At 41.0% G+C, this 71,083-nt stretch overlaps 4 protein-coding genes across 6 annotated transcripts in view; all 4 read left to right on the forward strand.

The window, feature by feature from the left end:
• Positions 1-7,612: 7,612 nt before the first annotated feature.
• Positions 7,613-40,065, forward strand: larp1b (La ribonucleoprotein 1B). Of its 3 annotated transcripts, none has more exons than XM_071519733.1 (19): positions 7,613-8,404; positions 9,822-9,883; positions 11,752-11,808; positions 12,955-13,186; positions 14,679-14,852; positions 15,652-15,777; positions 16,760-16,931; positions 19,150-19,294; positions 19,976-20,153; positions 20,900-21,090; positions 23,502-23,861; positions 29,291-29,405; positions 29,866-30,047; positions 31,633-31,739; positions 32,390-32,550; positions 33,145-33,289; positions 35,056-35,165; positions 37,154-37,281; positions 38,499-40,065. In XM_071519733.1, exons 1-19 carry the CDS (start codon positions 8,020-8,022, stop codon positions 38,760-38,762), a joined length of 3,294 nt encoding a protein of 1,097 aa, XP_071375834.1. In that variant the 5' UTR covers positions 7,613-8,019; the 3' UTR covers positions 38,763-40,065. The 3 variants fall into 3 exon arrangements, with proteins under 3 accessions (XP_071375834.1, XP_071375835.1, XP_071375836.1); XM_071519734.1 differs by having other exon boundaries at positions 29,294-29,405; XM_071519735.1 differs by having other exon boundaries at positions 12,955-13,180.
• A 1,271-nt stretch (positions 40,066-41,336) lies between these two features.
• Positions 41,337-46,019, forward strand: pgrmc2 (progesterone receptor membrane component 2). Its single transcript, XM_071519736.1, has 3 exons — positions 41,337-41,684; positions 43,132-43,287; positions 45,148-46,019. Exons 1-3 carry the CDS (start codon positions 41,342-41,344, stop codon positions 45,243-45,245), a joined length of 597 nt encoding a protein of 198 aa, XP_071375837.1. The 5' UTR covers positions 41,337-41,341; the 3' UTR covers positions 45,246-46,019.
• Positions 46,020-48,493: 2,474 nt separating this feature from the next.
• On the forward strand, positions 48,494-55,128 carry asmt2 (acetylserotonin O-methyltransferase 2). Its single transcript, XM_071519737.1, has 9 exons — positions 48,494-48,602; positions 48,717-48,827; positions 49,307-49,481; positions 51,384-51,513; positions 52,361-52,429; positions 52,539-52,657; positions 53,757-53,894; positions 54,551-54,673; positions 54,917-55,128. The coding sequence occupies exons 2-9, from the start codon at positions 48,747-48,749 to the stop codon at positions 55,126-55,128; spliced, it is 1,047 nt and encodes a 348-aa protein (XP_071375838.1). The 5' UTR covers positions 48,494-48,602; positions 48,717-48,746.
• A 4,286-nt stretch (positions 55,129-59,414) lies between these two features.
• The window catches only part of jade1 (jade family PHD finger 1), a 17,063-nt gene continuing 5,394 nt past the window's right edge, over positions 59,415-71,083 (forward strand). The window contains exons 1-9 of the mRNA XM_071519732.1: positions 59,415-59,623; positions 61,370-61,452; positions 62,581-62,651; positions 63,580-63,737; positions 64,360-64,544; positions 65,909-66,120; positions 67,398-67,565; positions 69,078-69,194; positions 70,891-71,083. The exon at positions 70,891-71,083 is cut by the window's right edge and continues 416 nt beyond it. Coding sequence (XP_071375833.1) covers positions 61,404-61,452; positions 62,581-62,651; positions 63,580-63,737; positions 64,360-64,544; positions 65,909-66,120; positions 67,398-67,565; positions 69,078-69,194; positions 70,891-71,083 — 1,153 coding nt within the window. The 5' untranslated portion in view covers positions 59,415-59,623; positions 61,370-61,403. The remainder of the gene's footprint in view (positions 59,624-61,369; positions 61,453-62,580; positions 62,652-63,579; positions 63,738-64,359; positions 64,545-65,908; positions 66,121-67,397; positions 67,566-69,077; positions 69,195-70,890) is intronic.

Consider the following 71,083-nt stretch of genomic DNA (forward strand, 5'->3'; position numbering starts at 1 on the left):
CCTGGCTTTTATATTGAGTGTTTTTTTTTTTTTTTATATATACGGTAACACTTTACAATAAGGGTACATTAATTAAGATTAATTAACAGTTAACTAATGTGTCTGGTAATCATTTACTAATGGTGTTCATGTTAACTAAGGTATTAATTTATACATTATTTAATAGTCATCTTTAAAAACTATTAAATAATGTATAAATTAATACCTTGGTTAACATGAACACCATTAGTAAATTACACATTAGTTAACTGTTAATTAAGGTTAGTTAATGCTTATCAAGCATTAAACTAGCCCTTAACTTAGTGTACCCTTATTGTAAAGTGTTACCAAATATACAAATGGTTTTCAAGGGATTTCACAAACTCAGGGATCATGAAACTTACTCAGCACGTAAAGATCGGTGTACATTCTCAATCACAAGTAAAAAAAACATGAAAATACCTCAAATTGGAGGAATGAGTTTTTCATCCAACCATAATTTTCATAACACAGCTGTTGAAAACCAGAGAGAGTAAAACTGTGACGAGGTGCCTTAACAAATGCTTTACCCAAGGCTCAAAGATCAAAATAATTACAGCTGCATATTATTTGATAATGGCATGATAAGACTTTATTGCTGTGTGTGTTGTCTGCACAGGAACGTCTCTGACCAGATAAGACACATGATAGACACGTTCAAATCATATCCAGTAAGTCACAGGGTTTATTATTCTGCTTCACATTTCACATTTTGTCTGATCAGTAAAGTCTTTTTTTTTTTCATCAAACTGAGCAGAGTTTCTTCTTCTCAGGGTCTGAACTTCCAGCAGGACTGGAAGCTCGTGACGGTGCTGATCGGCATGAACGACATCTGTGATTACTGCAAAGACAAGGTGAGGAGAGTTCAGTGTCTCTTTGATGTCCAGTATGTTGTTCTGAAAACTCTGAATTTGTTGTATCCACTTCTACAGTATGGCTGGGCGATAATTCAATATCATCGTTTATCGTCTTTCAGTGGAATCATTTGGTGATGACATGGTGATTTTGGGAAATCAGGACACAAAATTCTGCTGTCTGAACTCATTATAACAAGCAAATTTTATTTAAAAACTCTAAAATGAGGTATGAAACATTTTAAGGAATATTATTTGGAAATGTCAGTTTTGTTTGACACCTAACATCAATGGGATGAACATTAACTTGATTATTTAACATGGGATTTTGTATACGTGAGCCATATCATGATATATATCGATATCGGAAAAAAATCCTTACAATTATCGTGATATTGATTTTAATCATATCACCCAGACCTATCCTGTTCTATCCAATGGAAGTGTTTCAGTCCAAAATAAGAGTGACCATTTGAAAAAAATTATTGCTGGTGTGAATGTAAAATACATCATGGGTTAGGGTTTGACTGATAAGGGATTTTGAAGGACTGATATCAATAATTTTAGACTGAAGTTACCGATAGCCGATATTTTATGGCTATATCTTAAAATTTGGCCATTTTCATGCAAAAAAATTTACAAGTATTCAGTGTTTACCCCCAGAGTCAGGGTGCAATTGAATGAATAGCCTTGAAAGTACTTAGACTTTTTCACTAAAATGCAGCATTTAAATTCATCAATATGCCCCACTCCTCTCATCATGAGTAAAACATTAAGCCTCTGATGCTTAATTCTGACCGTTGTCATGTCTTACCCCAAAACATTGCAATTTTGAGTCCTTGAATTTCACCAAACAAGACCATGAAAGTCAATGAGTGAGTAAAAAAATTTTGTGTGAGTGTGTGAAACCTGTTCATCGTGTTTTGGAATGAAACCCTTCAGTTTAATTGCAGTTTCCACTCCTCCTTTTCACCTCATTAAAACTCTCTCTCTTCCTAAACCGTCCAGACTCTCTTCTCCCCCGACAACTTCATCCACCACATGACTGAGGCGCTCGACCTGATGATGAACGAGGTGAGATTTGGGAAACTTTCATAACTCAGCTGAAGATAAGGTCATATTTAAAAAAAAATATGGAAAAACTACAAAAGTACTACAAATTGTAGTACGTTTTAAAGTTTCAAAGTTGCAAAATGACATCACAGATTTGATCCTATAAATTTTAGAGAAATTTAAGGATAAACTTCTGGTAATGATGTTTATTCCCAGACAACTGATATGTAGTATTTTGGAAAGGAACTCTTTGATTCTATTGTATTTACCACAACAATAAAAGCAGCTTGGTGGCTTGCTAACTGCTCTGTCTGTTGGTTTCCAGATCCCCAGGATGATTGTGAATGTGGTTCAGATTCTTCCCATGAAGCCGCTGAGAGAAGTTCAGAAACCCGGCCTGGGCTGTCAGCTTCAGAGGTTTGTCACCTGTCCACTTTCCTCTGCATGTTTTCTACCTGTTGGATCGAACCTTAGGCCCAAAGTGAAGCAGCAGTATCTGCTTTTTGTGTGTTTTAAAAGTAAAATGTGAGGACTAGGGTTTAGCTTATGCTGTTAAATGATATGCAGTACCAACAATAAGTGGATCGTTCAGACAGATAAACTTTCTTAGATACATTTTCTTAGTTTCGTTACTCATGCAGTTACTGCCCTTAAGACACTGAAGCCTGAAGTGATTTGACCTGTGGTGAAATGTGACCATGTACAGTGTGTGTGGCAGAGGGATTTACAAAGTAACAAATTCTTAATTATACAGTATGAAATATGGTAATTGATGTAGTTTACCTTAACTGGTAACACTTTACAATAAGGGTACATTAATTAAGGGTTAGTTAACCCAAGTAGTAGTCATCTTTATAAACTATTAAATAATGTATAAATTATTACTTTAGTTAACATGAACACCATTAGTAAATTATTACCAGACACATTAGTTAACTGTTAATTAAGGGTTTGTTAATGCTTATTAAGCATTAACTAACCCTTATTAAGCATTAACTAATCCTTAATTAATGTACCCTTATTGTAAAGTGTTACCAATTAACTAAAATACCGTGGGTGTCGTATATATCCACTGTGTTTTGACAGGATCTGAAACTGATCTTAGTTCAGCACTCACTAAGAAACTCAATATGTATGGATCAATATATCTTTTATCAGCATCTATTGAGATTACAAACCAAAACTGAGTTGATAATCTGCCAATTTGACGATGTAATAATCTGATGATTTGTTAATCTTCTCCCAGGAGATTCTGCTCTTGTCTGGTTCTACCTGAAGAAAACTCCACCGAACTGGAGGAGCTGGTGGAGATGAACGTTGAATTCCAGGTGTGTGTGTGTGTGTGTGTGTGTGTGTGTGTTTGTTTGACTGAGTGAAACACTGTTTGTTTGTGAATGCATTTGTGTGTACGTGTTTGTTGATGTCAGGAAAAACTGACAACAACATGATGTATTACGTTAGTCTGCAGCAGTTTGTCTCTGAGCTGTTTTTAATGTATTTTTGAAAACAATGGGAGCCGAACCTGCAGTAAACATCTAGTGAAGAGCTAATCTACCATCATGCAGAATACTGGAACAATAATACCGCTCTGTCATTGGCTTTTTTGGTGATATTATGGTCACTTGATGCTGTGGGGCAGAGAAAATCTTACTTTATTGCCCCTTTAACTCTTTCCTTCATTTCCCTTCATGTTGATAGAGGAGACTAGTGAAGCTTCTGCACAGCGATCGTTTCTTCAAAGAGGACTTTGCTGTGGTTCTGCAGCCCTACTTAACATACGCAGGACCACCGAGGCTCTCTGTAAGTCACACACACACACACACACACACACACTCACACACACACACACGCACACACACACACACACTGACACACTCGAGCTCTGGCCCCATGTTGTTCTTCTCTCTGTAAAACACTGTGCTTTGCTGATAAATTTTCATTCAGAGTCTATATTTAGTAGAGCAAACCTGCATTAATTATTTTTCTGTGCAAGGACTTAATTGTTTTAACATTTAACTACTAACTGAAATATCTGCAGCTTTCAAAATAACACACTTTCTGCACAAACCGGTGTAGTTAGATTTTCAACATCACAAACGGAAATTATTTTAAATTATATTTAAGCCCTTTGATTGACAACTTGTTGGCCCTCTCTTAGTCCACAAAATCCATCTGTCTTTCTAATGTTCATGCACATAGTTGACTATTGAATGTTGAATGTATAGAGTGATATATAGTGTCAGTATGTATGTGAATCTCTGTAATTGGTCAATATGTTTCTGCACCAATGTGACAATGCATGGGACAAAATCAAATACGTTCATTATACTTGTTGTCGATTAATGCGATTCTGATTCAAAAGAAGATATCAAAAGTCTGGTCTACAAAAACAACCAGGAGCCTTGGTGTGGCTTGATTTCCCTCCTTTAGTTATTTATTCCAGAGTTAAATATCTTTTGTGGTTTGATTCTGACGTTTGTCTAATTTCCTCTGAACTTCAGAACGGGTCGCTCGACTTGAGTTTCTTCGCGGCCGACTGCTTCCACTTCACCATTAAGGGACATGAGGAGCTGGCAAAGGGACTGTGGAACAACATGGTGAATTCCTAATCATAGTTTCACACTGTACTCTCAAATAGAGTGTGGATTTATCGACAGTTCAGTCTTATCAGGCCTTGTGTTTGAATTTCTAAGGTCTGATAGACCCGAATGTCAATAAATTCATAATCCTTGCGTAAGCAGAGTGGGTGAGTCTGTTTCTAAGTGAAAAACACCCTTCTACCTCTCTCCTTAGCTGTTATTTTTAATCTCTTCTTCTAGCACTTCTCTCTTACATGTTTATTCTCTGGTCAAAGGGAACTGTAGCTCTGACCCTTGACCTCCTTGCTACTGGTTGCTTGTAATGTTTGTGATCCAGGAGCTGAAGCTTATCCTACTGTTTTACTCACAAGATAAAGACATCAGTTAAAATGTAAATGCAAGACTCTGTTTCTTGTATTTTCTCCAAGGCACCAACATATCAAGACTGCTGGATATGCATAAAGGCTTTGCAGTCATGTCACAAATTTCTCAGCAGCCACATCTGGCTCCATCATGAGGTCCAGTGGAGAACTGGCTGTGTGCAAAAAATATCTAAATATATAACAACCAGGCTAGAAACAGAGAGCCAGCTGAGTCAGCTTGTTGTGGTGTGGCTGTAGATCCATTCAGTAACGTTCTCAGTAAAAGCGAATAGTGTGAGAAGGTGGATTTGTTTCCAAATGTAGGTTACTGTGACACAGTAAACTGTCTTGTCTTTAGCCCTAGTCTCTGCTCCAAAACATGAAGAGTTGTAGCTTGAGAAGAGTCAGCTCAGTTAACCTGAACAAACTGGGAAAAATATGGAATTTTAAAATGGAAACCGTGTAGGAACCCTGCCAATCATCTCACATATTCTGATATTTGTCGCTGTGAAGTCTTCATCTATACAGTGATATGACCTAGTTAGCAGGGGCAAGATGTCTATCTGCGTAAATCATATTGAACACCAGACAAAATCTTCGAAACAAATCAAGGTCTGGAAAAAGTATGGAATTTTTTAATTGAAAATGTGTAGGAACCCTGTAGCTAACTAGCCAGCAAACACACTGATGTTAATGTGAACATGCTAACGCTAGCTGCTACTAGATACGTTAGCTAGTGTGCTAATCAGATGTGTTAACAACAAGACAGTGATGGTTAGCTGACCAGATACTATGGTTAGCTAGCTAACAAGCTGACATTATCTAAACACTAAATCAATCAGATGGATCAGTGATGAAATGATCAGTTCAGTCAGAAACAGCACAGATATGTTCAGACGGACAAGTTGTAGTTTAGAAACAAAATCAGCTGTAACAGCCACAGTTGTGTAAGAGCTTTGCACCTCCAATATGGCCGCCAGAGAGTGAGTTATGTCACCTGATGCTCTCTGTTCTACATCAACACAACACTGTACACATCAGACTATGCATCTGTGTAGAGTGTTGAGTTTCTGACTCAAGATGTTTCCTCAGTTCCAGCCGGAGGGAGAGAAAGAGATGATAGAGACTTTCTCAGAGCCGGTAAAACTCATCTGCCCACCCAAGGTACGAGCTGACTGACATGTTGAGGATTTTGATGTGAAATGGATTGAGTTTAATTGAACTGAATTGAGTTGGAATGTATTTTCCTTCATTATTCTAGGAGCATCCGTTCATCTACACCAGGCCCAGACCTGTGTCTTCTGCACCGGCACTGAAACATCTCTCCATGACTCTAATGCTACCTCTGTCTGTGTTGGTCCTGTTTAATCCTCTATAGGACAACAGACATAGGCTATACACTGGGTGCTTTGGATAAAAGTGTTCAGCCATATGTATTATGTTATATTGATTGATAATATGAGCGGGCTGTAAATTACTTTATAAATTTTGGAATTGAAACGTTACAAAACAATCATAAGTAGTTGTGTATAACTCTCATCACAAATCCTCAGAGACTAATGATTGCATCTTCAATTACCAAAACAAAATTATTATTATTTTTTTTTATCAATATGGTGATCAATATATACTGTGTCCGTTATAGTGATGTGTATATTCTGTGATTAAAATATTTTTTAAAAATTCTACATGTATTTACTGACCCATTTGTTTTCTTTTGTTTTTCATGAGGAAATTAAAGGATGATATTTCAACTTCTTGAACTACTGGCCGCTGTTCTTATATGTTAGTCCATTGGTTACTTAAAGCTTCATGTAGCCTATCATGCATTCTCAAAATATTTTTTTTCTCATGACTCAAGATATCTGGAAGGTCAATCAAGCAAAATGTACACAGCTTCCATGCTATTAAACTAGAAACGTGGATCATTATTTTCACCCTACTTTACTTTTTGGCAAGATACTGACACCCAACAAAGCCAGTCGCTTCTAGGTACCAGTTTCTTCAGAATAACTGAATCTTCCTGCGGTCTGTCTGTTGCTCTTGACTCTCAAACATCTTTTAATAGTCTTTCTTGTACAATTCTGTGATTGGCATAAATTCTAGATAACTAACTGAACAAACTGAAATGTGGGGAGCGTTAAATCCCCCCTAGAGGACCCCTACTTTGAGAACCACTGCTCTGAACAATAATGTACTAGTATGTATTATTGTAGTCTATATGTGTGGATGGGGGTCTGTAGTTATCATGAATGATAACTCATCAGTAAAACATAATTTGTCATTGGTTGATAACTACTCATTAAAACAGAATTCATCATTGGAGGATAATTCATCATTAAAATACATTGTCACTTGTTGATAATTCATAATACATAATCTATCACTGACTGTTGATCCATCAACATGGTTGTTAAATCATCATTGGTTAATAATTCATCATTAAACAATTTGATTATTAGCTGATAATTCACAGTTGCAACATAAATCATCTTTGGTTGATCATTCATCATTAAAACATAATTAAAGTAGAGCATCATCCAACAGTTTTCTCCTGATTTGAATGGAAGTCTATGCAGCAGTAAAGGGCCACGTCAGTTTCCAATAACGAGCACTTACCAATAATGATCAATACTATCGGTTGTGCAGTGGCGCGTGGCGGCCACCAGAGGCAGCAGAGTCACTGTTTACAGCTCGAGACCAGCAGGCTCCACGAGCTGTTACTTTCTCTGTCAAGTAGCTAGCGTGGAGTTGAAATCAGGGTTGAGAGGAGGTCGCTGTAGTTAGTTATTAAAAAGTTACCGAAAGTCGCTGCTGAACCAGATTTGTGTCTGCCGTGTACATGGTGACTAACTCCATGCTTTGAGGTAACTACTTGTTGATATGATACAGCCGAGCAGGGAGGCGAAAAATAACATTTAGCTCGGCTCGCTGGTTGGCTCTAGCTTGCTGACTTCTGCATGGTAGCTAGCTAGCTAACGTTAGCTGCAGGAGCTACTTGGCTAGCTGGCTAGCGAGGTCCAGTCCAAAAGTTGTTTACCTCAAGTTGTGGTTGTTGTCACCGCTGTACTTTTCAGTATTTTTTCTGGGATTAGAGTAAATACCAAAATTCACACTGGATTTAACATTGCGTGTGGTTAGGAAACTAGCAGGATGTCCACCGAGGTTGAGTGTAAGGTTGACTCAGGTTTGACAGCGACCAGCTCCACTGGGGGAGAGGAGAACCAAAACAAGTCCGAAGAGGCTCCGCTGCAGAAACCAGACAGAGAACAAGGAGAACAGGGCCAGAAAAAGACGGAAAAACAACATCTAGATGGGCAAAACACCGAGGTAGCGAAGAGCCCGATGGACCTGCACAAGAAATGCAAAGAAAACGACAAAGAAAACGACCAAAATGCTCAAAGCAGCAACGTTGACTCGGCTGAAACGGTGAAGCGAAAAGTTGTTGAAGCGCCGCCGCCGAAAGTAAACCCGTGGACGAAGAGAACCACGGGCAGGGTGTCCAACAACACTATCAACTCCAGCTCCCAAGAGAAAGGTATGGGAGTTTGAGTTAGATATTGTTGCGACTAAACCACACAATATGGTTACAGCATGTTACAGCAGCAGTCTGCCCACTGACACTGCACCACTTTCCCGTATGTTACAGCATTTGAGCGTGGTGTTGCACGACTTTTGACAGCTTTACTATCCAGAAAGTCGCATTAATCTGGGTGCACAGTTTGTGAAGTTTGTCTTTGGGCTTAATTGCGTTGAATGAAGTGCATAAACGCAAATGTCAGCAGAGTCAAAGGTGTTGATGGTGGCATATTGCCCCCATCCCCCTCTGCTCGGATTGCTCTGGAGCACCACGTGTTGATTGCTGACAACTGCTACTTCTTTAGCCTGTAGCTACCAGCAGCTAGCTTTCTCACTGCTTTCCCACATTGGAAACACCAGAATCCGAGTACCAAGCTCGTGTCTGGGTAAACACAGCACAAGGGAAGCAAAATCTGCAAAAATCAGCTTTGAGTTTACTGCTGGGCTCACTCACTGTGAGCTAGACAGCCAGCTAACTCCTGCTGCTCTAGAGACACGTTTTGTGTGTCCAATGGCCTCGCTGCCTGCAATTCCTCCCACCAGCCACTTCTTCACTGTCAGTAGTAAAGCACAAGTCTATGAACGAGGTGGCTGGACAGGTGTCAAAGTTAATGGTTTAAATTTATGAAACCAACAACAGCCAACATTGCCTTGTAGCATTTAATGATAGACTACATATCCAATATTTTAGGTTATTATCCTATTTTAGCTAGGGCCACGTTTTATCTGGTTATTGATCTGGCAGATGGCACTGAAACAAGAAAATGGCTTTATTTAAATCCACATTTCAAATTCGGCCTATTCGACCTGTCTTGTGTTTGTGTGTCGCAGAGTGGAGACAGAGTGAGAAGGCTATATTTGAAGTGTGTGGCTCTAGCGAGTGCACAGGCATCGTTTTACAGCGTTACTGTACAGCCACTGATGTGGGTGTATGTCTGTAGACGAGTGCGGCCTACACCCATTCATGCAGAAGCCTGGGCCCTGTGTCTCTTATCAAGCCGACCATCCTCTGTGGAGCGATAGGGACTGTCAAACCCCAGTGTGCCACTCCCAGGCTATGGGAGCAGCTGGCTGTAGTAACGCCGCCACATACCGCCGCTGGCTGTACAAAAAACACCCTGAACTAGTTCAGTAGCTAAGCCTGGGGTGCTGGTGGGGGAGGGAGAATATTTATGCATACTGTATTGACATAAATTCCTAATGCTGCACAAAGACAACATAGCATGCAAGTGTGGAAGACTTGACTTTTTAATCCAGTAGTGAGCGAGCTTCTGGGCCAAGAACTTGCTTATTGGTGTTCTGACTAGTAGGATTAATACCTCGGATTTAGGTTTGTTTCATGATGCTACGTTCATATATTGACTCTATATCCACAGATCAACAAAACCCTCTGAAAGTCGTCCGCGCCAGCAAGCCCAGGATGAGAAAATCCAGCAAGGTAATGGGCTTTTTTTTTTTTTAAATGCTTCCAAAGCTACTGGGGTCAAGCTTTTAGAAATTGCAGAAGCACGAGAATAACACCAGGCCCAGCTGTCAAAATATTCTTGATGGTGGGTTTAGTGTTATTAGTTTGTTTCTGTAATTAAGTTAGACATGGATTAGCCCTGTTTCAACTTTGACATTAAATAAAATACATGTACGTGTTGCCGGTTTGGTGTATTATTTAATATCTCTGCTAATTTGTGAAGTTGTTCTGTTTAATAGAGCTTTTAGTCAAAACAAGTCACATGTGATAAGGGATGGTTGTGTTGGAGCATTGCCTCTCTCTCATTTGCAAATTAACCAAAATATTTGGCTCCCAAGATCACATGTTCATATTTTGCCGGTGTAACTTTGGTTGGCTGCTGGCACTTGACGCAGGATGGGAAAGTAACACCTGCCGCCAGCCAAATGTTGGTTTGGTTGAAGCTGTGGCTGGTAATTTTGTTTACTTTCCCAACCACTTTTCCCACAGTGATTCCTTTAAGTTTCATCTTTATTACAAAAATGTCTGAATGTAGATATTGGCAGCTCTTAAATGGTTTGCTCACACTATCTGTGAATGAACACAACCAACTGAATTCAAATAATTCTGATGATTTTGAAGTGGGGAAGTGATGTTGTCATCTTAAGTGAGGACAGCAGGAAACAAATTTGCCAGTCACTGTATCTGTTCTGTGGGTTTTTCATGCTAATGTATTGTATATAAGTATGTCTAAGGTTACACTTGCCATTTCAATACAGTTTTTCTCATCCGATCACATCAGGAAAAACTAACTTGACCCTCCCAAATTGAATTTTGCCTGCATTTAAATCTGACGACCCAGAATGCATCCTGGTGACACTTCATGATCAATTCAAGTCAAAATAAAATGTCAGAAGTGACAAGTTACACTAAGGCTGCACGATACTGACAGTCGTACTGTGATTTTAATTGCTGCGTTTTGCAATTGCTGCAGCTTTTGTCTACATAATTTATTTTCAGTCCCTGACAAAATATCGAAAATAGATCAGGTGGGGCCAGGTAAGATGGTCATGCTTAAGATTTACTTAGTTGGAGAATAATGAAATATTTTTTCTGACTTGCAGTTTGCATACAATTGTTAGTTTCAACCAAGCAGTCTGATTAGCCAGGGATGTTTTACAATCATGTTGTTGATTCTTGTAATTAATTTGCTCTTGTGGTAAACAGAGAGCTAGTTGGTAATCTTTCTTGTTTTCTCCTGTTTTACTACTGAGAAGAAACCGTTTCAGTCAGTATGCTGCATTGGATAAAGGCCAATAATTCCTTTAAGGATTTACCGCTATTCCATCACTGTTATAACCCAAATTACAGTAAAGAAGTTGCCCCTCAGGTATTATTGCTTTAGTAGAACACCTAGTTTAGGAGGCCGTGTGATTAAAACGTAATGTGCTTTGGAAATGGCAGCAGTTTATATTGTAATTTTGACTTTTCTTCCCTTTCTACTGAGCAGCCCTAAGTGTAACCACAGTCCGAGTCTCCAACCTTGATCTCCTATCAGGCAGTCCAAATTTACAACATTTACACTGGCGGAAAGTGACTCGGCTGTAGCCTGGGGCTGTTTATCATTGTTGTTTACACTGTCTCTGCAGACAGAACGCTGACCTCCTTTTTTTTTTTTTACCTGCTGTTTTCTACCAGAAGGGCACTTAACCTGTCCAGGCAATGTGAAAATGCAAGCGGTGAATGAATGAATGAGTCGAGGGGAAAAGGCATCGACTCCGCCTGGAAACCGCTGAGCCTGTTGAAATGTTGAGGGAAATGTTTTGGTTTCTAATGCCGCTGTTTCTTTCTGTCTCTTACAGTCAAGTGATTTCAGTGACATCACAAACTGGCCCACACCTGGTGAACTGGCCAAAGAGGTATGGTTGGATGTGTGTGTGTGTGGGTGTGTGCGGGTGGCTGTGTGTGTGTATGTGTGTGTAGGTGTCGGGGCAGGTGTGTAGGTTGGGCTCACCCCTTTTAAAAGCAACAATCAACCAGCAAACGCATTGTACTTGTTGTGTGAGTGCCCCATTTACTGACCTGACTGGTTAGATTACAGAAGAGCTTTTATGATTTTGCTCACTAGATGGAGCACTTAACTTCCTGCCACTACTTTAGGTCTGACACACCATAGAGAGAGTGGAAGGCCTCATCATGAAAAGTGATTTAGTACAAATCATTGAAAGGGCCTTTGTTAAATCTTATGTGGTATTATTATCACGTAATATTAACTATGTAACTTGTTTTGTCAAAGCGTTTTACTGAACAAATGAACTTAAAGACTATTAACTGTGTCCTTGTGTAAGTTTGTAACACCAAGGACCACAGTGGAAATAAGTCTTTGGCGTTTTGTTTTGTGTTTGATAATTTTGAGATGCATGTGTGCGTGTAACATGTTTTTAAAAATTGGCAAATGAACCAAAAGCTGGTCATTGACGAATTCACATGAATTGGACAGTTAAGAACCGATGGAAGTTCAGTTTTTCCGGAAGCTTATTGGTGTTTCGGTCCCAGTCGCCTTGAAAATCCATGAAAGCTTGAATTTGAGAAAAAAATAAGGCCTCAGAAGTTTTGGAAATGAGTGGATGGCCTTGAAACTACTTGATTTTCTTATTAAATTACAGCACTAAAAAAAAAAGTGTTGATTGAGTAGCAGTTTCAAAATGAATAATTTCTTCACTTGATAAGATCATGAATAATAAATGTCTAATTCTGGCCAATGTCATATCTTATACCAAAACATGCCAATTTGAGTCCTTCAATTTCACCAAACAAAACCTTGAAAAACATTGAAACATCCTTAAATTTTATGTCCAAGTGAGTGTGGGAACTCTGAAGCGGGGACGGTACCTAATTCGGCACTGGTTCTCAATACCCAAGTGGTTTTACAGAGCAACAAAGGGCACAACAAATACAAGTACAAACAAGTAACACAAAAAGTAATCCTTACAAAGCCAAATTATCCTTATTCATCCTGTTAAAGAATAAAGAAAAGGAGGTCAAAACTGTTCCCTCTGTGCCAGCAACAGCAGAACGTCCTCAACACCGACGGGAAGAAGCCTCCCTCCTCGCGCAGAGAGAAGGAGAGGAAGATGGAGCGGGTGGAGAAGAAAGCGGAGAGCAACCACGATGGCGGCGAGAGCAAAGAGAACCAGGAAGCTCAGCAGGACCCGCTGGCCGAGCTGCCCAAGGACGGGGAGGCCGAGGCGGGACCGGACTCCAAGAGCCCCGGCCTGAAGAAGAGGGGAGGTGAGAGTGAGTGACGTTCTCTACTGAGTGAAGCATGCTCAACTGCATCCTTTACATAATGAAGATTGATTGATTGATTGATCGGTAAATAATGGCTGCAGCCCTCATTGTGTTTGATTAATGCAGATTCATATCTTTGATTGTTGCACAGAGGGAGCATGCGGATATCCGTATTGATCATGGGTTGAAATTAGGGCTGGGCCATATGGTTGAAATCAATATCACAATAATCATTTTTTTCAATATCAATATACAGTACATCACAATATGGCTCACATATGAAAATCATGTTAAATAATCAAATTAATGTTCATCCCATTGAACCAAATGGTAATGTTAAGTGTGATGCCAAACAAAACATTTTTACATAATTTTTTACCTTTTTTAAAATATAATTAGCTTGTTATCATAAGTTTAGACTGCAGAATTGTGCATCACGATATCCCATAATTACCATATCTTCACCACATGATTCCACTGAAAGACGATAAATAATAAATATATTGAATTATCGCCCAGCCCTAGTTGAATTTGCTGATTGGTGCATGTTCTGTGGCCCCTGCTGTGATAACCTCACATGTTGCAGCACTCCCCCAATTCACTCTCACCTATTTAGACGTGGAAACAAGGTGACAGAGACATGAAAAGCACCACAGTGACTGTAAGCTGCTATAAGTGACATGCCACCATCTAAACCAGAGAAGAAGTGAAGAGTTTTGTTCCAAAATGGGTCGGCCACAGACACTTAGTCCACTACAGCAGGGTTCCCACAGGCCTTGAATGTGAATTGGTGAAAAGTAAAATTAGGCATAAAAAGTTTATGAACATGAATGGATGTGTGTTGATATACCAGCAGTTTTAAAATCAATAATTTCACCAGGATTTCTTCATTTTACAAGATCATGGTTAATAAATGAGGCCTCTATGATGTCAAAATATGCCAGTTTTGAATCCTTAAATTTTGCCAAACAATACGGATGGGACGATATGCTTATCTCACGATACGTTTCGATACGGGGTTCACGATTCGATACAACCACGATACGATGTGATAAATAAAAGTTCAATGACATCAAAGTCTGATTGTAAACAACAAGTGAAAATAATATAATTTGGATGGAGAGCTTGTGGAACTGTGATGGTCAAGCGTCTCATTTGTGATTACTACAGCAGAATAAAGTGGAGCTAATATCGCGATTTGTTTTTCTGCCCCACGATACGCATTGTCACATTTTCGCATTTGCATATTCAATTTTTATCGTCCCATCCCTAACAACCAAAACCTTTTAAAGTCATACAAAAGACATAGCATTTGATGTCAGAGTGTGGGAACCCTGCTATAGTGAGAGAGTTATATTTACTTTTTATTTAGGTGCCAACGGATCCTCTTTTATTTTAGAGACTAAATTATGAACTTTAGGTAATGACTTCATTTGTTCCAAAATGGATTCAAAGCGTTTCGGAGTAGAACTCTTCAAGTGCTGTTTTCGGTCGCTAGGTAACAAACGTAAGTGGGTTTCTCTGCCGCTGGAGGAAGCGTCCCGGGACGGCGGCGCCGAGACGCCAGGCGGGGGGCGAACGCGCTCGGACGCAGAGCCCAACCAAGAGTCACCTGACCCCACGTCGCCCAATCACACGCTCCATAATAGCAGGGCGCATGATAGCAGCAGGAGTAAGTTGCCAGTAGCTTCCTGTTTATGTGTTCCCGCCTTCCATCTGTCCTGCCGCTCTGCTTCTTCACGCAGGCTTGTTCTTGGTGTTTGCTCTCCAACTCTGTGGTGTCTCCTAACGTTTGCTTTCCACATTTCCCTACTACCATCTATCTTTTCATCATGTGAAAGCTTTTTTTATGCTGTGGTTGATTTCTTTTTTCCATACTAAAATATTGCAATATAAAATAATGGGATTTGTATTAACTTGTCAAGATCAAACTTACAATTTTGATTAATCGATTAATCATTTAGTCTATAAAATGTAAAAAAATAAGAACAAATGCCCATCAGAACCCAAAGCAATTCTTAAAATTGCTTACTTAGTCTGACCAGCAGCCAAAACCCCCCAAATTATTCATTTTATAATGATACGAACCAGAGAAAAGCAATCTTGGCATTTGAGAAGCTGTAACCAGCAAATGTTTTGTATTTTTACTGATAAAAGACTAAAACGATTAATCGATTATCAAAATTATAATCAATTAATTTTCTGCCAATCGACTAATCAATTAATCGACTAATCGTTTCAGCACTATTCAGTGCTATTCACCAAATTATTTTCCCCCGGGATAACTTCTAAAAATAGTTTGCTTGCTTCAAGTTTCCTCAGGTCTCATGCCTCTTTACATCTTTGGAACCAGAGCCAAGCCAAAGGTCTGTGTGCCCTCCGAAGGGCCACAGACCTTTGGTTGGGAACCACTGCGGTACTCGGATAACTGTAAGATTTTACCCAAAGCTTACGTGTGCTCTTGTCAACAGGCTGGAGAAGAGAGCCGCGGGATTATGGGGACGATTCTGCCAGCGTCCGGAGTGACGGGGGAAGTGTTCGTGGAGGACTGCGGGGCCGAGGGAAAGGGCGCGGCCGCGGGAGAGGTCGCGGGCGAGGTAACGACAAAACTAAATATCTGTAGCTGGTGGATTCCAAAACAGCCATTTTACTGATTTTACCAACCATACTGCCTCTGGGAATAGAAAAGAGACTGGTTGGTTCGCTGCCACAGTGGCTGGCAGAATAGGCTTAACTTTCCAGTCGCAGACAAAATTAACAAACAATTGTACAATTGTTAATTTCTCTCCCTGTTTGAAATATTCACCACAGATTGTTTGAACTACAAATTGCTTTCTTTGAATGTATAATTTCTTAGATCTGGTATTAATTCCTTGCAGGAAAGTTTTGAACAATGTGTTTACTTTAGCAGACCTCAAGGTTTTGTGAAGGCTGATTTGTGGTTGTGCGTTGAGGTGTTGCTGTAGGTGTTTGCGATGCCGCCATAGTTTACGTGCACCTCCCCAAAATGTAACTGTGTAGGGTGACGCAAGACCCCAAAGAACTGTGATTGGCCCATTTGAGTTGCTTTGTATTTCCTCCTACCTGTAGGCTATCTGGTTGATTTTTTAATTTGTATGACACCTCATCCCCGAATTATAAATATTACCAGATTTCACTGAATTCTTGCCGAGAAATATGAGTTTCAGAGAATGTAAACGCAACTACTTCTATTGTTATTACTTCCGTGCTAACAAAGCACAACACTACCACCTAGCACTGCGGTGGTCTACGCACACAATCACCACCGCAGAACCATAAATGCTCATGACACCGTAGCTACCCATGGTGTAGCAACAGCAACACTTTGACGCAGAACCATAAATCAGGCTTGAGAAGGTAAGAAAGAAGCTGGGTTCGAGCTTAAGTTTGTTTGTTTTCCCTTCGCTTGCTTCACTAGAAAAGAAAATTTCGATCATGGTTCCTGCTCTGCTGTAATGCAGACAAACTAGGGCAGGCGAATGAATGTTGGAGCGTGTAGCTGGTGTTAATTTCCCTCTCTTTCTCATTTGTTTGCTCCCGTTTCTCCTCCTTGCTCAGGTCGCTACGATTACTCTCAGAGCTTCCGGGACTCCCAGTCCTCAGACGGCTCCGGTGTTCAGGCCCCCGCAGAGTTCGGCACCAACATGGTTTACTACTACGACGACGGCAGCAAGGTCCAGATGTACACAGTGGACGAAAAGCTTCTCAAGGAATACATCAAACGCCAAATGTGAGGGTTTTGCCATTATTTATTCTTTATTAACCCAGTAGGCTGCAGTGCATTTCCGTTGATACACCAGGTCCTCCACTACAGTCCTTTAAGGCCAGTGAACAAAAAAACAATCAACCCCAAAAGCAACCAAAACATCTCTTTTACAGCATATTCACACTCACTCTGTACTTAGAAGTCTATATTTAATTTTCAGTTTATCCATGACCTGACAACTTTCTCTATTTATTTTGCACTACTCTACACAGCAGGAAGTGCTAAAGCAACAGCCAAGTCGGCATCAAATCCTGCCAAATTACAAGAAATGCATGACAAACTAAATGATAAAACACTTTGTACTCAACACCACAGGTTGCCCCATAGAAGAGACGATCAGATTAGATTAGAGCGGTTTACTGCATGAATTTGCAAACTGACTTTCTTGAAACTACTATAACTCCTCAACGCTTTAAGATAACGAAGTTCATATTAATACCACCCATGTATTATGTGCTTCTTGTTTTTTTTTTCCTTCTTGTTTTCTGTTTTTGTTTTTTTGAGAGTGTCCATTGGCACTATAGTGAAGCAATTGGCAAGGTTTTGGTCAGAATTGATCGGTATGCTGGAAAAAGAAGGGAGAAAGGTTCCGGGTTAAAAATGGGCGGAGTCTTTCTTTAACCACCAACAGCACAAGACAGTGTGGTTGAACTGGGCAGCTGCAGGTGTAAAGGTGTCTAACTGAATGAATGTAAAGCAGAGTGTTGCAGAAAAAGAGCATGCATGCTCAGCAAATCTCCCCTGGTTAAGTAAAGGTATATTGAATAAAGCATTGCCAATGTATTGATCCATGTAGCTCTGGTTTTGCTGGTTCCAGAGGTGGAGATTTTTTTTGGTGTGCTGTGTTCTGTAGTAGAAGATCAGAGTTGTTTTTCTGGCAGACTGTCCTGCAGGGGGCAGCCTTTCTACTGTGTGTGTGTGAATGACAGCCTTGGCCTCATTGCAGAAGCAGACTCCGAATAGTGGTTGGTGAGGTGTATTACTAAAAATAGTCTCAGTGCCTTGGAGGGGGGAGAGAATGAATTATCTGCAGGCCTGAGCAAGGAAATGAAAAGGACTGAGAGTGTTTGGGGGGGGGGGATAATGGGGAGGTGGGAGAGAGAGAGAGAGAGAGAGAGGTAAGAAGGAAGGAGAGGGGGTATGGAAGGGTTAGTAGGAGAGAGGAGGGGAAAGAGAGGCGATATGAGGAGGTGGGGGGGGGAGAGAGAGAGAGAGAGAGAGAGGGGATATATGGGGAGTTAGAAGGAGGGTGGGGGTATGAGGAGGGAGCAAAGGGAGACATTCTTGTCTTCTCCTCTCTCGTCTCCTTCAGCGTTATTCAGGCTGCTCACCCAGCCGTCTTAACTCCACATGAACCAACCGCTCCCCACTGCCTCTGGGCTGAGGCAGGGTTGGTCTTACGTGTGTGTGTGTGTGTGTGTGTGTGTGTGTGTGTGTGTGTGTGTACGCTCCCACGTACGCCATGGTGACTTTTAAGCGGTGTGACAAGCAATGGAGAGAGTGCTTTGTTTTTTTTTGTTTAGAGATTTGGGACATTTTTTGATCTCTTTGTAATAGTTAGAGATTCTTCACTTAATAAGAGTTATTACAGAAGCACCTGAAGTTATAATCTGAGACATGTTCATATAAATAAAATGTCTGTTCTGCTACTCTCTATCACCGATTACTATAACACAACCTAAACAACCTATAACCTACATCCAGTTGATGAAAGCTTTTCCATTGTCTGTTCTAAACAGCCGGTGTCAGCCGGGAAAAATCCTCTGGTCGGTCGGTAGTGATGGAAAATTTATGGAATTTACGAAACTGTGTAGTAACAATCACACAACTGCGAAGGAACTAGAGGTCCAATTATCAAAATTATAATCGATTAATTTTCTGTCAATTAATCAACTAATTTTATTTAATTATACAGATTTGGCTCCTCAGCCTCTTGGTCTGCTATTGGACTTTGCGCTTACTGTATATACCAAAATTTGGCTTTCCTCTCACCTTTTATGTAACATTGTATGCTGTTTGCCTGCAACTTTTATGCTTTCTTGATGCTGCCATCTTGGCCATGTCTACCTTGGAAAATAGATTAATGTTCTCAATGGGCCTACCCGTTAAATAAATTGAAAACCTAGGTTTTGATTGACGTTAAATGACACCACCCCTATAATCTTTCCTCCTTTATCTCCAGTGAGTACTACTTCAGCCTCCACAACCTGGAGCGAGACTTCTTCCTGAGGAGGAAGATGGACGCCCAGGGCTTCCTGCCCATCTCCCTCATCGCCAGCTTCCACAGAGTGCAGGCCCTCACCACCGACATCAGCCTCATCATGGAGGTAAGCAGCTCATCAACAAAGTGACATTTTTCAGTCTAAAACGCTGTCTATGTATCCATTTTGGGGCAGTCTTGCAACCAGAAATTCATCAGTCAATGTTTAAAAACCATAGATGATAATATCCTCAAAAGTATTACTTTTTTGTACGGAAAGGACTCTCAATGTTGTGTGTTGATTTGATAAAGCAGCATTGAAAACCCATGAGAAAGCTGGATCTTTGCAGCTTTAATGATAGTGAATGTGACCGAAAGATATTCTAATATCAGGGTTCCTAAACAGTTACAGAAAAGTGTGGAAAATACATTTGGTAATATTCAATTCTTTGAGTTTAGGAGTTGCACAAAAATGTTCACTCAATACCAATTAATTCATGTACTCAATCAGTAGGATTTGACAATGTAAATGAATAATAAAATCAATTTGAAGTTTGTTTAAATTATTATAGCTCTCTGTTGTGGTCAAGAAAATGAGATGATAAAATAACATGTTTTCATCACACTAATCTGTTACCAAATATGAAATTGATCAACGATCTGTTTTTTTTAATACTGTCGTTTTAGGAATTTGAAAGCAGATATACTTGCAGAGATAGAGTCACAAAATTCAGTGTTTTTTGGAATGTGTCAATGGGGAAATGCATTGGAGCTTTGTGTCAGCCTTTGTGTTGTAAATCCTCCTCAGGCTCTGAAGAAGAGCACAGAGGTGGAGCTGGTGGAGGAGAAGGTTCGCTGTAAAGTCGACCCGGAGCGCTGGCCCATCCCCGCCCCCCCCACCGTGGGTTCCCCCCGGACCGACTTCTCCCAGCTCATCCACTGTCCGGAGTTCATCCCGGGACAAGCCTTCACCTCCATGAACGCCGGTTAGTCATCAAGAGAATACCCTGTTTTTTTTAAAGTGAAGATATTGTTTCATTTTGACCACTTTTTTGACTCTTTTTAATCCTCCAATCAGCCATGAGGAAATAATAATATGCCAACGTTTCTTAACAACAGGTTATGAACTAAATGAGAAAAATCGTGTGACTGAGGTTAAGATATGATGAACTTTATTGATCCCTGAGGGGAATTGGCTCATTACAGCGGCAAAGAACAGGTGTAGGTTGAAGAGTAAGAAAAGTAATGAAGGATATAAATCAAAATAAAATAAAAGGTGCAGCACAGTGTTTTGTGCTCTGTAATTTTATGCAGCTGTGGTGCTTGGGGGGGGGGGATAATTATAGTTTTGTCCCATATCTGTTCCTGTTTTGGTCTAAGTTGTGTTTCAAGTTGAGGTTGTAGTGCTAAAAGTGTTTTGTAATCACAGTAAAATCAGTACTTCTAAAACATTTGGACTACACTTTAGTTTTAGATGATGGTTAGCCTGAATTACAATGCTAATTTTAATTTCACATTTTCTCTAAATGAATACAGAGGAAACACTGGTGGAGCATGTTTCAGATGCTCATACAATGTTAATACTAATTGCTATTGTCATTTATTATTGTCATTTGTGGGCTGAACAGAAGTACCAGTGCCCCATTTTGGGACCTGCGCCGTAGTTTATATACCGTTCTGTGTAGTCGTCTGTATAGATCAGTTTCTAACCGTTCCCTGTCTGATGTGGCAGGACTTCCGGTTTCATCGCCTGTAAAGGAAACACCGCCTGAGTCTGCTGAGGACTCAGCCGAGTCCCGCTCCTCCACCCAGGAGTCCGACCCATCGACAGACGCCTCCAAAGACCCCCCCGCCCCCCAGCCCGACCCCGACGCCTGGATCCAGGTGGAGAAACGCCATCGCCAGCCCTCCGGCAAGGCCAAGGTACTGGATAGTGGGCAGGGACACGAATTTGGCTACGGTGGCTAGTGGTGTCCAAAATTCACCAGGTGCTTCGACTGTTTAGCAGCTACAAACCTAAATGGTCGATGGTTGTTCTCAAATGGTATTTGCAAATAATTCTTTGTGTTTGTTTTCATGTTCTGTGAACCATTTGGGTACAGCGAGTGCCAAAATGTTTAGAGAGTAGGGTTGCAAAATTCCAGGAATTTTCAAAGTTGGAAACTTTTCATGGGAATTAACGGGAATTTATGGGAATAAACGGGAATAAACCAGGAATTTACTAAATTGAAGGTATGCTCTTAATAGGGAACTTAAATATAGTTGGGGAAAATATATTTTAGCATAATCCTGACTAAAACAACCAGATATCATGCAAGTACAGTTGAATATCTATGCTATTCCTCAATCACATGCACACATAGCACACTGCTTACTGCAGGGCTATTGAGGCCACGCCCCCTACATGCAACTCAACATTCATGTTTTTGTTCTTCAATGAAAGAATTGATTGTTCAATAAAATATTTAACACTTGATAAAGTTCTACTTACAAATAAATCAGTTTTAATTGTATTATTTTGGATGGATGTCTGCTTATAACAAAACAAATATTTATGCTTGGATATGATACCTTTCCATTAAATTACCCTCAATTCCCAGTTAATTCCCATAAATTCCCATTAATTCCCATAAATTCCCATAAATTCCCATAATTCCCATGGAAAGTTTCCAATTTGGAATATTTCCAAAATTCCCCAGCTTAACTTCCCATGGAAATTACCAGAAACTTTCCGGAAATTTACCGGAAATTTTCCACCCCTTTGCAACCCTATTAGAGAGTAGAGCTGCACATGGCTAAAATGATAATGCTGATTATTTTCGTAGTGATTACAACTAGGGCTGGGCGATATGGTTGAAATAAATATGATAAACATTTTTCTCGATATCAATATATATCACGATATGGTTCATGTATGCAAAATCACGTTAAATAATCAAATTAATGTTCATCTCATTGAACCGAATGGTAATGTTAGGTGTGATGTCAAACAAAACAGAAATATTCAAATAATATTCCTACCATAGCTCATTTTATCAGAGTTTTTAAGTAAAATTTGCTCATCATCATCAATTTAGACAGCAGAAATGTGTGTCACGATATTAAAATATCTTCATATCATCACGATATGATTCCACTGAAAGACGATAAACGATAATATTGAATCATCGCCCAGCTCTAATTACAACTAGTTATGATGATTATTGGATTTTTGATTTGAGGAACAAAATAATTTATTGCACTTTTTGCATCTCAGCATCAACATTTAACCTGTTTTCACCTACAGCTGGCGTCCTAAGTGAAGTTAAACATTCACTATTTTTGACACAACTGGTTATAAGAAAATCATCTTTCATATCTCATATTTTCACACTTTCATATTTTCATGTCTCCATTCTTTTGCTGTTTTTCCATCCTCATTTCATCTCTGTCTGTCCGTCTTCCTCTGTGTTTTCGTTGTTCCCTCCCATTTTTTTCTTTTTCTCCTGTTGTTCCCTCCGCCTCTCGGCCGGCAGCACGTCAGTGATGATGTGTGTGTTGTCGGCTCCTCTCCTCCCCCAGCGCCCCAATCTGACTGCCCCCCCCCTGCAGTTGAGTACTTTCTTCTCTCACTCGCCCACCACAGCCTCTTCCTCCCCTTCCTCTTCCCCATGCTTCTCGCTTATTTCATGCTTGTATTTCATGCGTATTTCCATTCTTCATACTTTCTTACCTCCGTATTTACCTTCATTTACGATTACACACACACAAAAAAGAATATACAAAAGAATACACACATAAGTTTTTGGGAGATTTGAACACTGACACCAAAATCACTACTGTTGCAGCTTTTCAAGATGTTCAACCACTTGCTAAAAAATCTCTCCTCCTTATAATTAAAAACGTATTATTTCATCAACCAATCTCATATTCTTCTTGCTTATTCCTGTGTAGAGCTGCAACGATTAATTGATTAATCGATTATGTGTGTGTTGTCGGCTCCTCTCCTCCCCCAGCGCCCCAATCTGACTCGATTTGAGTAATTTTTTAAGAAAAATAAGTCAAAATTTTCTGATTCCAGCCTCTTAAATGTGAATATTTTCTGATTTCTTTACTCCTCTGTGACAGTAAACTGAATATCTTTGGGTTGTGGACAAAACAAGACATTTGAGGACGTCATCTTGGGCTTTGGGAAACACTGATCCACATTTTTCACCATTTTCTGACAGTTTATAGACCAAACAACTAATCGATTAATCGAGAAAATAATCAACAGATTAATCGACAATGAAAATAATCGTTAGTTGCAGCCCTATTCCTGTGTTAACGGCCGTACGTTCGCCTCTGTCACTCAGGAGCGCGGCGAGTTGGCGCCGCTCAGCCTCCAGGCGCCGCCGCAGGCCGAGCCCGACCAGGAGGAGCTGGACTTCCTGTTCGACGAGGAAATGGAGCAGATGGCGCCCAGGAAGAACAGGTTCACCGACTGGTCCGACGACGACGACTCGGACTACGAGCTGGACGACCACGACGTCAACAAGATCCTCATCGTCACGCAGACCCCTCCCCACCTCCGCAAGCACCCCGGCGGCGACAGGACGGGCAACCACGAGTCCCGCGCCAGGATCACCGCCGACCTGGCCAAGGCCATCAACGACGGGCTGTATTACTACGAGCAGGACCTGTGGACGGGCGAGGAGCAGGCCGAGTGCAGCAAGGTGAGGCGGAGGTTCGAGAAATGGTCTGGGTATCAAAAAGCAAAACTTAATTTGTGGGCATCAGAACGTGGTGAAAAGCTTCAAATTTTGGATTGTTACAATGGGATCTTATGGCATTTTTACTGAGAAAATCAATTAAATATGGCCTGATTCTATTTAGAATAGCAAACGTATTCAAATGTTACACAGAAAGTAATTTACTCATTTAAGCATAGTAAAATGTGCTTCCATTAAATAGAAGAATGCATCAGAAAATACTCTTCTAGAATCACTAACAGAAGCGGTATTATAAGTGAAATATTTCCGCCGATACCCACCTATAATTGCGTGTAATTTAGTTGTTTTTTGACTTTTTGCCATTCAGAGACCCATTACTTGATGTCTGAGTGACAGACAAATCTTCCTTGCTCTCAGAAAACATAACTTACTAAACCAACTTGGGTCAAATAGTATTTGCATACTTTTTATGGGTGCTTTTTAAGGCTGAACAATTAATCGAAATTTTATAGAAATCGCAATGTGGCCTACTGCAATTTTCAAATCGCAGGAGGTGCAATATTTGTTAAAGGCGAAATGTGTGTCAAAATACAATTTTAAATGAAATATTGTGGTGCTGCAGAGATGTCCTGGCCTACACATCATATTCTACAGACTTAAGAAAACATCTTTGTTTGGTACAGATCCCTGCAAAAATCACACCATAATCATTGTAATACGTTTTTCAATGAAAATGAGAATAATGATGTAAAAATTATCATTCCCTCTAATATCGCAAATCATATCGCAATTGCAATATCAGTCAAAATAATCGCAATTAGATATTTTTTCAAAATCTTTCAGCCCTAGTGCTTTTAGCCCATTTGCCAGATGGGTGACAATTTCAATTGACAATTGGAATTGCACCAGTGTGGTAAACCTGACCCATCTGGTACTCTAAGCATGTTTTAACCAAATGGTACGATTCTGTTGAAAGTGCTGTTTGACCCAAGTCTGTTAGAAGAAGAAGTAGAGGAGAGCACCAAAGGTAGCGAAGGGTAAACTACAGGTAATTTGTATGCAGCCGTGTGTTTCCCGTCAGGTCTGAACACGCCGGCTCCTCCATTACGCTGCCGTTCACATTCACACAGGATCCTCATGAGTCACGTTCACTGCAGAGGGACTTATGGGCCGTTTCCCCGTCAGACACTTCAGTCTCATCTCTTAAGTTACTGCAGTCTTCTTAGTTAGACCTTATGGTACTTTTGACTAATAATAGTTTGTACTGTCATACTGACTTGCGTCCCAAGGCTTCATCAAACCAAGTTGGGCATTAGGTCTTCACAAGACATTTAACACTTTAGGCATTTAGCCGCAACTCTTGTCCAGAGATACAATTAGTGCCACATTAGAAAGCTTATATTCCTGTGAGCAAATACTCCTGTCATCATGATTAGCAATCGTGATCACTATATCGCTTGCTTTTCTGTCAGATCAATTCCTCGAATGCTTGTGTATGATCTCTATAGGCAAAGAAACCCGAGCCAGAGAGAATTTTTTTTCTCTCCCCTACTATTTCCTAGGGCCCTGTGCTATTTTGGCTGTTTGTTGTTACTTATAGTTTGTAGTAGCAGTGTGTGAACAGAGGAGCTAATGTTAGTGTCCAGCTGTCCTACAGTCAGTAAGCCAGACCACACTGCAGGCTTGTGAGCCTTGGCTGCGTTCCATTCCAAAAAATGTGTTCACTTCCACAAACCCTGTCTTTCCTTGAATCAGCCGCTTTGTTACCACCTGTGTTTTTTTTTATTATTATTATTATTTTTTAATATTTATTTTACCCAGGGAAGGTTTCAGCTCTGGCCTGCTTCACTATCATTGAAATAAGACGTTAACACGCGAGAGCTGCCCAGTACAAACACAGTCTTCCACTGGCTGCTGACACAACTATCAGATCTGTTAAGAGAAGGGAATGAGGATACAAGCTAGTGGAAAAATTTCACGGACTAAAATGTAGGTGAAACCCCGGTGTATCTGCTGTTTGGGCGTCAGAAGCCGAGCCAAGCCCCCGCTACAGCTCAGACCCAGGACTCTTGACATGAACACGTAGTGACAGAGCTGTTAGACCACATAGATACTGCCAAAAATAGGCCACTATTTAGCGCCCAGTATACGAGCCCAGTCCTCCGAACTACATGTGTGTGGCACAGCTGCCGCCAGAGTTGACCCTCTTTTTTGGATGGCTGCCTCGTCTGTAGACACTGTGTGCTGGAACATCATAGGAACACAGAACAGATAAATCAGGGTTCACACAGGTCTTTAAAATCCTTTAGGGTTTGTGAAATTGATGAAAATCAGATAAGGCATTGAAGGTTTTTTGAAAATGAATGGATGGCCTTGAAAGCGCTTGATTTCTTTATTAAAATTTTGTAAAATATAGCAATATGCCTCAGCTCTTTGTGCCTCTCTCCATCCTGGGATCGACACTTCACATCCTGAGGAAAACCCTGTTATGAATATTCTTTACTTGACAATATCATGACTAAAAAATGAGGCTTCTATGATATCTGTTTTCGACCAAAGCCATGTCTTACCCCCAGAACGTGGCAATTTTGAGTCCTTGAGTTTATTTCAACAAACAAGACGTACGAAGGTAATTTGAAAAGTCTTTGGATTTGAAGGCCAAGTGAGTGTGGGAACCCTGACAGATAGGTAGTCATGTTTTAGGACACAGGTACAGACATTAACGTTTTACTGTAGAACCAAATAAGCATAATTTATAACACAAAACTGACTGTCTCTCAACCAGCCACCAAACCATTACTTGTAATATCTGACGGTTTAAAAGAGAGCAAAAAACCTAAATTTGAAATATTTCCTTTTCGGGGGATGGGAACAATAGGAGCAGCATTAGTTCAGCAAGTATGCGGTGAAATTTGAAAAGTGGGACTACAAGTTTAATCCACCAACAGGCTCACACAAGTCATCTGTACACATGGAGTGTATCACATATCAGGAACAACTCGTACTTTTTCTAAGACCAGCTGAAAGCTACGATCCCCTATTGAATTCGCCTATTAAATCCACCTCAGTTATGGAGGGGAGGAGACGGCTTGTAGAAGAGTTTTGATGCCTAGAATTAAATTACGAGTAATAGTATTACTGATATAGTGATACTGAATCTTTCTATTTTTTACACCCCAACCTAAAGCTTTTTACCCATGTGGCTTATGCTGTGAGACACTATAAACAGAGAGTGTTAGCTGATTCTGCAGAGGAGTAATTGGGGTGGAAAAAGGTCTTGGTGCTGTGGCTTTCACCCTCGCTCTTCTTACTGCCTTGTAGAAGAGTCTCTGCCTCTTGTTTACTGCCTGTTTTCTGCTTGGGGTTCAGGGACTGCAGGAGGAAAATGGGAGCGAGAGAAACAGCCATGTGTTGTTGACCTTTGATAGACAGCAGTGAGTTAGTTCAGCAGCAGGTCGGGGATCTGGGACTCTCACACCCTGCCACCTCATCCAGCGGTCAAAAGCTCAGGACAATAAAAAAAAAAAAACACGAGTCAAAGATCAAGACATGCATGTTCTCATTCAGCGTTAATGTCAGCTTCATTTATTGCATGTGTCAGTGTGGTAATCAACATTCTCTACTTATCAATATCACGATACGCATAAGGATTTTTTTCTATATCGATATACAGTACATCCCAATATGGCTCACTCATAATCAAATTCATGTTCATCCCATTGAACCGAATGGTAATATTGGGTGTGATTGTCGAGCAAAGCTGAGATTTTCAAATAGTATTCCTTTAAAATGTTTCACACCTCATTTTGTCAGTTTTTACATATAATTAGCTTGTTATCATCAGTTTAGAGAGCAGAATTGTTTGTCACAATATCTCAAAATCACCATATCATGACGATATGACTCCACTGAAAGACGATAAACGATGATATTGAATAATCGCCGAGCTCTAGTTTTGATCCCACTAGTGTCACTCTTAATAGAATTGTTTGCCCACTGAAGATACTTCATATGAAAGAAAGTAAAGAAAGTGGAAGAAATGAAAGAAAGTCATCCAATTGCCGACTTGTATCTGGTCTTTAGTTTTTGCTTGGTCAGCTCCCGCTCTGCTCAAAGGTCGTCAGTCGCGTCTCTGCAGGTGGGAAATGTCGCGCCTGAGTACATACACCGAGGTCACCTGCAGTTTTGTTTTTTTTGTTTTTTCTCTCCTCTCTCCTTCGGACGTTGACGTGTACAGTTCAAAGTACGCCCGCCTGGATTCTCGTCACATCTGCTGTTTGTCACACATGCCTGCATGGCTTCAGGCTCTGGCATGCTGGCTGCTTTTTCCATCCATGTACAACTGTGTTTTATCAGTGTAAACAGGCTCTAACTAGGGCTGATATATTACAGCGCTGTGAAAAACGTTTGTACGCCCCCTTCAGTGTTTTTTTTTTTTGGGGCTACAGAATGATTTTAAAATGAAATTACTTGTCGTTTCTTTGTCCGAGACCTATACAATGTTTTCTATTACACGTAATGAGAAAATTCAATATTTTTTGTATGCAGTTAGAAAATTCAAATAAATGAAAAATAGGCTGTGCAAAAGTAAATGCACTCCTTCAGCTGGACCCCAATGCCTCCTTATGGGGGGGCATTGGGGTCCAGGTCTTCTTCATGTTTCAAAGAAAAAAATACATAAAAATAAATACATAAAAATAAATACATTTAAACGCACAGTATGTAATTTCTGCCGCTAGGGGTCTCTCAGTCAAAACAATAACAAAAAACATTGTTTGATGACGTTGTGAGGTAGTGTGGGATCATGGGAGGTTTTTTTTTACGGGGACAGCTTCGGCGACAGAACGCAGCAAACAAATGCAGCAAATCAATAATCGTGATCAATCACGAGTGAGCGATTAAAAAAACAATAGAATGAAAAAAACAACAGAGCGGCTAGAGCGGCTAGCTAGCTAGTGGGCCGACTTCCTTCCTCACTCTCTGACGGATCATCTGGTGTTTCCCGTGTTTCCCCGGAAGTTAGGGGGTAAAGGGGATATGACGCCATGACAGGAAGTTAGGGGGTAAAGGGGATATGACGCCATGACAGGCGACCAAATGAAACGCACCGTTACCTTGAATAAAATTACGGATTTCTCTCAACTCAAAAAAATATATAACATAGGTCTAGTCGTTTTTAGATATTTTAATGCGGAAATGTTACATATTATACCTTTAAAAGATTCATATGGATGCACTTTCACTGCAGTTTGTCCCGTCCAATATCTGAGAAGATAAACTCCAGTGACATTAGTTAAATTACATTTGAGGAATTCAGTGCCAGTTGGTTGGCCAATGTTGCGTTCTTTACAATCAGTTACCCGTCTCGTCTGTGCCTTGCTGTTGTTCTCCTGACTCATTTTGACTTGACCTGTATGTTCTGTGTTTTCCAGCAGGAGGTGGAGAACTTTAAGAAGCTGAATGTGATCAGTAAAGATGAGTTCGACACCCTCACCCCCAAAGTGCCTGTTGACCCAAACCAGGAAGTCCCGCCTCCTCCCATGCCAGGTTGGTTCATGTCACTTTCACACAAGCTGACCAGCCTCTCTGGATCTAATACATTATTTTTTTTATATAATATTTATATTTAGACTTTTTTTACACAAACATTACTCCTCCTGTTCTTGTGTCCCTTCATGACATTGTTATCTTGTTTCTATTATTGGCTTTTGTTTTCATTTTAACCATGTTTGTGAAACACTTGAGTTATATTGATGTATGAAATGTGCTACAAATTAAATTTGAATTGATTCAACTTAGACCTGGGAAAACTTAAGTGCCTGAAACTCGGTAATTTGTCCTGCAGTAGAGATATACTGTCAGATTTCAAAGTCTAGAAAGGCATTAAGGGCTCAGCAGGATGAGGTGTGCACCATGTAATCATAATAGTGTGGTTCAGTAGAAAACGATTTAGTATTGTGTATATACAGCTTCATGTTTTTTGTTTTTTACCCGTGTCTGTTCTCAGTGGACGGTGAAGTGTCAGAAATGGCCCACTCTCTGCCCAAAACGGTCCCAGAATCCCCCAGTGCTCACGAGCCCCGGACCCCGCACACCCCCAGGACCCCGCGCACCCCCGGGCGCCAGGACCCCAACAAGACGCCCCGCTTCTACCCCGTCATGAAGGAGAGCGGCACCATCGATGGGAAGGTGAGCACCCTCTCTACTCTACTCTCTCTCTCTCTATACATATATATATATATATATATGGCAGAGAAAGTGAGTGACACCCTTTTATACCTGACTAGTAACCTGGGAAATGTGTGGGTCACCTGGGGAAGTCGACCCCCCAAAACGACCATGGTGGAATTGAATGAATATTAAGCTTGGTGTTGCTGAAAAAGCACATGGAGCTCAGTCAACCTTCACTGGATAAAAAAGTTTTTCTTTTTTTCCAATTTGGCCTAAAAGGATAAAGCCCGGGCTTTGAATGACTCAAAATTCAGATGAAAAAAGAAAATGTAACTTCTGATGTGTTAAAGTATAACAGTCCTGCTCCAGGCCTGAGAGGTGTGTGTGTGTGTGTGTGTGTGTGTGTGTGTGTGTGTATGTATGAAATGCCTTTATTTAGAGCGCATCGAGAAATTAAAAACAACCAGCATGTTCTCATTACTTCCTTGAACTTTCTCCAGCCATTGAGCAACTCTGGAGATCGTTGAGCAACTGTGGAGATCGTTTGAAAGCCTGATATGCAGAATATGCAGCATGAGCAATTCTCTTGGATCATTCAAATTAAGATACTGACACAGTTTTTTATTGTTAGACTACAGTTGATCCATGTCTGTGAAATCGGCCCAGGATGCTGGAAGCACATGGCCTTTCATGCAGGAAAATCGCTGTATCGTCCGCTAAGCAACCGTTCAAGTAAACAGTGATTTCTAGTTTAAAGCTTAAAACTAAATGCTTCTGTCTTTGTTGAGAGTCCAGTGTGGTTTCTGAGTTTTGCTGAGGTGGCAGCAACAAGAGAGTCGGCAGCACAAGTCTTCCACTGTAGCTGGTTCATTGTTTTTTTTACGTCTATAGTTATTATTATTATTATTAACAATGGAGTCCAGACACCAACCTGTTTGCGTTCCACCCAGTTGTTTATTTATTGTAGCGTGACAGTTTTCCCTCTCGATGCACATCGTTGTACTAAACATTGTATTCGCTTTTGCATACACGCTTTAATATGCGGCTACATTAGAGGCAGACAATGCTCGCCTGTTACTTGTTTTGCATGTTTTTTCTTATGTGTGTATGAGTGTGTTTTTTCTTGTGTGTGTAGACCAGGATCAAATAATAGCATTTGCAAATATTTCTTGGCGTTTGTTTTAACCTGCTCTGAGTGCAAGGAGGGTGGAGTTTATAGCGTCAGGAGATTTCCGATGACGTCAGGCAAGTGGTCGACCCAGAAAAGTAGATTTAATTGACTTTGAAATACCATCTCGACTTTGAAATACCGTCCTGTAATTGTCTTAAGTATCTAGTGTCCTATGTGGCTGACTCCACCCATATGACTGTTGGCAAAACAAACCATGAGAAGAACTTGAAAGAACCATTTAGTATGTTGATGAAACAATATAAGTGGCCAAGAACATCCTGTAACTAAAAGGTTACAGGTTTGAGCCCCACAACAGCCCATATGTGTCCGTCAACACCCACAAGTCCTGCCATTGTCCTTGTCCTTGTAAATTGCTGTGTATTAGTATAAATGTAAATGTAATAGATCGATTGTTGTGTTTTTCTGTGCCAGACGCCCAGGAAGAAGAAGACCCGCCACAGTTCGAACCCTCCCCAGGAGTCCCACATCGGCTGGGTGATGGACTCCCGCGAACACCGGCCCCGCTCTGCATCCATCAGGTCCTACTGCTAGTTTGATTAAAGCTACAGGCTACGCTTTAGTTCATGTTTCAATTATAGATTTGTAACAGATAAACTCAAAAATGTAAATCACTGAATGGTTGCCACCTCCCTTCTTTCACTCTACCAGACATTTTCCATCCCTCTTGTCTTGTTGCAGTTCTTCTACATTGTTGTCCTCCATCCACCTCTTTGCCCTTCCATTTTTATAAAGCACTTTTACCAAAACAATTTTGTCATAAAACTCTTTGCACGGCAACAAAGGGCATTAATACATTTAAAAAAATAAAAGAAACAAATCTAAGGTATAAGGCTAAGATTTATATATGCTTGTGCAGGTGTGACTTTCTAGGCAAGGCGAGTTTATTTCATACACAAAGGCAATTCAAAGTGCTTTACATAAGGTATATAAGACATTTGATAAGAAATACAGAATAAAATAAATAAAAAAAAAACAAATAAAAACAGCTAAAGTTTATAAGAAGAGAGAATAAATACAGAATTAAAATGCATGAAAAGAATAAATGTCAAGTTGCATAGGCAGTGCAGAACAGAAAGTTTGAAGCCTAGTTTCAGTTTAGTTTTTCTGCCTCTTCACCCAAACTCATCCTCCTCCTCCTCCTCCTCCTCCCCCTTTCATCGTCCCACAGCAGCTCCAACGCCTCTCCGTCAGAGGGAGCCCCGCTGACGGGGAGTTACGGCTGCACCCCCCAGTCGCTGCCCAAGTTCTGGCACCCATCCCACGAGCTGCTGAGGGACAACGGCTTCACTCAGCAGGGATACCACAAGTACCGCCGACGGTGCCTGAACGGTACGGAGGCGACTCGGATTCACACCCAGACACTTCAGACACACACACACACACACACACACACACACACACACACACACACACACACACACACACACACAGACTTTACAATAGGACTACAAATGTCTGATAAGTTTGTGTAATATAATTGTGCAATGAAGTCGTCACTGGAACATAAGGCCAATTTAGGTTAGGAGGTAAAATAAAAGTGTACACCTGAACTAATAATTAACTAATAATTGCAATGTACTGATGCCTGATGGATTTTGCGTACTTAATATCCATTTTGATGTACATACATATATATATGTATATTAGCTGGTATAAATTATTACCCTATTCTGTATATGAAGAGTTTATTTCCATAATATTACCTATCCATACCTACCCAAACTGCATCATTCAAGACTTGTAAAATAGAGGTGGATCCACTCTGTTAGTGTTCATTTTGTCAGCCAAAAGTTGTTTTTATTTCATCAGTCATTTTGCAAGAGTATGTGTCACTTTTTTTTTCAAATGGTGAGTATCTGCTTTTGAAACTCCTCGTATATTGAAAGAGTGGAGGTGGTTGATGAGTCAGATTATGTTTTGCAGAGAGGAAACGGTTGGGGATCGGCCAGTCTCAGGAGATGAACACTCTGTTCAGGTTCTGGTCCTTCTTCCTGAGGGACAACTTCAACAGGAAGATGTATGAGGAGTTCAAACAGTGTGCTGTGGAAGACGCCAAAGACAATTACAGGTAAGGAGGGAATGGAGCTGCCGTTTAAATACTGAGGTCCGGATTCACAGGGGATGAGGGCGACCTGCACATTGTTTTGTGCCACAGGTGCTCGAGTTGAGAGCGCAGATTCTCAAATTTATACAAATGAAGTTCTGGCACCAATGAGCCCTTGAAGCAAGCAAATAGACCCTCCATCATGGATCAGATCATGGAAGCTCTGTAAGGGTGTGCTGCCATTTGTTTTACTCCCCCTTTCTCTCCTGTTTTTGGTCAGTCAGGGTGTTTAGAATTGTACTTTTTGTTTGACTCAGTTTAGCTATTTTTGTTTCTAGGCATTTTGGGAATTTTGTGTATTGTTTTGGCCTGGGCCACCCTGAAGCCTACAAAAGCTTCCCTGACCCACTGAACGAGCCAATGGTAAAATAAATTATCTTTTTGTTCACTTTATCACTGTGTTGCTCCCTTTCTCCTGAACTTAGTTTATGTTACCCCCTTAGCACCCTAGACGGCATTTAGGGGTCGTAACAATCAATTGCAAGCACAAATAGTTTCAGCTGTAGGACTAATCCACCGAGGCTGCACTCCTGCGCCCTAAAGCGCCTTTATAATTGGAGCGTTCTCCGCTCTGACCCGAGTCTCTGGGATAGAAAACCTCCTCATCTGACTGTGAAAGATGCCTGTCTGTGTCTTGTAACCATTCTTTGCATAAAGTCTTCATGTCACCTTTCAATGGGTCTTAACATGCACTAAAATCATTATTGCTCTCAATTCAAATTCAAATTATATTTACATATACAGTATATATGCATGCCCATAACAGGTGCAAAGAGGCTTTATTGACCAGAGCTATTAGGCAGCTTTCCACACTGCGCCTTGCACACAGTTAGTGAGCAGCATGGCTTCCTGATTTGGTCATTTTGGTGATACAGCGCACACTCTCGTCCCTGCGGAAACCTTCAGTGAATCTGGGCCTCTGTGTTTTTAACAGTTAAATTATTTATTCTGTTGTATTCTATTCTTTGACCCTCACTCTCCTTACTGTTGGTTGCTTGTAGGGTTAGCGATATAGAAATTTAAGCTTATTCTACTGCTGCTCTACTTCTACTACTCTTAAGATGCTTTGGATAGAAGCACCAACCAAATGCCTCAAGTGTAAAAATGTTAGTGGGTTCTATTGTAGTCTAGACTTTTCTAGTCCACTCCTTCTGTACCTTCTGTTCTCCTCTGTGGTATCCTGCCACACCAGAGTCTGCAGCAGTCTTCTTGCTGTGAGGGTTAACAGGGGAGGCTGCCTCACAGCAACATTGTTGTGTGTTTGCCAGAGGCGCCTTCAGACATCTGCCAAACCCACATTCTTGATAAATAAGTAGGCGGTTCCACTCTGCACAAGTTTTTGGGGGGAGTGACTGTTGTTTCGGGGTGTGTCAAGTGAGGCAACACTGAAACAACCCCCTCAGCTGTTTATACAGCTCACATTCACTTGATTAAACAAAATAATGGTCAACTCGTCTTTCCGGTTCCTCTCTGTCAGTCAAATAAAAGCCATTTATAAAACCTTGGGAGGAATGTTTTAGTGTTACGAAATGTTCTAGTAGGCACAGAAGGCAGTTTGGGCTGGTATGCTGAGAATCAACATACAGTAGAGCAATCATACCACATCACATCCTGCCCAGGAAAAATAAACCTTTCAGAAACCAGACTTGAAGCTGAGTGCCTTTTGTTTCCCGGTTTCCGAGATAAAATAGAGTGCGTTTGAATTTGCCTGTGTTTGTTTTCCCCTGCAGATACGGGCTGGAGTGTCTCTTCAGATACTACAGCTACGGTTTGGAGAAGAGATTCAGGTTAGATCTGTTCAAGGACTTTCAGGAAGAGACCCTCAAGGACTACGAGAAAGGTAACCAAGTCCTGCGTTTTGTGGTGACCGACTCCTCTGTCCACCGGCCACAGGGACCAGTGCATCCCAGAATCCACCAGCCACTTTCACTGGTTCACCAGCCAGAATAAAATCACGTAGTTGGTGATAGTTGGTCTCGATAAAACGTTCCAACCAAAGCCAGTTATACACATTGCAATAACTAAGTTGTACATTTTGAGCCTTGGGTATCAGGTCATTTCATCATTTTTCTTGTGAGATCAGACATTGTTTTATCAAGTTAGTCACACAGATATAACCGAGACAATAAGCTTCAAACATCATGCTGTGCCAATAACAAAACATCCAAACAAATAAATAAAGAGAAAACTAATATGTGCTTCACCCACTGATCCCACCCATCCAACCACATCCAAACCCCGAGACTGTCCGTTTGTTTATATAGCGCTTTAAAAAACACAAAACAAGTTTGTACCAAAATTCTTTACAGAAATTGGTTATAAAAGACAAGATGGCAAATGCAAGACGAATTAAAAACACATAAGAGCAGAAAAATAAAATAAGTAGACATACACACGGACACACACACACATATGCACACAGTCTTGAGTATTCAAACATCCACAAACACCAGATCAATCAAAACAAAAAGCTAGAGAGTAAAAGTGGGTTTTAAGACGATTCTTAAACGAACCAAACGAGTCAGCAGATCTAATATTTTAAGAGACTTTTTCAGAGAGACTTTTTATTCTGCAGCACTTTGTAACTTTAAGACAAATGCCATAAAATATACAACTAGCACTACTAATAATATGATAATATTAGTAATAATATTTGTGCTGCAAAACCCACTTGACCTGACTTGAAAGTGCCAGAGGCCAACTCCTCGGAGGTGAATGCGTAGTCGGTATAAAGGGGAAAAAAAGGATTAAAGTGGGTTTCTCAACCTGTTTCGACACTCTGAGTGACTCACTGAAGCAGAATGGGGATTACCAGTGAAGCTTTAGCCTCTTGTTTCCAGCTGAGTCGGTTTCATGTTCAGCAGAATGTTTCTCACTGAGAACGGAGGCTGATCGGACCGGAGAGATGTTGGGCTGAACATGATGCAACAATAATGCTGCCTCAGTCACAGTCTGGGGTTCGAGGTCCCCACTAGGAAACACATACTTAACAAGAGTAGGGCTGCAACTAAGGATTATTTTCATTATTGATTAGTCTATCCATTATTTTTTCCATTACTTGATTAATCATGTAGTCTATAAAATGCCAAAAATAATGACAAACATCCATCACAAGTTACCAGAGCCCAAAGTGATTCTTCAAATTGCTGACTTGGTCTGACCAGCAAAAAAAGCCAAAAAAAGCCAAAATATTCATTTTATAATGATATGAAAGAGAAAAGAACAGCAGATCTTAGTATTTGTGAAGCTGTAACCAGCAAAATGTTTGGTATTTTTACATGTTGAAAGACTAAAATGATTAATTGATTATCAATTGATTAATTTTCTGTCAATCGACTAATCATTTCAGCACTTAACAAGACCAGGCCAAAGCTTCAGACTCCATGTCTGAAATGTTAATTTGCAAATAACTCAATATGCCATGAGCAGACTTATTTATATGTTTTCAATTACATGTGGCAACCAAGAAATTCTAATAATTGGTAATAATTCCAATAATTATACTGTGTCTACTTTTGCACTGCCACATGTTTTGATTTTATGGTTTGGTTAAACAGAAAAAGTAGTTACATGCACACACGCTGTCTCAGGTGCTGGACTGACTGGAATCCAGTGTGAGACAAAACATCGAACTGGAAACCCTGTTCTCTAAAACACCTTTTATTTAATGTGAAATGACAATATTTCTGCTTTGAGGGTCCACCTTGTCTCTTTGCATTAAACGAAGAGAGATTTGGAGCGCAGTGTGGCGGGCGCCTCGACGTGTCGAACCCAGTCAGTCTGTCAGTAGACTAAACGTTATCGTGCCGTTGTGTCTTGCTCCTCCAGGCCAGCTGTACGGACTGGAGAAGTTCTGGGCCTTCTTGAAATACTCCCGGATGAAGAACCAGCCCATCGACCCGAAGCTGCAGGAGCACCTCGCCAAGTTCAAGAACCTGGAGGACTTCAGGGTGGAGGTGAGTGTCTGCTGGGCTTGTCGATGTCAGGTTGCATGTTTTTACTGTGTGTGTCACACCCATGCCACACTGGAAACCAGTCTGACGCTGGTTATCTGAGCACAGACCCAGTATGTTTACATGCACAGCAGAACCCCAATTTCTGATTACAGTGGTTGCCTGGTTCGAAGTAATGTGACTTCTCTACTAACCTGGGTTACATAGATTCATTTAACAATCGGTCTGCTGCTCATCATACATCTCACACCCTGGTTCAGCTTAATTTTAATGCACAAGTTACATATTGTTTCCTTGTTTTAGTTCATTTGTAACCTCATTTTCATTGTTTTGTATGCACTATTTCATAATTTGTGCAAACACGTGCCCACAAGTTAACAAAACGTTTTTTTTAAAGAATGTGCTCAGTTTAGCTCCTTAAAGTTTGAAACTGATTTCACTCACTTGTCATAATTAGTTGAATTTACTTGATTACATTGATTAATTTAGTTTAATTAGCCTGATATTTAAGATGAATAAAGAGAGATTTAGTTGGAGGTTTTGGATAAGGTGTAATGGATAGAATTACATTTTACTTCAGGGGAAATTTTTTTTTTATCAAGGCAGTTATCAAGGCTTTATCTGGTGATAATGCAGCCATGCAGGGAGTTATTATTAGTAAGAAACAGCTGACAAGGACACTGGGAGCTAATGGGCTCTATTGTCAATATGCAGACTGGAGGGAAGTTACAGAGAATCAGACAAGTCTCAGAAAAGAGATTGGTCCGGTTGGACTGACTCTGTATATTAAATAGTTAGGTGTGCATGCTTTTATATCTATTTGCACACTTCTTATGCAACTCAAGCAGTTCCCACAGAAGGCTCTGTTACCAGTCACCAGTTAGTTCCATGAGGAAGTTAAGTCCCCATGAAATGAACTCCCATTACTTTTAGTATATTTAATGGTGACATCATGCTGCACCAGTAGGCGTAAATATAAATTCCAAACAATAAAACCATCACAGATTTTTGAACAAATAGAACTGCCTTTCTCTCCCTGACTGATATCCCATTGGTTTAGTCTTTTGAGTGACCCCTCCCTGCCTTATGTCCCGCCCCAACATTTACATCCAAGGAAGTACAGATGCCGTTTCATGGGGTCTTTTAAAGATGAGTTCTGTTTGGAGGTCAGGGTTATGTTACACACACCTGACCCTGATGCCTGACCCGTGTGTCCGCAGCCCCCCATGGGAGAGGAGGGCGGCCGGAGGAGGCGTCACTCGTCCTCGGCCGGGGACGAAGGGAGGCGTCGCCGACACCCCTCCAACCCTACCTCAAAACCCACACAGGCCTCCGGTCAGCCTGCCGCCGCCGCCGCCACCTCCGCCTCCACCGCCGCACAGCACCCACCCAAAGACAACGCCCAGAAAACACCTGGCCAGGTGAAGAAGGCGGAGCCGGGAGCCGGGAACGCCAAAAAGGAAAGTCTTGCACCAAATAAATGAAGCTCCCTCCCTCTCTGCCCGGCTGTACGTGGAGAGAAGAGACGGGAAGCGGCGCTCAGCAGAGTGGCGAGCTCTCACATCGCTCTTTTCACATCACGTCTTTACTGTCTCGGTGTGTAGAGGCTGCCGAGGGCGGTCGACTTCTTAATTTGATCGTTTTTTATCAGTGCATTTCATTTTAAAGCAAGCGTAGGCAGAGAGCTTGAATGAAGTTATCCTCGCGCTCGACAGCTCTTTTTAACGTTTACAAAAGAATGCATTCCCTGCATTTTGCCTGCATTTATTCTCTCAGATGCCAAACGTTTCCGCAAGTGTTACCCGCTTGTTGATCTCCACCATCTGTAAACAGCCACACAGTTTGTATTGAGCTGTGAGGGTGATTCTAGTTTGCCAAGATAAGAAATCCTTCAGAGAGTCTTTTGTGCCTTAATTTGACTCACAGGGACAGCGGAGTGCGATCAGTGAAAATTGGTAAAAATTTCGCATTCTGAAGTCTTTCTCCCATATTAATTATTTGGGTTTTTTTTAACGTATTCAAACTGAAACTACATGCAGCTTTGCTTTCTTGAGACACAAATACCTTTCCAGAGCCGTTTTCATCGTGACAATCAAGTGACAGCTGCGGTCGTAAATTTTTTGTGATGAACTGACCCGGAGGCTGCTGCCGATAACAGACGCGCCCTTGATGTTTTTACTCTGACTGACAAGCATCACAGTTAAACTTGACAAGAGTAAAGTTGGTTTTTGATTTAAAAAAATGCAAAGTTATTGACAAATATAATTCAAACTGCTCGTCTTTCTGGGAAGCTTTACCTAAACCCCATTTTACACCCAGAGGTAGTATAATTTATTATTGTTGTTTTTTTTTTTTCATTTACTTGATTGATGGAATAGTCTTAGGTAATCATTGCAGTTGTTTTTAATGGCTTTTGCAATTGAATATTATAAACAAAAGGAAATGTTTCAGCTGGAATTATGGGTGTGAGCTAGCAACATAAAAGTATATTTTAGCTTGAAGTTTATTTCATATCATTATGTTTGAGGCTTGGTGCTCTAGAGCACTTTAATCATGAATTGACATTTCTTCATTGACAGACTTAAAGAGGTTTTAGAGTTGGATTTAAAGAAAAAAAAATGTACATACTATAAAAATCATTTGCTATTCATTTTATTTTTTCGTTTTGATTTTAAGAACTGATTTGTTTTATTGGTAGCGTGGTTTGAGTGTGTTTTAGAATAAAGCAATGCATGTTAATGCCAGAGTTTCCTTGTCCTGAATTGTAAAATGCAAAAAAATATAAAATAACAGTTGATTGTATAAACTTGTGTTTGTGTGATCTGTTTTTTGCTGTTAGTTGCGTCATCAGTTCAGATATGCTTCGCACACTTCCTTGTCTTCTTCTTCTGTTTGACTGAAGCGTTCCCATGTTGCTGAGGGCGAGTCAAGTCTCCTCCTGCAGCATCGAGCCGGATCAGCAGGTTTTGGTTCAGAACCCAGCGGCTGGCATCAGTCTGACGAACCACAATCTAATCTAACATCTAACACCCTAACTCTAATCTGATCTTATTTCACAACACTTGTCACAGCCAACAATACAGACAAGCATATACGTGTTAAGACTGTTTATATATTGTGTGCAAAATGCAAACAGGTGAGAGTTGAATAAGAGGGAAATGCAAAAAACGAATTATGACTCATCACATGTATAGTATAACATAAGCAGTGATGTGGTGGTAAATAAGCAATTAAAAAGAAAAATCAGTTACATTTTTAGAAGAGCATTATATTTTTTGCCTTAAAAGACTCTATCCTTATATAACTTGCATCAGTTTGATACTACTTCATAGGATGTACACTATAATTTTGCTTAATATTCTTTTATAACAGGTTGAACAGTTTGTTAAATTGATCTTAAGTGAGTTTACCTGTGCTAACGTTATTTTAGGGTGTTTGGGGCAAGAGGGGCGCTACGGCTCCCGGCAGGGGGACAAAAATAATACACGCAGCCCAATCATAACGCATTAATAAACAAGTGGTAGGTGGGTGTTTTGCTGCCTTCGCGTGCTCCTCGTCAACTCCAACTGCGAGGAAGAGGGACACGTACATACAACTTTGGTCAGAAAAAGTTACAGAAATGGACAAAAACGTACCCTGTAAGAAAAGTCGTTTTTTAGTGATTTATGTTTTAGAAATCTAGCACAACCCGGATACTTTGTGCTGAAGCAGCAGAATGAAGAGGAGAAAATGCACATCGGGCACTTGATGTTTTCATTAATTTATTAAAAAGAAAAATGCGTGACAAGTAAAAGTGAAAGAGTGAAAACAGCAACGCGCATGCCCAATAATGCCATATAATAATGAAATGCATCACTTTTGCTACTAAATATTAATAACTCTCGATGCTCACGCTCCCCACTCCCTAAACGTCACATCTCAGCGACTCAGGTGCCATCCCACTTTCCCCAGTGGGTTTTTTACCTCTTGGGCCGTTCATGTGCGCTCAAGTTCCAGTCCCGACATTTCTGACAGCACTTGAAGGCAGCACTTGGCTAGGGGCGGGTAGGTGCTATCGTGCAGTATGGCGGACGATGGAGACAGTTCGAGTGGACCAGTTGACACAAGTGGCGGGCAGGGGACAACAGATGAGTCGGACGGGCTCAGCCTAGGCGGGATGTTGCTGAATATCAGTATTGTAGTTTTAGTCGCGGCGATCTGTTATGTGGTTTATCGACGGTGGGGCAAACGGCTCGGTGCTGACGCGGCCCAGGGCAGCGAGGCCTCGACACTTCCCAAGATGAGGAGACGTGATTTCACTTTGGAACAGCTGAGGGAATATGATGGACTCCAAAACCCCCGCATCTTGATGGCAGTCAATATGAAAGTCTTCGACGTTACCAGCGGCAAAAAGTTTTATGGAAGAGGTAAGGGGGGAGCCGGTGAACAGGTGACAGCTCGCAGATGAACACCTAGTTAGTTAGCTAACAGCGCTAGTGGTAAGTTAGCCCACTGTCCTAAACAAAATTTGGGCGCAAACCGTTATGGTTAGCTTAGCTCCGCTTTTGTGGCTTTGTCTGTTTTGTTGAATGGGATGCTAGCTGACGTTCGCTAGCATGGCATGGCATGGGGGATATGGATCACTGTGACATTGTTCACCCAGCAGAAAGCTTTCGAGCATCTAAGTGTGTGTTTATATGATGTTCAGACTGTGAAAGTTGTTGGCCAGCATCGCACAGTTGATGCTGTAGTGCAAGATGTCACCAGCTAGCCTACTGACGTTAGCTTGCTAGCTAGCTAGCGATATGCTGCCAACATTGTTGACGTCCACACTGCACTGTCTGGCTGTCTAGACGCGCCACTTGTTTACAGGGACGGGACTCATCATGAGCCCGACACTTTGCCCAAAGGCTTTAACGTTCATGGACACTTTTATGTAATTGTATAAGCTAATGTTAACGTTAGCTGCACACAGACAATGAAGTGTTGTTATAGAGTTTTCTCCCTCCGCAAATGGACAGCAGCAGAGCCTGGGGGAAGAGACTAACGTTAATCAGCAAATTCAGAGAGATAACGTTACTTTTACACTTTTATAGCGTTCAGTTGAGCGTTATGTTAAGCAGTACAAGTCATTAGTAGTTTAAAAAAAGCAAGGCTAGCCTGCTTGCCAACATTTTCTCTGAGTTGGCTGACCCGCCCATCAACTCATTACAGCCTATAATTATCATATTCCGCACAAAATACCTTCCCAGCAATCTCATGTGTCTGATCTACTATTAGACACATTCAGGGCCGAGCCATGTCGGCCTGAATCTAGCCAGCTAACCAAATTATAAGTTGATTTTACAGTCGCTGGTGTTTCTGACAACACTCTGGCCAGACTTGCTGTTTCCTCTTTAAATGGTTTCTCTATTAGCGGGCTGTGCAAGCCAAGAGCAAATCTAATCTCGCAAGGTTTGGCGACGTGATAAGACTGCTTTGCCTCATGGACTCTTTGAGGACATGTGGAGCTCTGGACTGAAGTTTTGCTCTGTTTTCTGTTGCACAACTGGAGCAAGACAAGCTATGAGGCCCTTGAGTTTTCACATGCTGATCAGATGATGCACATGTGGAATATGACAGAAGAGTAAAACTAGGACAGCAAACTAACTTTATCTGCTGGCTGCAGTAGCTGCTTCCCAATATTCAACAGCAGTCTTTAGTACTTTACCAGCCAGCTACATTTTTAGAATAACATCGCATCTCAAAATAATATTTGGTGTTTTAACTGTGACAGTGGCTGGTAGAGTAGACTTGCAGTGATGTGAATTATGCTGAAAACTGCCACAATCTCTCCTTTATCCTTACTGTTTTTTTAATTTTTTGTTTCTGCAGATGGTCCTTATGGCATTTTCGCGGGCCGGGATGCTTCGAGGGGCCTGGCGACCTTCTGCCTGGAGAAAGACGCTCTAAGGGACGAATATGACGACTTGTCAGACCTCAATGCTGTACAGATGGAGAGCGTGAGGGAGTGGGAGATGCAGTTCATGGGTAGGGCGATTTCTTTCTGACGCCTGTAAAAGAATATTCTCAGTGAAAATGTTCCTCAGGTATTGATCCGGCTCATATTTCACGGACACATCCGCCGTATTTATCATCTATCCCAGAATGCCTTTGCACCTCTGTCCTGCACTCCCATTCATTCCATTCAGAGGATCCAAAACACAAGGAAGACCAAGGACAGACTTATTTTCAGACTCGCACTAAGCGCCTGATGAACCTCCACAAGAGCCTCCGCTGCCTTTGTTTGTCAGCTCTCCATACTGCAGAGTTATAACAGCATTATTACTCCCATCCCAATAGGACAATGTAATACACAGTGAGACCAATGTTATATTTAAAGCTGCTAACGCCAGTAGGCAAACTAACATCTGTTGTTCAGCTGTTAACATTAGATGTGTTGGACAGAATCACACCATCTCCTCCAGCTTTGGTTGAGTCCATATGAAATGTTTCTACTCTTCATTCAGCAAGAGAGAGAAAATGGGAAATTAACAAAACATCGTAATTTGACTTCATTTCCCACAAAAAAGCACAAACAAGTAAAGGCTCAGTGTTCAGAAATGGTTATTTTAATGTATTCAATAAAGTATTCAAATAAGAAAAGGTTTGGTGCTGCAGTGTGCACTAGAACCAACACTAGGATTGCAGTTGTGACATGTAAACAAAACTGAAAATTATAAATAGCCACCACAACTGCTGGAAAACAATTACAGAGGAAACTGGAATGAAGTGAAGGGTTCATTCCAAAGAGCTTTATATTCGTTTTGGAAACATTTTAGCACGTGAAATCCACCGGTCAATATTTCAAAATGTAATTGATATGTAAGTAAAGGTCCTGAAATAGCTTGTAACTTTAAATAGTATTCCAAAATGTGCTTTACTTCCAAGCTAGTGTGTATTCAAAAGAGCAGGAGTCTCTTTTTTTTAAATAGTGGGTATTTAGTTTTGGAGTAAGTAATGTCAGACTTCTGCTTACCTGAATAATGAGATGCTGGACACTTGTAGCTTTGATTCAAATATTTAAAGCTGCACCAGGCAACTTCACACATTGGTAGCTCCAAATGGCAGCGAGAGGTAACTGATTGAAAAGTATGAACTTCAATACCCACAAATCCTGTGAGGTGAGGTCAGTAAACGTCACACAGCTCACTCATGTTTCCCAGCCGGCCGCTCTGTGATGCTTTATACCAAAGATTTGGTGAGTCCAGCTTTCTCTGGACGGAGCGCTGCTCACTGCTACTTAAGCCAGTGATTCTCAACCTTTTTCATATCAAGGACCCCTGATTTAGTCCACATAAGGGCCACGGACCCCCATTTGACCCAAATCTGAGAATATTTTTATTGTTAGACATGATGTTGAACAGAATCCCATGACTGTCTGTATTGTAGGTAGAGAGATAACAGTGAAACTATGACCAAATTGTGTTAACTTTTCGTTTAACAATTCATCAGTTTGCTGGGGACCTCCTGGAACCCCCTTCAAGGACCCCTGGTGGTCCCCGGACCACACGTTGAGAACCACTGGTTTAAGCGACAGTTTGGGTTTTATTCTCAAGTTGTGATTCGTCTCTTCCTGTGGGCGGAGACGTGACCAAACCTGACACCAGAGTTTCATTTGGGCAAATAGGGAGAATCTGTGGCGTCTCAATTAGTGGGAATGGGACTCTCTTCTCTACTGCAGTCCCACTTTGTGATTTAGGCTGATAAGACAGGTGTATTTTTTGCATACAAATCCAGCCTAGTGCAGCTTTACACATTGCATTACAAACACCTGACATCTTGAGGGGGGGGGGGGAAGGTCTTCCGTCACGTTCCCCGCTGACACGCCCTCTTTCTTATTTCTTCCAGAAAAATATGATTACGTGGGGAGGCTGCTGAAGCCCGGGGACGAGCCGTCGGAGTACACAGACGAGGAAGACATCAAGGACCACCTGAAACACGACTGAGCTCCTCGTCAAACCGACCAAAGCCAGGAACCCAAACAGCTGCGACAGACCGCGCCCCAGCCCCCCAAACCTCCACCTCCTCCTCCTCCTACTCCGCCTCCTCCTACTCCGCCCTGCCGTTCTACCTGCCACCCCTCACCCCCTCCACACCACACCACTCCGCCACCCCCCCCCCACCCCCCCAATCCCTCTCCTGTGCCTCCTGAATCTGTCCGGTACGGTGGCTGTTGTGGAAGAGCAGGACTCAGTCTGTCCCGCCCAGACCTCCCTCCCTCTTCATCCTGAGAGATTCCCACCAACAGAAAACGATTGAGAAACTCGATGGGGGGGGGGCTTTTAACGAGGGGAGGAGGGGGGGTGGGGGGGGGGGTGTTGTGCTATTAGATGTATTTGTAAAGGAAACAAAACTACAAAATATTTAACTCTGGGTGGAGGCTGGTCGGAGGGTCTCGGCAGTCAGAAACACGTTGGTCACAGATGGTCAGTGGAGTGGGAAAGGGGAAACGGATTTCTCTCTTTTTTTGGTGTAGTCACCTCGCAACTGAACTGCTTTAGCTTTGGAAAGCTTGTCAATCAATCGTTTGTTTTTGTTAAAGAAAAAAAAAAATCTGTTCTCTTTTTTTTATTTTTATTTTTTCTTTCTGTCCCCGCCTGTTGAGAGGGCAGCGCTGTGGCCTAACAAAGCAACGGGAGGGGCGTCGCATTTTCCTGTTGTGTTTGTAGTGTATGCACTACTTAGTTTTCTTTGTTGTCACCATGTGATTGTATTTGTTGAGTAGCTAGTGGGAGGATGTGGGAGGGGCGGGGCAGAGGGAGGGGGGGGGGGGTCAAAGGTCCTTGCCAGATGAAACCTATTTTTGAATCATCTTGACAGGACTGAATCAGTGATTGGGAATACAAAGGGAAGGTCATAAGGCAGTTCTAATCAATCGACTCAATTGTTTACATGCCTCACAAGCCAGCTGCAAGTCTGTAGATTCCCCCGAAAATGGTCAAAGTATTAATTGTGCCTTATTTTGTTTGTTGTATACAACTTAAGTCCTGACCGGTCTGAAACAGAAGAGGCTGAGGGTGGAGGCGGGACGGGGGGGGAGCTGCCCCCCTCGAGGCGTTAGAGGCCGCTGGTTTCCAAGACTCGGTCCCCCTGACTTAAGAAGGCATGCGTTTTGTCAGTCCTCCACACACAGACTGTAATATTTCCCCACTTCACTTTGTAAATAGACCGTATGAAGTACTCAGTGTTACTGCCATATTTATGTAGTTGATGAACTCCATATATATTGCTATGTCGTATTGGCCAAAACCCCCATGGTTTGTGTTTTTTCTTTATTTTTTTTGTTTTCTTTCAGTTCTGAACTTCTTTTTAAACGTGGGTGAATTTCCAAACGGAGCGTTGCAAAGTGCTGCGGGGTGGGATCGGGATCGGGATCTGGATCTGGATCTGTTCTTGCGAATTTTTGGGAGAGACGTTGCTTATCCTGTAAATATATCTATCATTTTATTAAAGCATGTGCAACAAAGTGAGCTATGCCGAATTCCCACCACGTCATGTATTTAAATGTTGGGTGTGTGTGTGTGTCTGCGCGACAGAGGCAGGAAGGGATTTGTTCATGCATAATAAATTGATTTGGTTAATAATTGAAGAAGTCTGGCATTTATTTACTTTCAGAATCCGCATAATTGGATCGGTCTCAAAGAAAAGGTAATGCTGCATGTTTCATAGTTCATTCAAATGTTAAACAATAAGTTTCTGTCCTGCAGGATTGCTTTGCTACAAGCACAATATATGAATTCACAGTCATGGTAGAGGCAGGGATGGAAATTGGTTTTAAAAATAGATTTAGCAGCTTACATCAGACTGATCATTCTTACCACATGTCTACTAAGCTTGGTTTCTTTCAGTTACAATACTTCTGAGTACAGCTACAATACTGTAGAGTAAAGTTCAGCTTGATTTAGCATGATTTCATGTCAAAAAATCAAATTAAAAGGAGTTAAAGTGAGTTCACCCTTCACTACATCCCTGGATTTGGGCCAAAAGATGAGGAAAACAGTGCTATGTATTATATATTCATAGCACTGTTTTCTCAAAAAGAAGAAAAAGTGTGCAGACTACTCTGTGGCAAACATGTGGGTTTAAACTATCTATTATTGTCAGTTGTTTACTGGCAGTAAGCACATATGAACTTATGAACTCAGTTTAGTGCAAATATGTTGCAACTTTTAAAGAGCTTTTTATCTTATAAGACCTTTACTTATTTTTTTTAAAAAGGTTTAGGATTTGAACTTATGTAGAGGAGGGTAAAGCCACCTATATGCATTCTACTCATTTATGTGAAGGATTTATGTATACACCCGCTTTTTGACATAACATCATAGAATACAACATGGTATTAAACTGATATGTTGTATATTAAGGTCTTTTAAGGGGGAATAAGCTCAAGTTAATGCTTTTCTGAGAATATGATTATATACACGGTAAACTTATTTATCAGTTAATTTGATAGGGACAATGCTAATTAACATAGTGCCACTTCAACTGCTTACAATTTGATGCAGCTGATATTCTGCTTAGAAAGGGAAAAAAAGTATTAAGGTTGAATACAATTATGAAGCATATATGATTTTTTGTTAACATCGGTTTTCCTCATAATGATCACCTACTGTATATAATTCAGCCATCTTTTTATTTACCGTCGCATCACTGCGCATGGCAGACTTTTTAATTAATTGCAGTTTGCATGTAAATCAGTGACTTACTGTAGGTGATGATACATATTGCAAACACATACATTCTCGCACTGCATTAGACACAGTGGTATAATACTGTGGCACCGGGCTGAGCGTCACTGGAGGCTGAACATAAATCGCCCTGTCATGTCTGTAGTAAAACTGTCCAGTCAGAGTGAAGCTCAGCAGCGCCGCCGCCGCCGCTCAGGCTGAACCTGGAACTGCACTGCATGCTCTGTGTGTGTGTGTGTGTATGTGTGTGTGTGTGTGTGTGTGTGTGTGTGTGTGTGTGTGTGTGTGTGTGTGTGTGTGTGTGTGTGTGTGTCAGTACAAACTAGTCGCTGTTATTGTGTGATCGGTCTCAAAGCGAAGCGGCTCCAGCAGAGACCCGGACCCGGAGAGCTGCAGCGGGGGTTTCGGTGCAGATGAGCCCGGCGTCGACCATTTCATTTCCCGGAGTTCAGCTCGACCTCCTCGGCTCCACACTACCGACATCTTGGCTGTGTTTTTTTTTTTTTTTTTTTTTACACACACACAGAGACCCAACTCTCCCAAATCTCCCAAATCTTTCCCGGGAGCGGATCCTGCAGCTTTACTGAGGCATCAACAGTTTGAGCATCTGATCTGGTGAGTGAAGAAGCATTTCTATTAAAAATCCACTGTGCACAAATACAATGCAGAGCAGAGATGTGGACACAAAGCTGAGCTGATCTACAGAAAGTTGCATCCATTCCTCCACAGATTGATTTCCTCTCCCTCTGAAGCGGAATAATGGCAGAGCATCTTTCCCAGAGCGAGCTGGACTACCCGTTCAAACTACTGGAGTATTTCAACGGCTTCAGGGTGTCAAAGGTCACATTTATTTACTTGAAACTCATTTAATTAACATGTCAAATAAGTAGGGATGGGACCGATCTGCTTCTCTCACGATACGATGCGCGTTCACGATTCGATATAACCGATACAATGTAATAAATATAAAAGTTCAATGATAAAAAAAAGACTGACTGCAGAATTTTGTTTATTTATATAATGGCATTGTCTTGCTAGAATGTAAACAACAATTTAAATATGTCATTACAAAGTATAAATAATATTTGGATGGAGAGCTTGTGAAACTGTGATTGGCAAGCGGTCTAATTTGTGATTATTACAGCAGAATAAAATGTAGTTAATATCGCGATTTATTTTTCTGCCCCACGATACGTATTGTCACATTTTTGTATTTTGATATATTGAATTTCAATATATTGTCCCATCCCTACAATCAGTACAGCCTCCTTTCTGTCCAGCAGTCCAGAAATGCTGATTTGCCCACTTTTCCCCTACAGGTGATATTTTCGGCCTGTGAGCTGGGAGTGTTCGACCTCCTGCTGAAATCCCAGAAGCCCCTGAGCGCGGAGTGTGTGGCGGGGGAGCTGGGCGCCAGCGTGGACGGGATGGAGAGGCTGCTGGACGTCCTGGTGGGCATCGAGATCCTGGAGGTGGAGACGATCGACGGGACGGGTGAAGTCCAGGAAACACGTTAAACTTAAACTACGTGATAACAGATCTGAGTCAAAGCACCGAGCAGTCAGAGAAAAAGAGAAGGGAGATGTTCAGGCTGACAAGAAGGGCCGGGCAGTAATTCAATATTATCATTTATTGTCCTTCAGTTGAATCGTATCAAGATGAAATGACGATATTGAGTTATTGTTGTGATGCACAATTCTGTCGTCTAAATGAACGAGAAACAGCAAATACTAATTAAAATCTCAGCCGAAATGAGATGTGAAACAAATTAGTGAATATTATATGAAAATTAGTTTTATTGTACTTAATGTCACCATGCAGTACAGTGCAATGAATATCAATTTGATTATTTAATGTGATTTTGCATGTGTTAGCCAATATTGTTCTATATCGATATTGAAATGATGTCCTTTGATTCTTCTATTCTATTCTATTCTGTTCTGTTCTATTCTGTTCTGTTCTGTTCTGTTCTGTTCTGTTCTGTTCCTTTCTGTTCTGTTCTATTCAATTGTTAGCATATATATATATATATACTGTATATATACAGTATATATTAATAATATAATCTGTGACAAGTGTGATGATATTTACTAGTGAGAGGGTGATATGGTTGAAATCAATATCATGATAATCATAAGGATTTTTCTCGATATCAATATATATCACGATATGGTTCATGTATGCAAAATCACGTTAAATAATCAAATGAATGTTCATCTCATTGAACCGAATGGTAATGTTAGGTGTGGTGTCAAACAAAACAGAAATAATATTCCTGCCATACCTCATTTTATGAGAGTTTTTAAGTAAAATTTGCTTGTCATCATCAATTTAGACAGCAGAAATGTGTATCACGATATCAAAATATCTTCATATCATCATGATATGATTCCACTGAAAGACGATAATATTGAGTATCGCCCAGCCCTCAGAGCCACACACCTATTTCCAGGAAATTGAGAAAGAATGAGAATACGTGACATCGCCCTTTATCCATTCAAATTATACAATTTTTTCCATATTGTTTAATATAGTATTTGGCAAAACAAAATGGAGGATGGTGCTTTGCCTCCCTGTAATCCCTCCTGTTACATTTGAACAAACTGCCTGATGTGTCTTTCCCTCCGATTGATAAATTCTGCACCTTTGATTTGGTGTCACAGTGTTACGGCCACCTGAGCTGCAGCTGCAGCCACACTACAGCAAACACATCATTTACATGAAGTAATCTCATGGGGTTTGCTCTTTACTTCAGCAGAACCAAACTGAAGCAAATGGGAGTGACTGGACGGGGAATACAGGGAGAGAGTCTGCAGATACAGCGGCTGCAGACTGAGAGAAGCAATGGATACTGCTGCATGAAATTACAACTGAATTATTATTGTCAACAGTCAGTGATAGGGAGGAGGAACTGTGTGTTTCTTGCATTGTAATTGCGTTCCAGTGCTTTGTAATCAGAAATGATCAAATATACTTTACACAAATATATTTTTGTGTATTTAGCTGATGCTTCTGTTCTGGGGGACTTAAAGGGGAAATGATTGCCACAGTAGAATAAGCTTAAATTCTTATATCAAATGTAAGTAACTAATGGTAAGAAGTGCAGGGATCAGGGTGACATGGTCCTGATAAAATCCATAGAATAAATGTGACTCTAGAAAAATCGAGCGGCTAAGGAGCTTTCAGGGAAAAGCGTGAGAGGAAACACATTCATCTGTTTGCCATTCCTGTTCCTAAATTTGAACAAATTGCTTGCTGAGGCTAATATCCTAGAGGCTATTTTTGTTATATGCTGCAATATTTGTGTCTGCATGTGTCACTGCTGCTGACACAATGAATTTCCCTCTTAGGAGCTAATAACGGATTTATGTCTTCTAATGTGTTTTGCTGTAGCAGCTGTGTACAGCAGCACCGACGTGGCGAACCTTTACCTGGCCAAAGGCAGCGCCAAGTCTCTCCACGACATGATCATCTACCAGTCCCAGACCATCTACCCGCTGTGGAACAACATGGTGGACGCTGTGAGGTTTGTGCTTTCAAATGGGAAATCAAAAGAGGAAGAGCGCACGGATGTTTTCCATCGCACTGGATCTGATGCAACCTGATGTGTCCTATTGAACGAGGCTGAGCAGCAGCATAGAAACCTGTTAGAGGAAGAGTGACAGTGGGTTTGTTTTGGGGTTATGAAGCGGTCACCACCCATCACAGATGTTTGGTTGAATTATCCCACAACACCTCCAGGAGGCTGCACAGTAAACTCTGGAGTCCCAAAATGTATAGGCTCAGTTATAGTCAATTCTTAGCAGATTGTAGTTTTAGTTGGACAAACATTTCTCTTAGGCTGAGCTGCTCCGGAGGGAGAAATAATCTGATTGGTTGAGTTAAACCTCAGTGGGTGGAGCCAAAGAAACAGTTTTTCTGGTTAAGTAACATTAGACTGAAGCTCAGTGAAAAAAGACAAGAGGAAAGAGAGGAGGAAGTTAATATCATGAAGCCTAGCGCTCTGCTACCAACTGAAAAAATACAATCTATCATACTAAGTTATCTAGGTAAGCTAGTTAGCCTAGCTGACCTTCAACATCATGAATGTCATGTTCTGAATGAATGAAAAAAATAAGTCATTGCCATTTATATTTTTATTTTTATGTATATTTGACCAGAGTTCCTTCTTCGCCATTCATGTTTGCCAGTTAACTTCTGCTACTAAAAACGGTTTCTGTGGCTCCGCCCACTGAGGTTTAATTCAACCGATCAGATTATTTCTGTCTCCAGAGCAGCTCTGCCTCTGGGAAATGTTTGTATAGCTAAAACTATGAATTAGCATCATATCCATCAGTTCAAACAGTAGCTGACTGTCATTTTCCACAACACAGGGAGGGGAAGAATCAAAATGAAAAGACCTTTGGCCTCCCAGCTGAGGACATTTTCCAAGCTATTTACAGGTTGGTGTTGATTCTCTTGTTTCAGATGCACGATTATATTTATTATTCAGCTGGACTACAATGTGTGAGTTTTTTTTAATACTTTTAATGCTTAACCTATGACCCTCAGATCAGAAGAGGAGATGCTGAAGTTCATGGGTCTGATGAACTCGTCCTGGGTCCTGGACGGACACGACATCGTGACGGCCTTCAACCTCTCCTGCTTCAACTCCATCGTGGATCTGGGAGGTAAAAACCTGACAGGACGACTCACAGAGTTAGAGCCACTTTGTGTTGAGTCACATCATATTGGCCTGGGATCACACTTCATCTGTAACGTCGCATCGATGCTGCTGCAAAATATTCTACACAAGGAACCAGTGTTTCAAAAGTATTTATATGAAATTGATCAGGCATGGTTATTGATTATACTATAGAATTACAGCATCAGTTCTCTTTGGAACTTTGACTCAATTTGATTTCATAGTGAAAAATTCACAGACAAAAACCAAATCATTTTTTTTGTTTTACTTGCCAACACATTAAACATAGCACAGCACAAAAAATGATAAAAGTAGTATATAAAAAATGAATTAGACATTTAGGGAATATGTCTCTTTTAGTAATATAAAACGAAAGCAGGATATAAGTGTAAGATGTATATAAAAATGTATAATATAAATATCGGAGAAAGACTTTTCTATACAGTGTTTACATGGTTCTCTGTTGGATCCTGACTGACTGCACTGGGAGTCTGTAATAGAAAAAAGAATAAACTGAAATATCTACAGATTATTAGAATATTACACTGGATTCAGAGTGTACACTGCAAGGAAAAAAGAAAGAGAAAAAAAGCTGCATGGATGAGTTGGAGTGGTATAAACAGAGTGTAATAGATATAAATATATATCTGTACAGCCAGTATGGAGTTGAGTATATAAGAACTGACTATAACTGTAGTTGCTGCTGCACAACATTAATTTCAGTCTCCACATGCATTATGAATGCGTGAGTAGAACGGATCCGGCGCATGCAGCAGCTGCATCGCAACACAGTTCATCTGCAGCAGAATGATGCAGCAGAAATGGGTTCGCTCATTTGAAATAAATTAATTTCCATCAGACAGTAACACATTCAACACAGTAAAGGAGTAAAGTGACACACAGGCTCAAAAATCGACTGGATTTCAAGATGTTTCTGTGCAATAAATGCGATGATGCTTTCTCCACCGTTACCCATCTGACTCTTTCCAAAAAGTTGCCCCGTCTATCACTGCCCCTGTGTTATTTGATGTTACATAAAGTGTGTATCTGTTGCAGTTGATGTGCTGTGTTTGTGTGTTTCCCAGGATGCTCTGGGGCTCTGGCGCGGGAGATGGCGAAGGCGTACCCGTCCTCCTCCGTCACCGTGTTCGACCTTCCTCAAGTGGTGGAGACGGCTCAGAAGCATTTCTCTGAGGACGACGATACTATTGGATTTCAGGCTGGTGAGTGTTTCACTGTCACTAAAAAAAAAAACATGAAAATTATCTTCTGCGAAATGCTGCACATCACACTTTCAGATCATGTTTTTACAGGAAAATGTTGTATATCTGCAGAAATAATGTTTGAGAATTAAAGTACACGCCCTGTTTCAGTAGGAACAATAGGAATTTAATGTAATATTGTAATATTTCAAGTTACACGTATTTGTCAGTGACATGACATAAATTTTTGTACATGAAGAGAAGAAAACTGCAATAAAAAGCTTAATTTTTTCATTACAATATGCATTTTAGACAATACAATGATGATTATTTTTAGGTTTTCAGTCGTGGTAAATACAGTGAAAGTAAAATCTTTATATGGTTGCACCACCTGACATTTTCTGGGTGATAAGATCAGAAATTTTGTTTGAAAATTAATGAATGAATGCCATAAAAAAAACCTATAAAACAAATATGTATACACAGAATGGTTCAAATTGCATTTAAAATCCATTTCAGTCTGTATTTTTTTTTTTTCTGGTCATTTTTTTTGTTTCCTCTTTGAAAACCTTATTTGTCGTTGACCCAATTGTACTAAAGTGAACTAAGCTGTGTTTCATGAAGGACTTTACTATATTTCTACTTTACTTTATTCATACTTGATGTTTTCCATGCAGGAGATTTCTTTAGTGGTGAAATCCCTCCTGCTGACCTGTACGTTCTGGCAAGAATCATCCATGACTGGAATGAAGAGAAGTGCCTGAAACTGCTGAAGAAGATCTATGACAGCTGCCAACCAGGTGAGTTTATGTGTGTATATATACAGTATATATGTGTGTGTGTGTGTGTGTGTGTGTGTGTGTGTGTGTGTTTGTTCCTCATCTCCTATTCGACGTTTGACATTCACATTCCAATTCCAACTCCAGGAATTGAATTAGAATTTACCATGCATTCTCAATTCAGTTTATATACATTCAACATTCAGTACTCACTGTGTGTGTGTGTGTGTGTGTGTGTGTGTGTGTGTGTGTGTGTCCTGGCAGGCGGAGGCGTCCTGCTGGTGGAGGCCCTGCTGTTTGAGAACAGGCGGGGTCCGGTCCTGGCTCAGATCTTCTCCCTCAACATGCTGGTGCAGACGGAGGGCCGGGAGCAGCCGGCCTCGCAGTACTGCAGCATGCTCACCAGGACCGGCTTCACCGGCGTCCAGGTCTGCCGCACCGGCAAGTCCTACGACGCCATCCTGGCCGTCAGATGAGCTCCGGCCCGGGGCGGGGCAGCGAGCGGGGGCGGGACGTTGATCAGAAAGGTTCCTCTGCAGGTCTGGAGAAGTAAGAGAGGTGAATTTCCTTGAAACGTTTTGGAATTGGACGACAGCCGTGGAAAACCTTTGGAAAAAAACTGTTGTTCAGTTCCGATACACGTGAATATACAGTTTGTGTTGTTGTAAACCCCGGTGTTATTTTGGATGTTGTGATTCGGGTTCGATAGATAGAGGGTTTTCAAGGCCGATACTGATACAGATAGTTTGTGGACTGATATTTTTGATATTTAGTATCTTTAAATGTCACCATTTTCATGCCAAAAAACCCCCCAAAACATTCCAAAAAAGTTTTCTAGAATTATATTCTTATCAGGGTGGAAAAGCCTCTGAAACAACATTTAGACCATCATGGGACACTTAAACTCTCCACTGAAACCCAGGACAATAACACTACTACTATTACTGCTACTCAGTGGTGGAAGAAGTACTGAGATCTTTTACTTCAGTAAAAGTAGCAATACAACAATGTAAAGATACTCCATTACAAGTAAAAGTCCTGCATTCAAAATCTTACTTAAGTAAAAGTACATAAGTATTGGCAGCAAAATGTACTTAGAGTATCAAAGTAAACGTACTCATTATGCAAACTGTCCCCATTTAGAGAGTTATATTTTTCATAAATTATTGGAATATTAATACTGATTTATTGACATACATGTACATGTAAGCAGCATTTTAAAGTTGTCAACATGAAGCTAATCTTAACAATTTAGCTACTTTTGGATATTCTAATCTATAACAATGCTATTTTATAGTTATTTTATAAAGATGATCAAATGTTTTAAATATAAAATATTGATCTGAAAAGTAACTAGTAACTCTAGCTGTGAAATAAATGTAATGGAGTAAAAAGTACAATATTTCCCTCTAAAATGTAGTGGAGTATAAGTACAAAGTAGCATAAAATGGAAATACTCAAGTACAAGTACCTCAAAATTGTACTTAAGTACAGTACTTGAGTAAATGTACTTAGTTACTTTCCACCAGTGCTACTACTAATAATAATAGCAATGATAAGAATGATTAAATAGTTATTATAATAAAATACTAGTGCATACATACAAAATGTTGCATTAGAATCAGTTCAGGTTAAGGGCTTCCCATAGACGACCACTGTAGTATTGATCAATTACGCAATAAATATGTAATCAAACTGCATCGTTTCCATCGTATCGGGGGAAGACGACACCGACTGTTTAATGCAAGCTCAATATCGGTCCGATGTATTGGCATTAACTGATATATCAGTCTAGCCCTAACTGTGAAATCTGTAGTTAAATAACCTATAAGCCATGATGAGGAAAAATTATACTGAGCTCCTGCCAAGAAATGAAGTTCTGGGAAAAAAAGCATGAAAAAAGCGTGTATGTGTGTGTGTGTGTGTGCATGTGTGTGTGTGTGTGTGTGTGTGTTGTGATGCTCTGTCTGGTGCTTCAGCAGTCTGACTTGCGTGACTGTGTTCCCAGCCTCCGTCCCTCTGACAAGCTCCGCCCCCCTCAGTGTTCACACATCACAGTCTGCAGGCTCCATCCTTCATGACAAGCCTCCATTTTCCTCCTCTCTTCTTCCTCTGCTGATATTGAACTGTCCTCGTTTCCCCTGTTGTTTTATTTCCTTGCTCTGTTTTCTGCATATTCTTCTTCTAGTCACAGTTTTGAGGTTAGTTAAAGGAAACATCCACCCTGAAACACTTTAACACTGTTACAAAGCAGTTATTGGTGATGTACTTTGCATTTCTGGGTTCATTTTGTTTGCAGTGGTGGAAGAAGTACTCTGATCCTTTACTTAAGTAAAAGTACCAATACAGCAATGTAAAAATACTCCATTACAAGTAAAAGTCCTGCATGAAAAATCCTACTTAAGTAAAAGTACATAAGTATTAGCAACAAAATGTAGTTAAAGTATTAAAGTAAAAGTAGTGGTTTGGTCCCTCTGACTGATATTTTACTATATATGACATCATTAGATTATTAATACTGAAGCATCAGTGTGTAAGCAGCATGTTACTGTTGTAGCTGCTGGAGGTGGAGCTAGTTTGAACTTCTTTATATACAGTTAGCTAGTTTAGTCCAGTGGTTCCCAACCTAGGGGTCGGGCCCCTCCAAAGGGTCACCAGATAAATCTGAGGGGTCGTGAGATGATTAATGGGAGAGGAAAGAAGAAAAAACAAAGTTCTGATACACAAATCTGTTTTCAGTTTTTGGACTTTTTCTCTAATCTTTGATTTTTGCTGAAATATTGGATCATTTGAACATTTATTGAAATGAAACCATGTGAGGTTTAGAGGGAAAAATCACTATTTGGTGGAGCTGTTAACAACTCATAGACATCTGAAATGTGACCCGACTACACACTGCTTTTTGTAAGACGTCAAAAGCCAAAAAGGTTGGAAACCACTGGTTTAATCTTTAACAATGTGTTGTATTTTAAAAGCTTGTTATATTATCCATTGTGTCAAATCTCCATCTGAAAAGTAACTAAAGCTGTCAGATAAATGTAGTGGAGTAGAAAGTACAATATTTCCCTCTGAAATGTAGTGGAGTGAAGTATAAAGTAGCATCAAATGGAAATACTCAAGTAAAGTACAAGTATCTCAAAATTGTACTTAAGTACAGTACTTGAGTAAATGTACTTAGTTACTTTCCACCACTGGTTGTTTGGTGTATTTCTTTGTGGATAACTATTTCAGCGATCTAAAACATCAGCGGTAAACGTCAGGTTTTGGTGTCAGTCCCTCAGAATCAAAGAGCGAGGGCTTCTTCTTTCTAGAGCCGCCATTTTGCACCGAGAGACGTTCAACAATCATACAGGGAGAAATCCATTGCAGAAGAGGAGAGAGACCAGTTTCTCCACCCACAGGAGCAGGAGAGAGACCAGAATGCACTGCAGCAGAGAGACGGGTTGGGGTTTGGAGTTAAGAGACGCGACTCTCACTTTTTCTCAACTGGAAACTCTCTTGCTCTTACTGTGCTATCACTATCTCTCTCTCCACCTACATCTACTGAATGCAACAAGTTCAGGCCCCCGTTATCTGGGGGGTTGTCCAAAGGCATTCTGGGAAACGTAGGAAACCACTAACTGCAGTAGAAGTAGACGAGGCAGGTTGAGGGAAAGCGGGTTCACCAGAAAAGTAAATTACAACACAAAATAACTCCTGGAATGAACTGAACATCACAGACTGATGATATGAAACAGTGTGAGAGGATCTGAGTGGATTTTTCCTTTATTTTTAGGAGTATATTCTTTTTTCTGACTGCATGTGTGTCTTTGATGAGGTGTGAATGCCAAACATCAAGATATGTGATAAACAAATACAAAAACTGTTATTTATGAATCAGCGTATGTGTGATAAACTTGTTTTGTGTGTTTTGAACATTCCCCTATAGGTTTTGTCAGCAGCATGCATCCAACCACCTACATACTGTGTGTACTTACAGACAACTACTTCTCTGAATAAAGTTTATTTTTTATTTTGTTCTTATTAACGCTATGCAAATGTAAACATGCAAGCTTGGTGTACTGTGTTTTGTTACTGTAGCTGTTTTGTTGTTTTTCATTTTGTATTAAATGGCAATTTATCCAAACTGACTGCTGAAATGATTAACATTGAATTAATATGAGTGATTATGATCAATCAAACTTTATCTATACAGAACCTTTCGTACAAGACTGCAATATAAAGTGCTTAACAAGCTAAAGATAGACACAACACAATAATGGAAATCAGAGTAATATATTGATAGTAATAACAGTAGAAATAAAAAATATGAATCGTAAAAATAATAAAATAAAGTAAACTAAGATGGGATAAAATAGCTAAAAATGAAATAAAATGTAATGCATAAAGTTGGGAGCATAGTGAAACTGAAAACTCTTGACTGACATTGAAATTTATTATTAGTTTATTACAGGAAAACCCTTAACTATTACTCCTATAATATTTGTATGGCATTTCCTTCCTCATATTTCTAACAAGTGTTAGAACCAAGGCTGTGGCCGGAATGGATCACTGTTCTGCCCCTTTAAATACATTAAGCCTGTGTGTATTTGCCAAAAAAGGAGGGGATTGCCCGCGGGACAGGCGCGTCATGCTCACTTTGGAAAGAATAGTTTTTGCAGTTTGTTGACACTCAAACGGACAACGCACAGTATTGTAGTGACACTGGAAGCACAGTGCTGCGTGTTCTCCTTCATTATTTTCCATCTCGGATCATCGGTGACTGAGGCTGCGAGGCTGCGGGGTTCGTGCTGCTCTCTAGCGGCGGCAGGCGGCGCTGCAGTCCGGCAGGGAAACCTCCCACCCTCCGCTCCGCTCCGCTCCGCTCCGCCGCTGTGTTTGTGTATGTGGAATGCGGGTCGAGCGGAACTCACGGCAAACTGCGCTACACATCAAATTCAAACACCAGCTCGCATCGGCCTGACGTGCTCTGTATGTACTGTCCAATTTATTTTCAACTCTACACGGATTTCAATCATATGCATATCTTCAACAGTGTTCTTATCAGGCTATTTGAACGAGTTTATTCCTAGTATGGGCGCACTAGCAGTCCGCTAGGAAAACGCGACATCGTCATTTAAAATGGCGCCAAAGATTAACCTCAACCAGTGGATCACTGGTAAATCTGTCACACTGCCCTGCTAGCAACACGGGTAGCATAACAACATTCTTGTATTAACAGCTTTCATTCATAGGTTAGTTTTGAATCCAGAGAGTTTGGATCCATTATTGACCCCTAACCTTTGACGAATAACTGCTGGCGACTTTGTGAGGTGTGATAAACGGCACCTTAGTGGCTAACGTTATGATAGCAAGCCTAAGATAATAACTAATGTTAACCTAGCTTCCAGCTAACAAGCTAACAGGCTAGCTGACGTTGCTAACCTCCAACGTCAGCTAAATTCAAGGTTCAGACTATTTGCTGGAAGAATCGGCTAATGAAGCTAACGCTAGTTGTAAACACATGCATAGGCTCTTCTGACAGTAACAGGTTTCTGATGGACCAATTTGGACAAATGGTTGTTATTCGAAGCTAACCAGCCAGTTTTGAAATGAACGCTTTTTTAATCATAAACAACACATTTCCAGCGCCGGTGTGGGTGGGCCCAAATATTGCATAACGTTCGTGGAAGATTGGTTATCTGGAATTAGCGATCTAGAATATGCAATGTAATTACTAGTAAATTGTACATGCAATCGAGAAGAAAATTGCTATGCAAATTGAGAAAATCGCACAATATTATGTTGCACGTGTTAGCATGTTGCCATGGTAAGAGCAGCTGTTTGGGTCAGCTAACGTTAGCAGCTAGTTAGCCGACACATACGGTTTTGACTCTGTCTATTTGCTGGAGGAAGAGACGACAAACCGTGGCGTGGCTAACTGTTAGCCTAGCTTGCTATGTTGTCTGTTTTCCCTGTGCTGACAGCAGACTCTTTGATATTTCCACCTGTTGGGAGCTCAAAGTCTTTGCTCATGAGCACGGCAGAAGTGTTTGCAAGCAGCAGGCTGAGGTCATGTCACTGTGAGGCGGTGTTTCCTCGTTAATGTGCATGTGGCAACTTGCTGCTGTCAACACAGTCTGTAGTGCAACACCTCTGTAATGTTGCTGTCAGATGAGACGGGAACAGGTGTAAACAGCGTGCACCAGGTTATATACCAGGCCCAGATTCCCACCAGTCTGTGTCCTGGAGCTGCGGGATTATGACTAAAATGATAATCCTGATTATTTTGCTAGAAATTGGGATCACAATTTTTAAATCATGAGTGTTAGTCTTGATGATTTTTGGAACAAATTCATCCTAATGCACATTTGGCATCTTATATCAACATCTTGACTCTTTTTAGCAACAGTGTAAGTACATGCTAAATTAAATGAAACGTTTCAATTATTCTTATATGCCATGATTCTGCTATTATTACCTGCAGAAACTAACATTGCGTTACACGGATACAGCGTGTTCGTGCAGCACTAGTGTGTCCTGTAAGCTGTCATGTAAGCTCAGTCAACAGTATGCCAGATATTAATTAGACACAACTCCTGTTCCTGCCGTCACCAGTGCTCTTTAAGTATTTAAGTCACACTCCTTATCTGCTTTCCAAGCATCACGTTTTCGCTGATACAACTGCCATTTTGCAGCTTCTTCCTCGTGTAACCCCGTCCTCTCCGCTCTGTGTAGTGTCCCCACACCGGAGCTCCTGAGTCAGACGACTATGAAGAGAAGCAGGCACCCCAGCAGCAGCGATGACTCCGACAATGGAAGTAAGCAAACATTTTTTCCCCTGACACTCGCTCCTGCTGACTCATTCATACCAGGCCCAGTATAGACCCGAATGAGGTCAGCACAACCCGACCACCTTCCTCCGCCTCACAAGTGAAATTACAAAGTGGTGAATGTGAAGTCTCCAGATCGGTCAGGATGTCATCTTTTGTACGCGTGAAGTGTTTTGAGTTGAAAACGCTATCTGTTATTTTGTTTAGAGCAGTTGTCACTTTTGGCAAAATGGCGAGCATCTTGTTTTGCCCCGGCGCTGTTTTTTTTTTTAAATCTAATTACTGTCATTGTGAATGAATGTATACTCTATGTTCAGGAAGGAAGCGGAGAGAAAGAAGGAGAAAGGAAGGCTGCAGACGGAGGGAGGTTAAGGAACAGAAACAGAAGGCCTGCAGTGTGAGAAGCAGCAGGCAGAGTAGGGACAGCAGACGCCTTTGGATATTTAAAGACGTCCCGGCAGGTCAGACAGGCAGGCTCGGGTCAGATGGTGGTCAAGTTGTATCGTAGCGTTTGTTTCATCCTTCGTGAAATCTCAGATGGGTGGGGTTTACGGCAGCATGACGGTATAGAGTATGTCAGGTGAGTTGTCAATAACAGAAATCTAAATCGATGTTGAAACGCTTCCCTGTGATTGTCTACTAGACTTTCTTTCTCATCGTGTCGTCTTGTGTGACACGCTCCACCCATCTGGTACGACAGGTGGGGTGAAACAAATGCTAAGAACTTTCTGTACATAGTTGTTAACCCAGGTCTGGTTCAGGGTCTGATATGAACAACAAAACTTGATTCCACATCGCAGAACAGGACAGTAACGAAACAGTCTCAGTAGTGTATGATTTAACTGTATGATTTAACTTCATACAGGTGATTTTAAACACCAAAACCATGCCACTGTTAATGGATTTGGATAAGAGAAATAATAGAAAACCATGTACATTTTTGATTGCACTATCTTGACAATCCCAATGACCTACATTTGTATGTGCGGTTTGAGTTTCCTGCAGGGAGAAGCATCAGCTGTAAAGATGTGAAGTTAGATTGGAGCTAAATTAGAGCAGAAGCAGTTGACTCAGAGATGAGGAGGCTCTTCATGCGGTGTCCTGTTTCCCCTGCAGGTAATTCCACCTGCTGGTCGCAGCATTCGAAGTCACAGCCCAGGAGAGGCAAAGGGCAGAAGCCCTCTGAGGTAGGTCTAGGTCTCTGTCCGCTCTAAATGATGATCCTGATTATGTTGCTGGATCTTGAGTTTGTGATCAACAGTCTTGAATATTTAAGGAACAAAAATCGGGGTCCGAAATTAACGCCAAATGTTGATAAAATTAGTCTTTTGTGGTTAAATCAGTAAGTCCTCCTGCAACACTGGACGGTCACTTTGTGAGATGATAATGCCTCGATTATACACAGTTTTTGGTGTTTGCCTTTTCTCAAACTTTGTCTCTGCTGGCCACCATACACTCTCTCTGACAATGAGCCAATCAAATCAAAGGAAAACAGTGGCTCTGTATCAAACGGGCTCCTGATTGGCTGCCTGTTTACACTGCTCTACACGAGGCAGCAGTGTCCAAACTTCTGCAAACTCTGACATATTCCTTTATAAAATGGAAATTAATTATTTTGGCCAGTAAAAAATTATTATTGGCTGGTAATTTTATTTTTTAGTTTACCAGTTCTTGGCAGGTGAGCCAAAAAGTTAACAAGATTAATTTATTCTGTGCTTTTTGCAGCTTATATTAGTTTTCAACTACATTCCAAGTTTATTCTAAATGTAATGAAATATTCCATTATTGCTGACATGCCAGTATTCTGCGATTATTAGCTGAAGAAAATAAAATGGGGACATACGATTATACATGACAAATTGCACAGCCTTACTTAATGCATCCAGACCTACATGTTTCTCAAAGAGCTTTGACTCTGTGTTACTTCTTATACCAACATGTTGTTACAGAAGACTTGTGTCTCAATCAGCTACTTTCCAGATTATTCCTCTTGTCCTCTGACAGCTGTACTGTAAAGTGTCAAACAGCAGAGTTTTCCAAACGATTCAGAGCGATGGCCCGGCTGCAGTGCGTACAGTAAAAAGTTGGACTTGTTTTCATGTGGCCGCGCTGCAGGTCTTCAGGACGGACCTGATCACCGCCATGAAGGTGCACGACTCGTACCAGCTGAACCCCGAGGACTACTACGTCCTGGCCGACCCGTGGAGGCAGGAGTGGGAGAAGGGCGTCCAGGTGCCGGTCAGCCCGCAGTCCATCCCGCAGCCTGTGGCCCGGTAAGACCGCTACAAGTGAAGTTGAACCTTGGTAGTACCTTGGGTTGTGTATCCTCCATCATGATAAAACCCCAAAATCGGCTGTTATTTATCTGTTATTTGTTGCTCGGAGATTGGAGAATTGAGTTTTTTTTCTCTCTCCATTCACTGCCATTGTATGGAGGGACAGTCTGAAAATCACACTTCTAGCACAGAAACGAACGTGAACAAAGCAGATTCTGACAATATATCCAAAAACTAGTCATGCTGCTGAATTGTGTTTAAGTGAATCTCTTTCTTTATGTTCATTAAACCTTTCAGTTTGAACAAGTGTAACACCGAAATCCGGTTGGAGGAAACTTATGCTGATGGAACAAACAAAATAATACGTTTATCAATAATTGTAAGTAGGTGAAAAAAAGTGAGAGACTCGTTTTTTTTTATAAATTGGCAGAATCTGCTTTATCAAAGTCCTGCCTCCCTCTGTTTTTCTCGCTGACCCTTAGTTTGTGAAAAGAGATTAGACTGCAGTGAAGTGAAGTGTCAGCGCCTCTCTCTCTCTCTCTCTCTCTCTCTCTCTCTCTGTCTGTCTGTCTGTCTGTCTGTCTGTCTGTCTGTCTGTCTGTCTGTCTGTGCTGTGCAGGGTTTTGTCAGAGAAAGGGAAGGAGGTGATGTTCACCAAGCCCAAGAAGCTGATCCGGACGTCGGGCTCCGAGGCGCTGGGCTACGTGGACATCCGCACGCTGGCCGAGGGCATGTGCCGCTACGACCTGAACGAGGAGGACGTGGCCTGGCTGCACGTCATCAACGCAGAGTTCACCGAGATGGGTGAGTAGAGGGGGGGAGGGGGTGGTGGGGGGAGGGGGTGGTGGGCGGGGTCACACAAGTCACCGGACAACTGCTGGGAAGGTTTTGGTCTAGTCTGCCAACCAGCTGTCATTCAGAGCTCCTACTCCATTTAAAATATCACATTTGGATGCAAAAATAGTGAAAGTGTCTGTGGATAAAAGGTATTTTCCTGCCCTGTAGATGAATCTTCCTTTTGTAATCTAATATCATAATGTAATGCAGTGTTTCATCTGTCGTTTTATGCAGCTGTGGTGCTTTAGGGCGATAATTCTAGTTTTTTTCCCCCCATGTGTGTCGCGATTTGGGTCTAGAAGCTACGTTTCAAGTTGAGGTTGTCGTGCTAAAAATGTCTTCTAATCATAATAAAATCATTTACTTTTAAAACATCTCGGCTACAATTAACTTTAGTTTTAGATAAATGAACACGGAGGAAAACGGGGGTAATGTAATGGATCCCAAGAGCATTAGTTCAATTCCTTAAATGCAAACCTTGAGTTTTGAATGTTATTATCCTTTTGAAATATATGAAGATGCTTTGGCTGAACGCGTCCGCCAGCTAGTGTATGATTTGTTGTTTTGTGTGGCTCCATGCAGCCGGTTAATTTCCTGTTTTTCAAAACAGTCCGGACCGTCTGCACTGCTATTTCAGTAACACTAATGTTCTGGGGAAAAAAAAAAGTATTTTCTACCCCTCCTACCTCACTTTTCATGTTTCTTTTCCCAGCACTTCTCTGATCTAATATATTATCAGTGCAGTGTGACTCTGACCCTCTCTTGTAATGTCAGTCAATGTAGGAATTTAAGCTCGTTCTGTCTGTTGCACTCGTTGTTGCTTTGGATAAAAAGCTAAATGACTAAGAAAAACAACAAAGTACATTCTTCAAGTTGAATTTCCCCAGACATTGAAGCAGTTATTTTGCTTGAGTTATTAATCATTCGGTCCGAAGCTTGGAGCTGGAACTCGGGAAGTTGTAATCCTGTTATATCAGATGTATTGGATGGCACTGTCAGGCTGAATTAAGGAGTGATTGACCTGTTTCCAACCAATCAGAGAACATTGGTGCTGCTGTGTCATCTTGGGTTTGTCCTGCGTTTTGTTTCTGAAAAGACGAGAGAAATGTTTTGAGTCAGAGCAAGGCCGGAGCGCTGAATCACTTAGAAAATTGCCTGCTGACCACTGATGTAGTGACGTAGTTTAGTTTAATAATAACAGCAGTAATGGCACTAGTAGAAAAAAAAAAAAAAGCATCAGTCATGAGTGAAAACCGGGTTACATAACAACAAAGCAAACAAGGACAGATTGGCGAGAAGCGAGGTGGAAAAACATCGGTGTTGTTTCGCAGGCCTGCCGCCGCTGGACGAGATCACCATGGAGAGGGCGATGGAGGAGTTCGAGCGCCGCTGCCACGACAACATGACGCACGCCATGGAGACGGAGGAGGGGCTGGGCATCGAGTACGACGAGGACGTGGTGTGTGACGTGTGCCAGTCGCCGGACGGGGAGGACAACAACGAGATGGTGTTCTGCGACAAGTGCAACATCTGCGTCCACCAGGTCAGAGGCGCGAAGGAGCACGCGGGCTCCTTTTTGACTTTACAGGAGAGAAAAAAAAACACAGTATAATCATTTAGAATTCAAACAAAATAATTTATTGATGCAGTGGTTCTCAACGTGGGGTTCCGGGGACCACCGGGGGGTCCTTGAGTAGGGTCCGAGAGGGTCCCCAGCAAACTGATGAATTGTTAACCTTCAGCATTATTTCATTTGCAAGAAGTGAACACAATTAGAGAATGTGGAAGAATGACTGTTTTGATCATGGTTTCTCTGTTATCTCTCTACCTACAAGAGTTATGGACAAAATCATATCTAACAATAAAAATATTCTCAGATTTGGGTCTTGAGAGACAAAATCTCATCAAATGGGAGTCTGTGGCCCTAATGTGGACTAAATTAGGGGTCCTTGATATGAAAAAGGTTGAGAATCACTGGTGTAATATACCATTTTAAAGCTCTGAATGCAAATATCAAGAATGTATGAAATCAAAAACTATCTCCCATGGTGTGCCTGTTTTTCCATGTTGGGTCACATTTATTCATTATTCATATTTTTCCTTTTGCTATATATTGACTTGAACTTTGCGTACTTCCCTATTAGTTACTTCTAACGTTGGCACTGTGGGAGCTTAAATTAATTTTACCGTTACACTCATTTTAAGTCACTTTGGATCAGAGCATCAGCTGAATACCTGAAATTCGACATGAACAGAAACTTGTAATGTGTTGATTTTTCGCGTTTAGTGTCTCAGTGATGTAGTTTCCTACTGTGGGATCAATAAAATAGCAGTTGTATTACCAATAATAAACCCACCACTTTGATAACAGTCAGAGTAAAAAAAATAATATGAAGAAATATAAACAAAGCATCGTGCAGAAGGAGTCAAGAGGCAGAGCTTTTTATCGTAACTTCACACGATGAAGGATGGTGGCTTAAATTAGACAAAAATGAGCAAAATTTAAAGAGAAAAAACAAAGAGGAACAGAACTTGCACACTGCTCAGTAAATAACACACTGGATTTGTAGAAAATGATAGTGATAGTGTCTCACTTTTTCTGACAGGCCCGACGCTGTGGTAAAAAGCAAAATGAAAATGAAGTATCTTATGTTTCAGAGATCGGTTCTGGTGGTTTCATCTGACACACACACACACACTTTCCCCTCTTTCTCACTCTCTCCCTCCTTCTCTCTCTGGGTTTGTCCGTTCATGCCGTATTGATTTCGGCTTGTTCTCTGGAAGCTGAGCCGCGTTGTTTGTTTGTGTTGTGGACAACAGGCGTGTTACGGCATCCAGAAGGTCCCCAAGGGCAGCTGGCTGTGCCGGATCTGCGCCCTCGGCATCCTGCCCAAGTGCCAGCTGTGTCCGAAGAAGGGCGGAGCCATGAAGCCGACCCGCAGCGGGACCAAGTGGGTCCATGTCAGCTGTGCCTTGTGGATTCCAGAGGTGAATACAGAACCTTTCACTTTAAAAACAACTAACCTGGCAAGAATACTTTTTTACCCGCCAAAATAATGAATATATGTTTTTGTATAGAAATTTGTCACCCGTCCTGATTTCAATGCTGTTTTGTGTGTAGAATCTGGCACTGTGTGAAACAAGAGCAGATTTAAGTTTGTAATTCATCATGAAGTGAATCGCCACCTGGGAATAATGCAAAGATTCAGCTCATATTTGGCTAGTTAACCATCCAAACGCTACCGAATTTGTGTGTCGAGCAGCGTAACAGACAGCCAATCAGAAGCCTGCTTGATACAGAGTCATTTGTTTGCTTTGCTTGGTTCACCAGCAGAGAGTGTATGGTGGCCAGTAGGGACAAAAATCATCAAACGTCAAAGACCGGATATAACTGAGGCACTGAAGAAGTTCCCAGTCAGTGTGGTGGTGATCCTTAACGATTTATACACTAAAGACAAATGTTCCTGCTGTCTGATACTTTTCGGACCCTGCAGCACTGCTGATGTTATTTTTATCTATAGAAAAGGATGCAGCGGGACGCATTCATTATAAAACATGCTTGACTTAATTCTAGATTCCATCCATCCATTGCTTTGATCATTTCAACAAATATGATAAAACACAATTGTTAATATATCTATAGTATCCATATTAGGGCTGAACAATCTAAATTTTATCGAAATCGCAATATGGCCTACTGCAATTTTCAAATCGCAGGAGGCGCAATATTTGAATACACACCATAATAATTTGGATACGTTTTTCAATGAAAATGAGAATAATGATGTAAAAATGATCATTCCCTCTAATATCGCAAATCATATCGCAATTGCAATATCAGTCAAAATATTCGCAATTAGATATTTTTTCAAAATCATTCAGCCCAAATCCATATCTAGGTTTGTGACTGAAATTTGTTTTTAGCTTTTGCTAAATGACAGAAAATTGGAGGAAATTGTAAACTTGTAAACCACAGATTTTTATATCAATATCATTTTTGTGATCAACTGTTTGATTGTAAGCACAAACTTTCTGCATAAAAAGACTATAAAAGTCTTCCTGTTCCCATTGCAGATCATTCACAACTCCGAACAATCTTTATGCCATGATATATTCATTTTATATTAAATTCTAACATGTGTGAGTAGTGTTGAGTCAAAAAACATAAAATCCAATACGACTGTTTAAAGAAGAGTGAGGTAGCGCATCTAAAATTGGGGAATAAACTGACTGGATGCAATACTCAGATTTAACATATTTATTGGTGCACACAGCATGAAACACTAACAGCTGTTTGCACTGTGAAACTCATCCAGACTGCGAAGCACCAACACTGTCAGGGTTGGGGGGCGACCTCCCAGACTGAACGTTTTCGGCACACATGGTGCTGTAAGACGGTTTGGAAGCAGGCGTCCACCACATGGCGTATGCTGTGTGTTATTTGCATTGCTAAATCAGTCAACACCATCTGTGCTCATATTTGTCCAATCCCTCTGGTAGGTGAGCATCGGGAATCCAGAGAAGATGGAGCCGATCACCAACGTGTCCCACATTCCCAGCAACAGATGGGCTCTGATCTGCTGCCTATGTAAGGAGAAGACCGGAGCGTGCATACAGGTAGAGACTCAGATTACACACACACACACACACACACACACACACACACACACAGAGCAGTGTCGCTGCTGCACAAACAAATAACCGTTGATGACATTTACTGAGACGTGAAAAGCAAGGTGGGACCCGCTCTATATTAATAACACACAACAGCTCCTGTGTCACTGAGAAATGTCAACAAGCTCTCCAGTGTGATCGCAACAGACGATCCGTTGTATCTGTCACCTCTGTTACAAACAACTAAATGTGGGAAATGAGATTTTAATGATTTGACGGGTCAGTAAGGAGAGAGAGCTGACTGATCGGTGCATCGCTAATGAGGAGTAGAAATAGCAGTAGTAGTAACGGCAGTAGTAACGACGGTGGTAGTAGTAACAGCAGTAGTAGTAACGGCAGTAGTAATGGTAGTAATAGCAGTAGTAGTAATAATGTTAGCAGTAGTAGTAACAGCAGCAGTAGTAGTAGTAATGGTAGTAATAGCAGTAGTAGTAACGGCAGTAGTAGTAGTAGTAATGGTAGAAATAGCAGCAGTAGTAATAATGTTAGCAGTAGTAGTAACAGTAGTAGTAGTAGCAGCAGCTGTAGCAGCAGTCGCAGTATTAGTACCTTAGATTAGGCAAGGCAAGGCAGCTTTGTTTGTATAGCACATTTCATACACGGAGGCAATTCAAAGTGCTTTACAGAGTAATAAAAAAATACAGTAAAGGTAAAAAATGTACAATTAAAAAGTGCAAAAGTACAGACAAGAGATCCACAAGATAAAAGACTTAAAAAGTAAACTAGTGCAGTTCAAATCAAGTGAAATAGAAAGATAAAAGAAAAGACAGTGCAAGAGGATTAGAAAAGTGCATTAAAATCACATTTAAAAGAAAATAAAAAAGATATAAATAAATAAATATTACAGTGCAGATGAGTGTTGCCCTAGATTTCTTAAAAAGCCCTGGCAAACAGAAACGTTTTAAGCCCTGATTTAAAAGATTCTGGAAGTTTGTTCCAGGCCTGAGGAGCATAAAGACTAAAAGCTGCTTCTCTCTAAACCATTAAGTGCTTTATAAACATGCAACAGAATTTTAAACTCAATTCTTTGGCACACAGGAAGCCAGTGCAGTGATCTCAGCACTGGTGTGATGTGGTCCATGTTCTTAGTCCTGGTTCAAACCCTGGCAGCAGCATTCTGGATGAGCTGCAGTTGTCTAATAGCTTTTTTAGAGAGACCTGTAAAGACACTGTTACAGCAGTCAAGCCTACTAAAAATAAATGCATGAACAAGTCTTTCAAGGTCCTGCTTGGACATGAATTCTTTAATTCTTGTGATATGTTTAGGGTGATAGTAGGCAGATTTTGTTTTGACTTACATTAGTTTTACATTAGTTTTATGTGTTGATAATGTCATTTTACCTGACAAATTATGTATTTTGTGTTTTATGTGAAGCACATTGAATTTGTCTTTAGTATGAAATGTGATATATAAAGTTTGCCTTGATGTTTATGCCATGCAGTAGTAGCAGTTATAGCAGCAGCAGTAGTAGTAGAATGCCATCGATGTCTCCAGTGATGGTGGGTGTCTACTGTTTTTCGAATTATGTATTGACTTTCTCAGTCTTGTGGAAATTCGGTCTTTAGGAACAGAGCAATTGAAAGGAATTTCATGTGTTAAATGTCTGAATGTCCGTCTTTGTTTGTTTTGCTCCTGCAGTGCTCAGCGAAGAACTGCCGGACCGCCTTCCACGTGACGTGCGGCCTCCACGCCAGCCTGGAGATGAACACTATCCTCACAGAGGAGGACGAGGTCAAGTTCAAGTCCTACTGCCCCAAACACTCGGGGCTGGAGGGGGGCGAGTCCAGGGACCGAGACTCGGGAGGCGAGGAGGAGAAGGAGGGCGTCGGGG

This window comes from Centroberyx affinis, unplaced genomic scaffold (genome assembly GCF_046629955.1).
Source record: "Centroberyx affinis isolate AG114_WGS23_722 - 3 ecotype Tasmania unplaced genomic scaffold, CSIRO-AGI_Caff_v1 ptg000728l_1, whole genome shotgun sequence".
NCBI classification, from domain to species: Eukaryota; Metazoa; Chordata; class Actinopteri; order Beryciformes; family Berycidae; genus Centroberyx; species Centroberyx affinis.

What these genes read in the sequence shown, in the direction of transcription:
- pgrmc2 (XM_071519736.1), top strand. Translation starts at nt 41,342, where the DNA reads ATGGCGGACGATGGAGACAGTTCGAGTGGACCAGTTGACACAAGTGGC. An exon ending in CAAAAAGTTTTATGGAAGAG is followed by an intron (nt 41,685 to 43,131) that starts GTAAGGGGGGAG and finishes TTGTTTCTGCAG; the next exon opens with ATGGTCCTTATGGCATTTTC. An exon ending in GTGGGAGATGCAGTTCATGG is followed by an intron (nt 43,288 to 45,147) that starts GTAGGGCGATTT and finishes TATTTCTTCCAG; the next exon opens with AAAAATATGATTACGTGGGG.
- asmt2 (XM_071519737.1), top strand. Translation starts at nt 48,747, where the DNA reads ATGGCAGAGCATCTTTCCCAGAGCGAGCTGGACTACCCGTTCAAACTA. An exon ending in GGAGACGATCGACGGGACGG is followed by an intron (nt 49,482 to 51,383) that starts GTGAAGTCCAGG and finishes TTGCTGTAGCAG; the next exon opens with CTGTGTACAGCAGCACCGAC. An exon ending in TACTATTGGATTTCAGGCTG is followed by an intron (nt 53,895 to 54,550) that starts GTGAGTGTTTCA and finishes TTTTCCATGCAG; the next exon opens with GAGATTTCTTTAGTGGTGAA.
- larp1b (XM_071519733.1), top strand. Translation starts at nt 8,020, where the DNA reads ATGTCCACCGAGGTTGAGTGTAAGGTTGACTCAGGTTTGACAGCGACC. An exon ending in GGATGAGAAAATCCAGCAAG is followed by an intron (nt 9,884 to 11,751) that starts GTAATGGGCTTT and finishes TGTCTCTTACAG; the next exon opens with TCAAGTGATTTCAGTGACAT. An exon ending in CCTCAAGGACTACGAGAAAG is followed by an intron (nt 35,166 to 37,153) that starts GTAACCAAGTCC and finishes TTGCTCCTCCAG; the next exon opens with GCCAGCTGTACGGACTGGAG.